The sequence below is a fragment of the Mytilus edulis genome, chromosome 4, assembly GCF_963676685.1.
Source record: "Mytilus edulis chromosome 4, xbMytEdul2.2, whole genome shotgun sequence".
NCBI classification, from domain to species: domain Eukaryota; kingdom Metazoa; phylum Mollusca; class Bivalvia; order Mytilida; family Mytilidae; genus Mytilus; species Mytilus edulis.
Window position 1 is genome coordinate 41,019,385 of NC_092347.1, and position 72,089 is coordinate 41,091,473.

General features: G+C 32.3%; 4 protein-coding genes across 5 annotated transcripts; 2 read left to right on the forward strand and 2 right to left on the reverse strand.

Moving 5' to 3' along the window:
* The first annotated feature begins 16,079 nt into the window (after positions 1–16,079).
* LOC139521873 (uncharacterized) lies at positions 16,080–23,538 on the forward strand. Of its 2 annotated transcripts, none has more exons than XM_071315546.1 (2): positions 16,080–16,395; positions 20,963–23,538. In XM_071315546.1, the coding sequence occupies exons 1-2, from the start codon at positions 16,194–16,196 to the stop codon at positions 22,096–22,098; spliced, it is 1,338 nt and encodes a 445-aa protein (XP_071171647.1). In that variant the 5' UTR covers positions 16,080–16,193; the 3' UTR covers positions 22,099–23,538. The 2 variants fall into 2 exon arrangements, with proteins under 2 accessions (XP_071171647.1, XP_071171646.1); XM_071315545.1 differs by lacking the exon at positions 16,080–16,395 and adding an exon at positions 19,522–19,727.
* A 1,209-nt stretch (positions 23,539–24,747) lies between these two features.
* LOC139521379 (uncharacterized) lies at positions 24,748–28,117 on the reverse strand. Its single transcript, XM_071314858.1, has 3 exons — positions 27,816–28,117; positions 26,184–26,446; positions 24,748–25,395 (listed from the first exon to the last, which is right to left on the reverse strand). The coding sequence occupies exons 1-3, from the start codon at positions 27,916–27,918 to the stop codon at positions 24,748–24,750; spliced, it is 1,014 nt and encodes a 337-aa protein (XP_071170959.1). The 5' UTR covers positions 27,919–28,117.
* A 2,540-nt stretch (positions 28,118–30,657) lies between these two features.
* LOC139521875 (uncharacterized) lies at positions 30,658–39,682 on the forward strand. Its single transcript, XM_071315549.1, has 2 exons — positions 30,658–30,971; positions 35,535–39,682. The coding sequence occupies exons 1-2, from the start codon at positions 30,770–30,772 to the stop codon at positions 36,668–36,670; spliced, it is 1,338 nt and encodes a 445-aa protein (XP_071171650.1). The 5' UTR covers positions 30,658–30,769; the 3' UTR covers positions 36,671–39,682.
* Positions 39,182–42,550, reverse strand: LOC139521874 (uncharacterized). The gene is made up of 3 exons (XM_071315547.1): positions 42,249–42,550; positions 40,616–40,878; positions 39,182–39,829 (listed from the first exon to the last, which is right to left on the reverse strand). Exons 1-3 carry the CDS (start codon positions 42,349–42,351, stop codon positions 39,182–39,184), a joined length of 1,014 nt encoding a protein of 337 aa, XP_071171648.1. The 5' UTR covers positions 42,352–42,550.
* Between the last annotated feature and the right edge of the window lie 29,539 nt (positions 42,551–72,089).

Here is a 72,089-nt window from a genome sequence, read left to right on the forward strand (position 1 = left end):
TTTGAACACTGGTGTTCACTGTGTCTGAACACACATGTAAATAGTTTTAACACAAACGTTAAAACTTTGAACACGTCTCTAAGCATTAACATATGACGTTAAAATATTAAACATTCGGTGTACAAATTTTGAACGCGTCCGGACGCGTCAGGCGTCAGGTATATTTACAGTGTATGTTAAGACTTTCAGAATTACACCAGGGTGTGTCTGAAAATATCAAGGATACATTAAAAGAAGAACAATTACTTCATCCTGCCACCAGTGCTCTTATGAGCTATGTCCTCGTTTTGGTATTTCTATGGAAATGATGCCCGCATAGCTTATTAATATATATGGGAAGATGTGGTATGAGTGCCAATAATACAACACACCATCCAAGTCACAATTTATAAAAGTAAACCATTACAGGTCACGGTCCGGTCTTCAACACGGAGCCTAGGCTCAAAAGTTCATTTGTTCGTTAATTGAAGAAAAATAACACAAAGGCACTTCTGAACCGTATATTGTTCCTAAAGATAACAAAAATTCGTAAATGTATGGCTATTACAAAATCAATCGTTTCTGTAGCAACATTCGCCCTATTACATTTGGGATTGGCAGTGCAGATACATCATGCATATGCATATGGGAATATGGATCACGAACATTGATCGAAACTTTGTACTCACATTTCTTTTGTGTTTCCTATGCTAAGGTAAGACTATATCTGACGAGTTTGACCGAATCATGACGGTATTTACGCTCCAGATAGCATTTGTACTCAAAAACTGTGTTTGCTTTGAACAAACTCTGTCCTGCGCCGAACTTGTTCTTATAAAAAAAGAAAGTGTCTTGTAATGCTAATACGCGTACTGAATACGCATATGATGACTAAGAGATTGATTCATGTCCCTATTTTATGAATACTTGAGCTATTGTGTGTCACTTTTAAAAGTTATATAAGGATCATGGCTGATTTTGAATTACAACATTAGAAAGTTGGCATTGCATTGTATAATTTTTCATCCTTCCCTTAAAAAATTAATGAGTTAACTTTTTTACCAGGATTATCCCACTAAAAACATTTTCATTCACCAAACTGACTTTGTTTTTCACTCATTTTTTTTTAAACCTCGCATTTGCCTCGGGTGACTTTAGTATATTGTGTGTTATAAATGCTCTGTCCAGACTTTGCAAATACACAATATGTATTTATCTATAACTAGATACTAATTTTCACCAAATACACAACCTTTAAGATGCAAAATTAAAAACACTGTTTCAGCGCTTGAATTTTGTTTTTTTCAAAGATAGAAAAAATATTGAAATAATTTGATAAACTGGTGTTTTTTACTTTAGAAAATAATTATGTAATATACTATAGTGAAACACTATACTCAATATGAAAGTTTATGGATGTGAAAAGGTCAAGGCCACTTCTTCTTTTGCAATGTCTTAAATGGAAAAAAATTAGAAGGTTCCAAATCAACGCCATTTTGTAATGGCAGCTCTTCATATAAGTAGTCAAATTTGTCGTTTTAACATCGTTTATAGCATATGCTTATGATTGAATCGTTTCTGTAGCATTCTATTGAATAAATATCAGAATATTTCTCCTATTGTCCTTGTGGTTGAAATATTGAAATTTTTAGGTCTGACCTTTGACCTCAATTTCACAAAATTGTGACCACTCTGGATTTTTACGACCCAACTTTTCTTTTTGTACACGTTTTTCTCTTTCCATCGATATGTAATTTAGGTGTGTGTTCTTTCGGACCATTAAAGTTTAAAAAAATGAACTCTGGTTGCAGTACTATAAAAGGATATAAGTGAGAAATATTGTCAAATTGGTCTAAATTCCGTACAGGGTGGTTTTTTTTTTCGTAACCATTGATTAAGGCGAAATTACTTGATTATAAATATAATTGTTTACCAAACTTTAAAAAAAAAAAAACAGGATCCAAACTTTAATACAACGCATTGCCTTTTCATTTATAATATGAAAGGAAACAACCTCAACATATTGTCCAGATGGTCTGCATTTGAAAATGCCTGTATCAAGTCGGGAATATGACAGTTCTTGTTTTTGATACGTTTTGTTATTTGATTTTGCCATGTGATTATGGACTTTCCGAATTGATTTCCCCCTAAGTTCAGTATTTTGGTGATTTTACTTTTTACTTGTTGTTTCTGTTTATAAAAACAATTGATATAATGGCGTTTAACTTACTTTATTTCAAAAACGGAGATCAGAATCTTAAAACATTTCTAAATTAGAATTTTATAGCCTTGACAAGAAAAGTCTTCGAAATATTGTGCAGATTTTTGTCATCATTTTCTGAAAAATAAGATTGACCGCTTTTTCAATAATACGGAGGGACTTGTGATAATGATACTATCGGAAGACTTGTGAGCATTGAGAAAGCAAATTCCTTGTCGAGTTTTTTTAGCTTATGTTTGATACTAGACATTATCCTGGTAGCAAAATGGTTTTTTTTTTAAAATGTTTCAGTCAGGAATATGGCAGTTGTTATCACACAGCCTGTTACTATATATCTTAGCGTTTGTTTTTGTAGCAGTTCATGCAGTGTTTCTGTAGCGTTTTGTTTCCTCTTTTAGTTGATGTGTTTTCCTCAGTTTTGGTTTGTGACCCGGATTTGTTTCAGTTTAATCAATTTATGACTATTGAACAGCGGTACACTACTGCTGCCTTTATTCATTCAAGTATTAACTATATATTAAAGATGATTTTTTTTATACGAAGTCATAACGAAGTGAGTAGTTGATGACATTACGACATTCGTTCAACTTAAATAATTGTCAGTGGACGATAGTTAGGTCTTTTTTCAAAGCAATGATTTCCACTCTCGATACTGAGCCATGTTAAGGTCTCCTGTTATAACATGACAACTGGGGTTATACATGTACAATGTATTTGGAATAACTGCAAGTTTACCACCTCAATAAAATTAAACACTTATTTCCAGGTAGATGGATAAAAAACATATCATATAAGGAGGGAGCTCAGTATCATGAAAATAACCAGAATTTGTTCTTTTCAACATGATCATTAAGAATACCAGTAATATTTATTTAACTAATTATTGATATATTTGATTTAAAACCGAAAAAAAATGACTATTCAGATTTCTTATATATTTTTTTTAAAATTATTTATAACTAAAAGGTTGAAATAATATTCTTTGTTATTAAAACTGAGAAAAATTACAAATTTACAAAATTGACAGCATGATAATTTTACACAAAAAAGCATTAAAATATGATAGAACTTTCTTATATTAAAATCTACCCATAGTTTTTTTTATGTAAATTTTATTCAGATTGATCCACTTTATCTTTATAGCATGTATGAAAACAAGTTTAATTATAGAACTGTGACTTTTTTCGCGATGATAGCCCACATATTGGTAAAAATCGATGAAAAATGGGAAAATCATCCAGATTAGGCATTTTCACAGTGCCGTAGAAAAAAAAAGAAGTGCACCACCATATGATTTTTTCTTCACCTATTATTTTTTTACAGTCTTATAAACCCAAAATTCAGGTTAAGAAAAAAAGTTTAATTCTAGAAATGTTTGGCTTCTCAGAGGTGTACATTTATCCGTAAGCTATGATACTTTTACTAGAGCAAAATTTTGAAGAAACATCTAAAAATGGCCTTGCTGTGGAATGATATCTGGAGAAGATTTTATTTCTTGTTTTTCGTCGGTTATTCCGTGTATATTTTAATTCGATTTATTAACTTTAATGAATTATAACAAATAATAATAAAATTAACTACATATTTTAGAGCAAATGAAAAGAATATAGATGAACCAAATATTCATTAACAAACATAATATATTGACTGTGAGCTAAATAAAAGTCCTCATTTACCTTTTAAGAAAATCAAGTGTTTACGTATACCAGTTATTATCTTATTAGTAATTGACGTCATTATAATATATGTTTTAGCAATAAGATTTTTGTTAAATGAATGCCCTTGATTATAACTGTGTTATACTTAACAATTAGTTAATGTATTGCTCACAGATTTACATAACATTCGACATACGCATGGTGATGTTCATTATAATGCATTTATTGACCTATTCTATACTGGAATCGGCAAGCTTGTAAAACGAATTCGTCCCTGACAATTAACTTAAGATTATAATTGTAATTTCAATCATCTTGATTCATTGGGCTAAGACAGTTGCTCATATAGACAACATGAAATTTCAACAACGTTCATATATTATTACGCCAATGGGACATTGTAATGGATAATTCCAACTATATATCTAAAACCAAGATATAATGTATAACTCAAATGATTCTTTTTGTTAATTTTCCTTTTTTAACACTCCTTTAATCAATATTGATAGAAGTGACAATTTAGGATTCGCACATGTTTTTTTATGATGCATCACCAAATACATACATATTGGACAAAACTTTCAATGAAAAAGAGGCGGAAGATCCAAATGATATTTAAAATGATAAGTCGACAATAAACTAGCAACACCATGATAAAAATAAAAATAAAACTAGAGATGAGTTACGCATGAATTATGCTCGTTACGCGCGTCTGGTGTATATTATTTTTTTTGAAATACTTAGGCTTTTCTACCTCAGAAATAGATTACTTTAGCTGTATTTGGCAAAACTTTTAGGAATTTTTGGTTCTCAATGCTCTTCAACTTCGTACTTAAGTCTTTATTAGGCCTTTTAAACATTTTTTAATTCGAGTGTCACTGATGACTCTTTTGTAGACGAAACGCGCGTCTGGCGTATATATATAAAATTTTAATCCTGGTATCTATGATGATTTTTTTCATTATCAAAAGGAAAAGAATGTAAAAATTGAATGTGAAACAAAGGTCAATAATTTGAATGCCTGATTCAATCCACAAAAACTCAATCTTGTACATGTATAGACGATTAACGACTTAAATTTTCAACCTAAACCGATGAAAAAAAATCCAATTGTACGAATTTGCTATCTATGTGTATCTATTTGTATGTTTATATCGCTTATATGACCGTCGTCAGTCTTTGGAGGTCAAATCGTTAGTTACTGAGTTAATTAGATGGCGTCTAAATTCCCTCCACTCCCATTTCGATGTAATAAAACAAAACTCAACACATAAGTAATGATAATCATATTTTGGCATAAATAAAAAAATTACAATCATACATATGTCATACATAAATTTAACGTGTTGAATTGACCAGTACACAATTCGAAATGACCAGGAAGTATTTGTATGAAAATTTACCTGAAGTGAACAGGTATTTCTATTAACCAATCAAATGCGGTTAAATTACGAACGATAAATTTTGTACAAAACAGGTAACGAGTAATGTCGAAAGGTAACGAGTAATGTCGAAAGCATCCGAGATGGATTTAAGTATTTTTAATTAATTAAAAATTTACCGATTAAAATACACACAAAACGATGACACAGATTATCTAGCCATTGGCTTTTTTGTATTAATTAAAACAAATACACATAGATAGCAAATTCGTACAATTAAATCAATTAAGATGTTATAAAACTTAATATTATTAATTCGTATATTTTAACAAATTTGATTCGATTAGGGATAGTCACATGTTAAATATTATACTAGAACACACCCGCGAAATCGCGGGCATTTAGAGCGTATTTGAAAGGATGTAAAGTGTTGTAGGAAGAATTTTATAAAAGATTTAATAACTTGAGAATTTCAGGAAAAGTATCAAAAGGGTACTTTTTAACCCTCCTCCTTTATTTCCAAAATTCACATTTTTTGTTTTCTATTAATTTCATTATGAACATACATTTAGTGTACATGTATTATGAACATTCCAGTCAGGAGCCTGTAATTCAGTGGTTCAGTGATATTTGTTTTTCGTTCATTTTTTGTACATAAATAAGGCTGTTAGTTTTCTCATTTGAATTGTTTTACATTGTCATTTCGGGGCCTTTTATATCAGACTATGCAGTATCGGCTTTTGCTTATTGTTGAAGGCCGTTAGGTGACCTTTAAATGTTAATTTCGGTGTCATTTTGGTCTCTTGTGGAGAGCTGTCTCATTGGCATTCATACCACATCTTCTTTTTTTTGTAAAACATTTAGTGACTTGAGTATTTCAGAAAAGGTACCAAAAGTCATAGGTAATTTGGGACAGGATAATTGTTTTTCTAGCCCGGCTCCTCCTTTTTCCACAAAAAAAATCCTTTTTTTTTGTTTTTTTTGTTTGTTCTATATTAATTTTAATGACACATGAATAATTTTAGCGCTTATCTGTATATTATGAACATTCATCAAAGGGGGGGGGGGGGGTCGTTGGCAGAGGATTGAGAGGCACCCCCCCCCCCCGCTTTTCTGGAAAAAAATTGGTTGCTTATTTAGGGAATCACTGAAGCATGACCGGAGCGGGCCCCTCTTATTCAGTCAACGGGCCTCTGCGTATGAAAATTTCTGGATCCGCCACTGCGTAGGGGCCCTGATCCCAATATCCCGGGCTTGAAAACATGAAATCCCGAGGTTATGAATTTATTATACAAATTAAATATCTCGACATGCCGAAATTCGAAAAAAGAAATCCCGGATCCCGAAATGGTCAATCCTGAAATTTCGATCTTAAAAACACCCGTTTCAGACCTCCCGAAAGTGTATTTTCTTTTTACAGTCAATTCTCAGTTTAATAATTGATCCACAGCGGTCATTGATATATTATTCAGACCTTCTCTATTAAATAAACCCTGTGACTGCCGTGGATAGTAAACTTGAAAATGATATCAGACAGAAAATACACTTTATTCGTAGTATATGTATTTGTTTCAAAGTAAAAAAGAAAAACGCAAACCGGAGGTCTAATCTGACTTAAATTTCGCCCAATGACGGATATAAGACAGAAAATACACTGAATTCGTAGTATTAATGTATGTTCAAAGTATACAGAAAAACGCAAACCGGAAGTCTAATCTGACTTAAAATTTCGCCCAAAGACGGAAACATATCCGGACGTCTTTTTTCTTGTATTTCACCCAAAATAACTCAATCTGAATAATCATATGAATGGATGATAAATACGATTATGCACTGTACCCATAGGACACAGAGGCATGATGATTAATTTATTGTGGAAAGAAGAGAAGCGACACCCAAAATGAGGTCTTCTCGTTTAATAGTATAGATTTTCGAAGGTAGAGAGAAAACGGCGGATAGCAAAAAGCATATTGCACAGAGCATATTGCACGGTTATTTTTAGAATATCTAAAAACCGATTTACTTTGTGACGTCATGTAATGAATTTCATGATATCGTTAAACGTTTTGAAACAAATGATATCTGTGATCGATTATTTGACGAAAAAAGTCTTCAAATACCTAAGATGTCAAACAAACAAACAAAATAATTAAATAACAACTAATATGTTGTTATTGTCAAGGAGACAATATGATGTATAAAATTCAAACAAAATCAAATGACGATTTTGATACAAATATACATAATGGTCTGAAATTAATAATATAACAAATATAGCCTTTGTATGAGGTCAATACAGGATATATCGACCCCAAAGAAGTATATCGACCTCGGACTTCGTCCTCAGTCAATATACTTCTTTCAGGTCAATATATCCTTGTATCGACCTCATACAAAGGCTATATTTGTATAATATACCACTTTTTCTTTGACATTTCTTAAATTCACAACTGCTTATGTGTGTTTTTTTTCTACCTGTTCACAAAGAAATAAATTGAATGATTATTTCATCTGCTTTAAATTAACCCTGTTCAATTGTCACATAAATCTTTGTTCCTTCACCGTATATGACTTATAACTAGCAACAAGGTGGTTGTCTTGCAAGAAGCAAGAACTGTTCATCCTTCCAGAACACCAGTGTTCAACTCCAGCTTTTTGAGGTTCGAGGTATTCGTTGATGTATGTAAACTTTAGTTGTTGTTTTCTAATTGGTTGTCTGTGTCTCTGTCCTTTTAGTGTTCTCATTTTTGTTCTTTGTCTTTTTGGTACTTTGTATATAAATAAAATGTGGTATGAGTGCTAATAATACAATTCTCCACCCAAGTCATAATCAGGATGGGAACAACCCCTCAATGTTATAACTATCCCTTTCGTGAGGGGTACATTTCAAGTGATATAAAGTATTTTTTTTTCTCGTAAAAACCACTTTTTAGTACAAAAAGGCAAATAGTTATTTTATTTGAAGAACCTTTTCTCACTGAAATATACATCTATCTCGTATTATATAGTCAACATGTGTCCAAGAATTTTTCAATATTCCTTTCCTTTAATGTAATTTCTTTATTATTAAAAAAAGTTGACCCTTCTTTTAGATTTTTTTTTAAATATGGTGAATTTTCCCCTTTTTAAGTCAAAAGCTTTTTCTTTTTAATTTCTACAACAGTAAATCATGTAACAAAAAAAACCTTGTCTGAGGGACAATTCATTATTTAATGGATTATTTATTTGGAGGGTTGTTTCTAACCTGATAATGTATTTAAAGTTCGGCCTTTAACACAGGGGTTTGAACCAGACAAAACAGCAAGCTAAAAAGGACCCCAAAATGACTATTGTAAAACGATTCAAACAGGACAACCACCTATCTAATCGTTATCTACAAACGGAGAAATACCTATGAACAATAGACTCCTGGCTCAGGGCAGGTGAATTAACACGCAGTAGGTATGGATAGTTTTGTTCCACCGGCAAACAATATTGCAGTTGAAAGCAACACTTCTCCTCCTGCGTACTTTATTCTAAATAGGAAAATCGGCATGATTTTATAGGGGAATGTAAGTCAGGAAAGCAATGTTATATTCTGGGATCGCTATTCATCTTTTTACAAAAACAAAAAAAAAAACCGCGCGGGAAATAGACCCGATTACTTTACGGATGCGGGAAGTAGAAATATTTAAAAACAATCCGTTTAGAAAAATGATATGCGGGCGAGTCCGTCGAACAAGGATCTAAATTGGTGTGGCCTTATAGTTTTGTTACAACATATAAAAAGGAGATTATATTTATATTGTATATTTTGACGTTGACAAAAAATAGAGGGAATAAAACCTGCAGATTATAAATTCCTATATAATGAAAAATGTTGGGCAATGGTTTTTTTCTTCAACTAATTTATTAATGTTGTCACATTTTTGTCATATCTTTAATTTTTCTCTCTCAAATTAATCAACTTGTTTTGTTATACTAATTCAAAATGTTAAATAGACAGAATAGTATTCCTACCATAATATTTTTTTCATTTTCCTTTTATCCATACAAAATTTTATCATTTGATATAATACGATGTCCTATCCTTAAATTAAAGTAACACATATATTTTTTTCTCAAAGCAATTTAAAACAAAGTTATGTTCAAAAGTTATGATCATAGTCCTCAATAGCATAACATATATGCCAAAATAGTCTTTTCCCTACCAGGTACGTCCTAGCTGTATGGCGGGTATATGTTATGTAGAAATTTCCACCTTAGATAAAGGCAACATATGTTCAATAGTCATAAATAGATCAAGCGGATCACAAACAAAATCGAGAGAAACACACCAGCTATTATAGGATTACAACGAAACAGCATAAAGATTTAACTGCAACAAAAAACCAAGTTCAACATACATAAACGGACAACTGTGGAGGATAACAGGGTTTTTGGCTAGTCAAACTTTCCTTATATTGCAATGTTAAAAATATCGTTAAAATAACAATATTACGTGACAGAAATACAGTTAAAATTAATGAAACAACACTAAGAACAGATAATCACATTAATAAATAATATAATAATACATTAAAATATGTCAAAAGTTAAATCCCCAAAATATTAAACTCCGAGGAAAATTCAAAACGAAAAGTCCCTAGTCAAATGACAAAATTAAAAGCTCAAACATGGATAACAACTGTCATATTTCTGACATGGAACAGGCACATGTAGAAAATGATGAATAAAACCTGGTTTTAAAGGTACATAACATCAAGTTACGTATTACTTAATGATTGAAAATAAGATAGATCATGTGATCTGTTTTCGTTTGATTGGGATCTTTAAAGTTATCTGTTTCTCATGATACTGGTCAAGTGGAAGAATGAATGTCTTGGAGGTATAGTTCTTGAACTGGTACTTTTTCATATCACGATTTAAAAAAAAATATTCTCGTGCTACTAACTTTTTTTACTGCTTTCCCTTATTCAAAGTAATTTTTAAATCTATAAAAATAAGAATATATATTTGATCTAATAGCAAATTTGTATAAATGTAGCCTTTATCAATAACTAAATCATAAAAAAGTGCCTCACTTTTTATCCAATATTTGCTGAAAAGACATGTTCTTTTCTTTTGATTTATATATTTCCCCAAAGAAGCTGCTTTTGAATATGTGTATGTGGTAATTGATTAAGTAAGTTTAAAGTTTACAAAATAGCAAATAAAATTCAGAAGAATCTTCTCTTTATTGATTAATTAATATTGTCAAAATTTATTCTGAAAAGAAGAAATTATTTTTCATATGTAAAATTTTAATATGTCTCTCTTATTAGGTTGATGAGTCACCATTATGAATTAGTCTTCTTACACAAAAAGTAAAATCACAAAAGTACTGAACTCCGAGGAAAATTCAAAACGGAAAGTCCCTAATCAAATGGTAAAATCAAAGAATAAAATACATCAAACGAATGGACAACAACTGTCATATTCCTGACGACTTGGTACAGGCATTTCAAATGTAGAAAATAGTGGATTGAACCTGGTTTTATAGTGATAAACCTCTCACTTTTATGACAGTCGCATCAAATTCCGTTATAATAGATGTAACACATTCTTAATTGATCATTTTGAGCTCACATCGGCAATGATATTTACTTTATAGTTTTACTTTTATGTTTTATGTTTTCTTGTTCAATATAAAACGATATATTAATTTTCAAATTTTGTTAAACATTTTTTTCATGAAGATCTGATGCACCATAAATGTTATTTGGTAGGACAAATGATTTGACACAGATTATCTTTCTTGTCACTGTTAAGTTGTTTTAATCCAATCATTAATTGCGTTATTCTAATATTTCGTATTGTCGTTACAGTATAATTTTTAAAAGTAGTTTTTATCAAGTCTTAACTAAATGCCAAATAACCTTAATAAACTTTCTGTGCATCTAATATGATCGAAAATTCAAATAACGTTTTGGTTTGGAAAAATCGAATTGTCTATTTTCCTTTGAATTTTGCATATCATTTCCTATCGTTATCTCCCTTTTAATTCAATGACAATACTTCTCCTGGAAAACACAGGTTGTCGTTCTTTTAGCAGAAGTTACTACGCTGTAGACAAAAAAAAACCAAAAACCCACAGAACATGATTTAATAATAAGTTAAACACAAACGTACCATAATCTATAAGGATTATTGAAATGTTAAACATATGGTTTTGTTATATGAGTTAATAACTTATGTGAAGTGCTAGCTTATGTAAAGTGTTAATTGCTTTAAACAAAAATATCATCAGTTATATATGTATTTCTCTAATTCTTACACGACGTATCCTTTTCCTCGCCCGTTGATTATATTCTTTTAATCAATGACTGTTTGATCTCAGTTCTTCATTGTTTATTTTAAAATTCGTTATGACGTCAATTTTGTTGTTGCTTTTCTCTGAATTTCATATTGCGACGTCATGAAAAAACGTGACAATGTCTGGTAAGTTATATAGTAAGAAAAGATCATTCGGAAGGAAAGATTTAATTTGTCTGCATATCGATCAAAAATCGCTAGAGAAATATTTTCCAACAACCACTACTTGTGCAATACGATATTAATCCACTATCGCCACTTAAATTTTAAATATTTAAAACGCTCTGTAAGCCTTGCGCTTTAGATTTTAAATTAACTGTCTTGACTGGAGGAATATACTAGATACACACTTGTTGCAGTGATCGAATTCATATATTCTATCTTCATCTTATCTGTGATATGTTTCTATTCAAAATTATAAAATATAAAATGTATTTAAGGTGGTACCCAACACTTTTACTAAAATTAATTTGGCTCGTTTAATTTTCATAAAATTTTGTCAAAGTATTTACTTTAACCCTTTAACAAAAATATAAAAAATTAAAATTTTTTGAACCAACCGTTTTGTCTGAAAAATTACACTGGTTATATAGCAGTTTGACAAAGACCAATTTTGATCATTGAGAAGCTTAATATTCCTTTTACAACACAACGTTATTAAAACGTTTAGCTGACTTTACAGAGTTATCTCCCTGTGGTGTTAGGTACCACCTTAAACATATTTATTTCGAATGTTTAACCATAACACTTTTTGATTGGAGTACTGTTCTTGGTAAGTTAAAAGGGCAATTTCAGTGCATTTTATCTACAAAAAAGTGACTCAAATAATTCAACAAATACAGTAATATGAATAACAGTCTATGCACAATATAATCACTATGATTACAGACGAATGCTTAACTAATGTACATAGATATAATAAGATGTGGTATGAACGCCAATGAGAATACTCTCCATCCAAGTCACAATCTGTAAAAAGTAAACTATTATAGGATAAAAAAAAAAGGAGAGGCGAAAGATACCAGAGGGACAATCAAACTCATAAATCGAAAATAACTGACTACGCAAAGTACGGCCTTCAAAACAAAGCCTTGGAACTATGTCAGAGCAAAAACCTTCTTGTAGATTCTGTTATGCTACTATAAGTACCTCTTCACCATCCTATTTGTTATTACAATTACTTTAAAAAAATAAATTCAAGTCCTTTTAGATTAAGGAAGGTATCATTCTCATGTACTGTTCTATTTCCTGGTCCATGTTTAGCTGTACATTTTGGTCCTTTTTGTATTAATCACCATTTTGACATCTGTATTAAGTTTGAAATGTCTCAAATACCTTAGCATGAACACAAGTGAAGACACACACATTGTTGAAATGAGCGTCTGTTGCATTTAACTTGGGTTCGTTTGTTTTACATAGTACCCAAAAATTGAGATGTGACTTAACACTTGCCCTTTATTAGTTATTAAATTACAAATTGAATTCAGAAGGTATAGACAAGTTATTTGTAACCCCTTTGAATCATTATTAATCCAAGAAACATGTTTGAATTTAAGATAAAGATGAATGGTGTCCAATACAGACCACAGGACAAAGATGTGAACAATTACAGTTCATAATAAAGACTATGAACAAAGCACATACGCTGAAAGAAACCCTAAAAGGTCTGGGTTCCCGTGAAATGACGAACACGAAACAATAGACAAAAAGCCGTCCGGTTTATACTTTAACAATAAACTAACAACAAGTTAGGCAGACCACAAACAACAACAACAACCACTGAATAAAAAGTCAAATTATAATCTTGTATTTCTATTTCTCTCGTGCATACACATGCGACAATACATCATGTACATTTAAAGTAAACGTCATTTCCTTGTATACTATGTAATTATCAGCAATATCATATTTTGAGCTTGTGTGATAAAAAAGCTGATAAACTTAACACCAATACTGATGATTTTTTTATTATCAAAATACACTTCTAGTCCAGTACATTCAATATTTTGTGTCTTTGAAATGTGAAATTTCAATTGCTTTATATTTAGTTAACGTGTCGTTCGTTTGATCTCAGTTCTTCATTAGTGAATTTGTTGCTTTATCTGAATTTTCTTTCGCAGCGTTATTATAATAAGGCGACAATGCATTACATAGAAAAACAATTCTTTTTGCAGTTTATTAGGAAGGAGGATTGATATGTATGCATATCGTTTGAATATCATTAGAGAACTAGATGCCACCAATAAATCATGTGCAATACGATGTTTATCCACTTTCGACAGTAGAATTTTAAGTTAGAAAATATCACTGTCGAGAAAGTGGATAAATATCGTATCGCACGCGATACAGAGGTTGAATCTATATTTATCACTCTTCCATAGCTTGTAATGACTGATATAAGCAACGTCATTTACAAATAAGAATTTAAAACATTATTTAACAAACTAGATTAAGTTTAGTTTTGGCAATATGAAAACAGTTACCACAGTTCGGGATTATAAATGAAGCGCAATGTGTCTTCCTTCGTAGCTGCCTTTTCGCACAATCAATACAAATCTTAACGTAATTTAAACTTTTATACTAAATGGTTTTTATTAACTAAACCAATCAAAAATTATACCCATTTCTCCTAACATTCATTTGCATACATTTTTATCATGAATTTACTGCGTAAGACTTCTAATTGAATTTATACTTGTCATGATTAACACGGTGGGTGCCACTCGTTTGCGTTGCTCAGTTCTCCTCTTTCGATTCTGTCACGTGTTTAATAGACCATTGGTTGTCTTTAAGTCCCTAAATTTTAGTTTTTGATTTTGTCATTTAATAAGGGGTTTCTTTTTTAGTTTTTCCTCGGAGTTCAGTATTTTACTTTTTTTCTTCTGGTGATGGACTTTGTTTATGGACCAATTGATGCCCACATCCGGATGCAGGATTTATCACCCCGTTGAAGACCCATTGATGGCTTTCGGCTGCTATCTGCTCTTTAGTCGGTTTGTTGTCTCTTTGACATATTTCCCATTTCCATTCCCAATTTTGTTACCTGTAAATCTTCCATTCGAGTTTTCCCTTTTGCTACTTTATTTAAAAAAAAAAATCCTCCTGTTAGAATTTTATGTCAAAAGAAATATTGTTTATTCCAAACGGTCACTTCTAATATTAAAAGTGCTGCATCCATTCCCAATGCGTTTTGGTGGATAAAAAGCAGAATATTGCGATTTCCAATAAATGGAAGGTGTAAAGCTGTCTCATGAATTCACAACACAATTCCAACAACATTTGAATTACTTATATGCATAAAAATAACAAGACATCGAATTGGGTTTAATTATAGGTAATAACATGAAGGTAATTTCATTTATCGCAAAATGAGATAAGAATAGGTTTTCAGTACATATATAATTTTTAGAGACAATGTTTATTTTTAAACACTGAAATACGGAATGTTGCCATTACTTAAAAATAAATTTATTTAAACGCAGTTGTATTAATTGAAACTGCATTATTAAATGAGCAGAAATTTACCTGGTTTCAATCAAACTTCGAGAGATATTTCATTTTTTGAAAATGTGTAATTTCAATAGAAGTTAGCTTCTATAATTGTAAACTAAATTACAAGTTTCTAAAGAATAATAACCAATCCAGAAAATACAACCATAGTCCTACATATAACACTGCAACATCAGGTTTTCCGATGGTTACATTTGTTTTCGCCACCTTTATTGCCAAAAGAATTTGTTTTGCCGATGCAGTTGTAAAGCCAAAAGTACAAAGTTGAACCATCGTAGGAATAAATAGTGTTTTAGATTATTTAAACATTTTATAAACAGTAAATTAACAGACAAGTAATATATCAATGTTATTTCATGTCAGAACAATGACAAAGATGACAACTGGGCTGGTGGAACTCTCGGAAACTAATTATTAATCCTTTTTTCTTTTCTTTCAAAAAGACTGTGTACAGAGAAACTTAGTAAAAACTGATAACAACGCGTTATACATTACAGTCGTCTGAAGTGTTGTTTTTTAGTTACCTGCATCAGGAACATTTATGCCGAATAATTGAAAGCCAGGAATGAACAAGTACCTAATCAGTTAATGCGCTGTATAAACAAAAAGGATATAAAATCAAAATAGCAAAAACTATCAAATATCAGCGGATTTCTGGTGAAAATGACACGAAGTCACAATAAATTATGAAACTGGATACCCGGTTATATATATTATGACGACAATTCACTCAAGAAACTTGGTATTTATATTATTGTTTTCAAAGATTGAAGCAATAATCTTTTCAAACCCCTCTTAGTAATTTTGCACTGCAAATAATACCGGAAATACAGCGTTTCCGAAATCGAAAAGCAAGCGAACGAAACTACAGATTAAATAGAAAAGCGAACGCTCTGAATATAAAAATAAAGTGACCTTGTACAAAGTCTTGATTAAATTGGTGAAGAATTTCAAATTAGAAAAAAAGCGTATTGGCTTGCACCTACGTTTTTTTCGCTAATAGGTGGCGTATTGTTCCATCAATTATACTTTCGGAACTCCTCGTGACCTATCGAAAAAGCGCCATATTGTTGTCAACGTAAACACCGCGAGTTTTAAAGATTAAAGAAGATGCCACAGTATTGTAGTGTTCCTGGATGTAGGAATTCTGGTGGTCACAAGTTTCCTGAAGAAAGAGAATTGCAACTTAGATGGAGAGTGGCTATTAAAAGAAGAGACTCTACCACAAAAGGTCTCTGGAAGCCAGGGAAACATGACGTTGTTTGTGCCGCCCATTTCAAGGAGGCTGACTACAGAGTTTCTGGACTATTAGGTTAGATAACTTTCAATGATGAATAACATTAATATTTATTAATATTTATTGGAATTTTAAAGTGTAGTGATACTTCCAAGTACAAGTCATATACCTTTCACAAGTGGATGTCAATTTTAAGCGCAGATAATGGCAAATATAATATGATTATGAATATAAATCAGTTTCCACAGTGCACTTTGGCAGCACAAATTCGTTGTTTATTTTTTAAAATATGTATCAGTTATATATTTTATCATATTTATTGTACTGAGCAACAGGTCTTTGTATTTTTTTAGCAGCTTGGGCTTGTGTGCTTGTTTGAAGAATCACTACATATATATTCATTTTTCATCATGTTTATAAACCAATTTCTACAAATGCAATATTGTGTCGAATGAGTTTTTTCATTAAACTTGTCTTTTTTGGGGGGTAAAATTACAGTATTTATTTACCTTTCTATAAATTGGGCCTTTAAGGACATAGTCACATACATTTTTACATGTACCTAGAAGGTGACAGCTTTTCGAACCTCCCAAATATAGTTTTGTCTAGCTGATTAGACATTAAATTTTGTCTACAATACATGTATCTATTTCAGATGGGTCTTCATACATTCATCCTACACTTTGCAATCAAATTTAATAACATACAAAGTATTGAATGACAATTGTGTTTCTAGCAACAAACTATTTATAGCTGCATGTGGCTTCCACTATAACCTGGATATTTTACTTTTAAAAGTTTAAAGATGTATTATATGATTATGTAAGAATGAACATTTAGATGAGATAAATGACACAATCTTGTATTTTAACTATTTGTTTAAGTTGTGCAAATATGTTTTTACCTTTGGTTACAATATCATTGATTCATATACATGTATATTATATGACATGTGTATCTGACAAGGACATCATCACATTCTTGAGTATCATTGACACATCTTACAAGAAGACACCCCATGCCATATAGTTGGTTATTAAATATCACACATGAGTAAATATGAAGCAATTCAAACAAAACTAGAGGCTCTAAAGAGCCTGTGTCGCTCACCTTGGTTTTTGTGAATATTAAACAAAGGACGTAGATGGATTCATGACAAAATTGTGTTTTGGTGATGGTGATGTGTTTGTTCATCTTACTTTACTGAACATTCTAACTGCTTACAATTATCTCTATCTATAATTAACTTGGCTTAGTAGTTTCAGAGAAGATTTTTGTAAAACCCAACAACAGGTTGTCCGATTCACCTGAAAAATTCAGGGCAGATAGATCTGGACCTGATGAACATTTACCCCATGTCAGATTTGCTCTAAATGCTTTGGTTTTTGAGTTATAAGCCAAAAACTGAATTTTACCCCTATGTTCTACTTTTAGCCATGGCGGCCATCATGGTAAGTTGACCGGGTCACGCCACACATTTTTAAAACTAAATACCCAAATGATGATTGTGGCCAAGTTTGGTTTAATTTGGCCACATATTATCAGAGGAGAAGATTTTTGTAAAAGATAACTAAGATTTACAAAAAATTGTTAAAAATTGACTATAAAAGGAAATAACTCCTAAAGGGGTCAACTGACCATTTCGGTCATGTTATCTTATTTGTAAATCTTACTTTGCTGAACATTATTGCTGTTTACAGTTTATCTCTATCTATAATAATATTCAAGATAATAACCAAAAACGGGAAAATTTCCTTAAAATTACCAATTTAGGGGCAGCAACCCAACAACAGGTTGTCCGATTCACCTGAAAAATTCAGGGCAGATAGATCTTGACCTGATGAACATTTTTACCCCATGTCAGATTTGCTCTAAATGCTTTGGTTTTTGAGTTATAAGCCAAAAACTGCATTTTACCCCTATGTTCTATTTTTAGCCGTGGCGGCCATCGTGGTTGGTTGGCGGGGTCACGCCACACAATTTCTAAACTAGATACCCAAATGATGATTGTGGTTAAGTTTGGTTTAATTTGGCCACATATTATCAGAGGAGAAGATTTTTGTAAAAGATAACTAAGATCTACAAAAAATGGTTAAAAATTGACTATAAAGGGCAATAACTCTTAAAGGGGTCATTTGACCATTTCCGTCATGTTAACTTATTTGTAAATCTTACTTTGCTGAACATTATTGCTGTTTACAGTTTATCTCTATCTATAATAATATTCAAGATAATAACCAAAAACAGCAAAATTTCCTTAAAATTACCAATTTAGGGGCAGCAACCCAACAACTGGTTGTCTGATTCATCTGAAAATTTCAGGGCAGATAGATCTTGACCTGATGAACATTTTTACCCCATGTCAGATTTGCTCTAAATGCTTTGGTTTTTGAGTTATAAGCCAAAAACTGCATTTTACCCCTATGTTCTATTTTTAGCCGTGGCGGCCATCTTGGTTGGTTGGCGGGGTCACGCCACACAATTTCTAAACTAGATACCCCAATGATGATTATGGCCAAGTTTGGTTTAATTTGGCCCAACAGTTTCAGAGGAGAAGATTTTTGTAAAAGTTAACGACGACGGACGCAGGACGACGGACGACGACAGACGACGACGGACGCCGGACGCCTAGTGATGAGAAAAGCTCACTTGGCCCTTCGGGCCAGGTGAGCTAAAAAGGGCTTATCTCAATAAATTAGTATTTACATAAAAATTAGAAGTTGTATGCTTGTCAGTGAGACAACTGTCCAGAGGTAGAGGCCTTCCAGGGGCCCTCCCCCTCCTATTCTAGCAAAAATTTCATTGATTATATAGAAATCCATTGAAGCATGACCATAGCAGCCCTCTCTTAGACAGTCAGTGGGCCTTCACTTAAGAAAAATTCTGGATCTGCAACTGCTGTCTACTAGCAAACTTCAAATGAAGTGGATGTAGGCAATTACAGTCAACTTTTGCCTTTAACAATGAGAAAAACTCATACCATATATATATAGCTGGCTATAAAAAGCCTTAAAATGGTAAATAAGAAACATTAATTTGTTTTACCTCTTAGATCTGCCTTAATGAGCAACTTGTGTTAATATGGATAACACTAACAGTATTCTGTTTTACTCTCAAACGAATTTTGAAAGAGCACATCATTATTCCTATACATCCTTTTGGTAATTTGGCATTTTTTTTCCATGGTCAATTTCTTTTCGTTCTCAGACCAGTCAAATTCATTTTATTGTATCATTACTATTGAATTTCTGTTATTTTTAAAATGCATGATATTTGTTTTGTTTGCTTTGTGTTTTTTGTTTGTTTTTACAGAAAACCTGGATGCACATTAATTTTGAAAGGGAGCATTGATCTGACCAACACACAGTCTCTAATGTCTGGAATCAGGAATTCAGTATTGTTGAAATGTATCACTTTATGGTTTTAGGTTATAAAGGCAGAATAAAAAAACAAATTCATCTCAGATTTATAATGCAACATCTGCATTTGACATGTATAAATGTATTTATATTAATAACTATATATTTACCGCATACCGGTACATTAAAAATAACCACATGAATAAATAATGAACAACTAATAAATGTTTTGTGTACAAAGGGCAATAACTCATTCATTAGACAGATGGTACAATCTAAAATAATAAGTTAAATAATTATATTGTATCAGAAAAAAATGTAGGTAGTACCCAACACTTTCACTAAGATTAATTTGGCTCGTTTCATTTTCATCAAATTTTAACACAGTATTTACTTTGACCCTTTAACAAAAATATAAAAATTTTGAACCAACCGTTTTGTCAGAAAAATTACACTGGTTATATACAGCAGTTTGACAAACACCAATTTTTATCATTGAAAAGCTTAATATTCCCTTTACAACACAACGTAATTATAACGTTAAGCTGACTTTACAGAGTTATCTCCCTGTAGTGTTAGGTACCACCTTAATATAGTGAAATCAAATTATAGTTATATTACATTTTGTTAAGTAACTTTATTGCAATCACTCATTAATATTTGAATGAAATGCTGCATCTTTGTTTACTAACTTGTCGTCAAATAAATTTTGTTGATGCAGTTTAGGTGTTCAAGCATTTGATAGTTTGATACCAGTTAAATTGAAAACTTCAAAATTGGTACTTGCTGCTACACAGCTACGCACACAACATTTAGGGATAAAAGTGAAGACTCTTGAATCAGATCAATTTGTCTGGGAGTGGGAGAGTTGACATGACTTCTTGAAATAGTTTATTTAAAAAATATCTGCCTGGCAAAAAGCTTGATTCAAACACATTATTAGTATCCAATAACAGGTTTAACTCCTGATATAAGCATGTAATATTTGCCACTAAACATAAACCATTCATTCAATTTTTAAATTTGTTATAAAAAAAAAATATGACTTGAAAATTCACAAGGACAATTAGTAATCTTTTTTTTAACCTACATGTATTTTATAGGAATACCTTGAGTTTCAAGGGCTAGGGGGAGTTGCTATATTTTGTCAAATTTCTAGAAAATGATTCAAACACATTATTACAGTACTACATGTATCACAATAACAGGTTTTTTGTTATGGCCTGTTTAATGTTTTTTCTTTCATTTTGATTGAAGTATCATAAAATGCCCTTTTTTTTTAGGGTCACGTAAGCGGCTTCTTCCAGATGCTGTCCCCTCATTGTTTTTGTTTAGGGAAAGTTCTTCACCCAGATCATCAAAATACAGTAGACGAGATGATGTGGACTTAAGCGTGGTCAATAATGTACAGTTTGAAGTTGAGGTTGATAACGAGGCTGAGGTCAAAGAAAAATTTGATGACTTAGATGGCATTGAGCCTATGCAACAGGAAATGGGAGTGCACTGTACCTTACTTGGAAGATTCAGTATTGAGAATTTAGAGAATGATCCAAAACGTGTCCAATGTTATACCTCATTCAGGGACTATGAGCATTTTATGCTGTTTTTCAATTGTTTAGGCCCAGCTGTAACTGAATTAAATTACCAATGTCTGTCTTTGACACCAAAAGATCAACTGTTTATGTGTTTAATGAAGTTACGTCAGAACAAAGAAGATTTAGAATTAAGTTTTTTATTTGAAGTGTCTGAATCAACTGTGTCAAAGATTGTCATAACTTGGATAAATTTCATGTACTTTCAATTAAAAGAGATTAACATATGGCCATCTAGAGATATTGTGACTGATTATATGCCAGATGATTTTAAGTACAAATTTGCAACTACCCGGGTGATATTAGATGCTACTGAAACCCCTATACAGAAGCCATCACATGTTGATGCACAAAGTGTGACATGGTCTAGCTACAAACATAAAAACACAATTAAAACCATGATAGGTTGCACACCAAGAGGCACAGTATCATATGTAAGTGATGCTTATGGGGGTTCAGCAAATGACCGTCAGATCATAGAAAAGTCTGAATTGCTTCAGCTGAACTTGAACTTATTTGAACAGAAAGATAGCATAATGGCAGACAGAGGAATAATGGTTCAGGATTTATTTGCAGCACAAGATGTGAAAGTGAACACTCCCACTATGCTTAAAGGAAAAAGTCAGTTGGAACCCGAGGAAGTTGTAAGGGACAGGAGAGTAGCATCCAAAAGAATTCACATAGAGCGAGTTATTGGATTAGCCAAAACATTTAAGATCTTGAAAAATGAACTGCCATCAGGCAAACTTATACTTGGGTCTAGAATTATTTTTGTGTGTTTTTCTATTGCAAATTTCAGAAAGTGTATTGTGAATGAAAATGCATAAGAATATATTTGACAAAATTACTCAAAACCAGATGGACTGTAAATGCTTGTTCATGTAAATGTTGTTTGCTTATTTATAAATTACACTTTATCAGTTTCATGTGTCCAAAGTGAGTTTTTGGCTTTTATAAATGGCAGAATTAATCCAAAATATTTAAAAGCCTTTGAAGGCAGTTACTTTTAATATCAAATTTACTGAAGCATTTTCAATCATAACATGCTTTTTGTCGAGCCTGCAACTTTTGTTGCAGAAAGCTCGACATAGGGATAGTGATCCGGCGGCGGCGGCTACGGCGGCGGCGGCGGCGGTGTTAGCTCACTTCTTAAAAGCTATATATTTTATAAGGTGGAAGACCTGGATGCTTCATATTTTGTATATAGATGCCTCATGTTACGAAGTTTCCGTCAGTCACATGTCCATTGTCCTTGACCTTATTTTCATGGTTCAGTGACCACTTGAAAAAAAAGTTCAGATTTTTTGAAATGTTAAATTCTCTCTTACTGTAAGTAATAGGATAACTATATTTAGTATGTGCGTACCTTGCAAGGTCCTCATGCCCATCAGACAGTTTTCACTTGACCTCGACCTCATTTCATGGATCAGTGAACAAGGTTAAGTTTTGGTGGTCAAGTCCATATCTCAGATACTATAAGCAATAGGTCTAGTATATTCGGTGTATGGAAGGACTGTAAGGTGTACATGTCCAACTGGCAGGTGTCATCTGACCTTGACCTCATTTTCATGGTTCAGTGGTTATAGTTAAGTTTTTGTGTTTTGGTCTGTTTTTCTCATACTTTATGCAATAGGTTTACTATAATCGTTGTATGGAATGATTGTAAGGTGTACATGTCAAGCGGGCAGATGTCATCTGACCTTGACCTCATTTTCATGGTTCAGTGGTTATAGTTAAGTTTTTGTGTTTTGGTCTGTTTTTCTCATACTTTATGCAATAGGTTTACTATATTTGTTGTATGGAATGATTGTAAGGTGTACATATCTAGCGGGCAGATGTCATCTGACCTTGACCTCATTTTCATGGTTCAGTGGTTAAGTTTTTGAGTTTTGGTCTTTTTATCTAATACTATATGTCATAGGTCAACTATATTTGGTGTATGGAAATATTTTATGATCTATATGTCAGTCGTGCAGGTTTTATTTGACCTTGACCTGGTTTTCACGGTTAATTGCTCAGTGTTAAGTTTGTTTTTTGGTCTATTTTCTTAAACTGTAAGCAATAGGTCAACTATATTTGGTGTATGGAAGCATTGTTAATTGTACATGTCTGCCTGGCATATGGTTCAACTGACCTTGACCTCATTTTCATGGTTCATGTTAAGTTTATGTGACAGTCGTAATAAAGCTTTATATTTAGGAGTATCAACATAATATCAATGATTAGTAAAGAAGGCGAGACATTTCAGTGTGTGCACTCTTGTTGAAATTTGCCAAAATAATAACATTATTTGATTGTCTTTTAAAAGTTTGAAACAATGATGTAACACATAATTTTTGGGCTACTTTTATGCCTGTTAATTATTTTAAAAAATGAGATTTATAAGTTTATTATACCTACATAAACATAATTTTTCAAACATTTATTTATTAACTTGCAAAATTTTAAAGAATAAGATTGATTTTCAAATTGATATTCTTTTCTTGCTATTAATTATGTTACTTGACAAACATTAAATTAATCATGGTTCCCAAATTTTGGCACATTCTGATTTTGCACCCATGTCATTAAATGGATCAAACATTTTATGGTATTGTCTACTATAGTAGATTTTATTCCATGTAATTTCATTTCTGAGATACATGTACATGTACAAAATTTTGAAAGAAAAAAATAACTTGTTTACCAGTATTTCAATTGCTCTGAAAGTATACTGCAATGTTTAAAATCACAAGTAGAAGGTATGGATTCATTTAAGGGGTTATGGGGCCAAAGTTAGGAATTAAGGGCCAAAAAGGGGCCAAAACAAGCATTTTTCTAGTTTCCAGACAATACCTTGTGTGTAATTGCATGGATCTCTCTGAAATTGTACCACAATGTACAATATAACAAAGGGGAGGTTGGATTAAGTTTTGGGTTAATTGCCGAAAATATGTAGGAATTAAGGGCCAAAAAGAAGCATGTTTCTAGTTTCCAAACAATCATGACAATAACTTGTGTTTAAGTGTATGGATCTCTCTGAAATATTCAATTGCACAGTATTGTGCAATAGATGTGTTAGATCTTGAACTACATTAATTTTGTGGCAAAAACCTATATTATGTCAAAAATTTGATCACAATCAAAATTCAGACGGTATCAAGCTTGAATATTGTGACCAAATTTGCCCCAACTGTTCAGGGTTCGACCACTGGGGTCGTATAAAGCTGCGCCCTGCGGAGCACCTGGTTATGTTTAAAATTGTTTATTTTAATTTAGAATGTTAAATTTATGATACATGTTTGAAAGCCATATGGCATGTATGGAATGAATAAAAATATTAATCTATTTGGAACTATCGACATTTGAAAAATTCTTAATGAATCCATTTTTTTTTATTAAATACCAAAGATGCAGCAGTTATCTAATCTAAAAGTACATGTACAATGAATGTTTTTAGAATACAAAATAACATGGGAATGTTTGAACTTTGAGAGTTATAACAAAGATGCTAAATATGGTCTGAAGTATTTCTCATAAAACATGGATAATTTTGGAACTAATGAGTTAAGGCAGAAATTTTCATCATAATCGACTACTTGCACAAACAGATCTACAAATGTATACACAATGAAATAGCAGTATTTTCTTTTTGCAATAAATAATTGACCTTGAATTAGTGCATAATAGGTGCTTATCTCCTTTAAAGCTATTTCCCCAGATTTATTTCTGTATAGGAATGGAAAACATTTTCCTGGCAATATTTTATCATTCCTTCCATTGTATGGACATTTAACTTCTATTAGAAAATCAGCATCAACAATGCCATCAGGTGAAGCCCCTAAAAATGGGAAATCTGGTCTAACAAATAGGCCTGAGGGCCTACATTTTACACCTTTTTGTGCCTCAAATTTGCAAATAGCTTTAGATTCAAATTGTTTTCCATGTAACAAACACTTTCTAACTATTTTATGGCTATTAATTAAAGTTTTGCATAGTTTGTTTTTGTTTCTTCTACAAGTCATTCTGGTAATTTCCCCAAATCTTGATGCAGTCAATCTCCATTTCCTGTGCCTGAACCACTCATTGCATTTACTTTGCTTCCTCGTACATTTCTCTATTGCCTTGCAGTCATTCTCAGTAACCTTCAACAAAATGAATTAATTTGGTTTTGTTCTTGTTCTGAACCTTTATTCAGAGTAGAAACACATAGATATCAATTGATCAAGTCTAAATTTGAGAATGAAGAGGTTACAATTGTATACCCGAGTTCTGCTATTTAATGCAATTCAATAAAAAAAAGTTTGCCAGAGAGCAAAAAAAAAAAAACCCAACAAAATAGCACATAGAATTCATAGTCTGTGAATACCAAATACAAATGTTAATTGTGTTAATTAAGACAAAAGATCTCATGAATATCAAAACAAATTGATTGAAAAACAAAGGATATGGAAAATATCAGTAAATGCACAGCCAAGCAAAGGAACAGTGCTTTTCGTTGCTGTTCTTCATCTCAAAGTGACAATAAAAAATTGTTTCTCATGATGTGATCAATAGTTATTACTATGCATGAATCCCGTGTCATGTGACTTTAATTATAAAATATGTGTGTAAAAATATATACATTTTTCTTTAAAGATCATAATACATAATACAAGGAGAAATGATATTTAATTATTCTTGAATAAATATCTTGATGGCAAGCCTAGTCTCATTGGTTGTTCATCATCATCATATATTTTTGTAATCCATTCTTAGTCTAGTAGTTTTGGGGCCATTTATAGCTTGTTGTTTGGTGTGAGCCAAGGCTCCGTGTTGGAGGCCATACATTGACCTATAATGGTTTACTTTTATTAATTGTTATTTGGATGGAGAATTGTCTCATTGGCACTCATACCACATCTTCCTACAAATGTACATCTATTAGACTCACCATAAGGGCATTATCTATCCAATACTCAGCAAATGGCCTTTCAAGATAGTCATGGTCATGAACTGCATTTTGAAGATCTGCTTTTGGATATATATAGCGTAAGGATATATCCATGGAAGATGTTGAGCAAAAATTAATTAAGGAATTTCTGACATGATCATTGTACCCCTTCAAATTCTGGAACTTTGCTGGTCGTGGATCATCCAGAATACTATCTAAATGTTTCCTTTTAGATGGAATATTTTGTGTCTTTACTGGTGATCCTGGAAAATACATTTGTTGCTTTTGAATAAAAAAAAAAGGTTCCTGTATGACATTATTTTGCAGGATATGTCGATGTATTGCAATTATACTGACGGTGTCATGTCACCTTGATCTTATAAAAATATTTTGTATCAAGTTTTTTTCCAATTTGGCGAAATGGGGCAATGCAAATTTTTCATTCTTAATCATTTTCTGCCTATAATTCAAGTATGTAATCATGTTGGTTTCAATCTACTTAGCAGTTACAGAGAAAATGTTTTTGATAGTTAACCAAACTATGACAGAGAACAACTGACACCGGCACCTATTGCCGGTTGAGCGACAAAAATTAATTGTGGACAAATGACAGCAGATAACATATACTCACTATTTGAAATAGTATTTTTAGCACTTTAATTTATCAGTTAATCTAAAATGCATGATTTGTTGGTTTAGTTGTTTGTTGTCCAGTCTGCAACTTTTGTTGCAGAAAGCTCGATATAGGGATAATGATGCGGTGGCAGTGTTAGCTAACTTCTTAAAAGCTTTATATTTTAGAAAGTGGAAGATATGATGCTTCATACTTTGTATATAGATGCCTCATGTTACGAAGTTTTCGTCAGTCACATGTTCAATGTCCTTGACCTCATTTTCATGGTTCAGTGACCACTTGAAAATAAAGTTCAGATTTTTGGTATGTTAAATTCTCTCTTATAATAGGATAACTACATTTGGTATGTGCGTAGCTTGCAAGGTCCTCATGCCCCTCAGACAGTTTTCACTTGAACTCGACCTCATTTCATGGATCAGTGAACAAGGTTAAGTTTTGGTGGTCAAGAGTCAAGTCCATATCTCAGAAACTTTAAGCAATAGGTCTAGTATATTAGGTGTATGGAAGGACTGCAAGGTGTACATGTCCAACTGGCAGATGTCATCTGACCTTGACATCATTTTCATGGTTCAGTGGTCAAATTTAAGTTTTTGAGTTTTGGTCTTTTTATCTAATACTATATGCCATAGGTCCACTATATTTGGTGTATGGAAATATTTTATGATCTATATGTCAGTCTCGCAGGTTTTATTTTTACCTTGACCTCGTTTTCCCGGTTCATTGCTCAGTGTTAAGTTTTTTTGTTTTGGTCTATTTTCCCTAAACTATAAGCAATAGGTCAACTGTATTTGTTCTATGGAAGCATTTTTAGCTGTACATGTCTGCCTGGCATGGTTCATCTGACCTTGACCTTATTTTCATGGTTCATATGTGACAGTTGTAGTAAAGCTTTCTATTTAAGAGTATCAACATAATGTCAATGATTAGTAAAGAAGGCAAGAGATTTCAGTGTGTGCACTCTGGTTCTAGAGTTTTGAACTACTTTACAATACCAATACCATTGTAGAAAGCTTTAGGTTTGTGAAAAGTCTGGAGGTTTTCTGTGCAGCACTTTTCCACCTGTACGTCTCCTGTTTGAATAAAGTGCATCAGCATCATCATGACAGCAGCAATATGTTTGCATGTACCATGTGGTCCTTTTCCTGCTAGGCATTCACAGTGAGAATTTAATGGTTCCCCAGTACATCTATCAATTTTAATTTTATAGTTGTATGTTACCTACAGGTAGAAGGAATTGTATTACTTTCACAATAGTATCAACACTTAAAAGCATGCATTCATAAAATTTAAGAAAGCCTTATATGTGTTTTTCATAAATGTTTTGTTATAAATGAGGCCACTATACATTGTATTTAAGATTTGAATTATTTCACATATTTAATGTGGAATTTTATCATTGTTGAAGGTCCTTTATAAAAGTCATAAAATTGAGAATGGAATATACATTTTTGTATATCCACTACATACATGTATGAAGTTGAACTGTGGTGGATTTAAATAATGTGTCCTACAGAAACTGTGACAACTGGTCCAATGTATGTGTGCACATAAAAATATTGAATTAAAGAACTTGCACAGAGTTACATGTAAATGACAAATGTATCGACTATATTATTTGTTTGTACGCACTAACATGTAATAGAGACTTTCAGATACTAGTATATAATTTGAAGAAACTGAAGGAATTATAAAAATAATTATAATTTATGCAGCAAATGTGTGAGGCCCTCATGATCATATGCAGTCAAATCCCCTTATTAGTAAAATAAATGATATAAAGTGTTAAATGTCTGAATTTCTAATTTAATTGAACCTTATGTCTCATTGCTGCACCAACAATTCCACTGAAGAAAGTGTATTGACCACTCTGATAGAAGCTGCAGGCTAAAATTCTATGTGATTCAAACATTTTTTTCCCTTTTTCCAACGCCTTTATATCCCCACTAGCCTGTCGATCTTCCGCCATCCGATATAGGAAGTATCCCTCTATTTGTTCTGTAGTAACTTTTGGTAGCATGATTTTATGTTCCGGCCGTAACTGTTGGAATCCTGTCAAAGGCCACTGTGGCTCTAATGGTTCTGGCAAGTTAACAGGAACACCACGGAAGTTTGCATTCCTGTCATAAGCTCTCAATTTTGGAGTAAAAATAAAATATGACACTACATTTGGAAAATTAAAATATAGTTTTCTCATGTTTAGTATCATTCATATTGGAAGAAAAACAACTAGCTTCTCTGTTACAATCAATAAGTCTCATTTCATACATATCATAAAATATAAGAATACACTTACTTTTGTTTGAACATTGACCAGAGATCAGTCATCACCATATTCATACTTATCTATTAGCCAACTGGGACAGTAAATGTGATGAAAATGAAATTGAAACAAGAGAAGAAGTCCAAGATGTTATATTGAAATCAACATACTAGCACTTCCCCTAATTGTGACAAATCAAAATTAATTCCAACAACAACAGGAAGCATGCCAACTGGAAACTGAAAATAAAATAAAAAATGAAATGAACTATAAATTGTAAAACACAGGTACTAAATCCATTGCAATAAACACGACTCATTATTATGCTTCAGACACTTTAGGTTCTCCAAACTTAACTAGACTAGAACTAATGTTACATTTGTCCTTACATATTGTGTGATAGAGGATGAAGATATATTATAGTAGATGATTAAAATACTCTCATGCCGCAGAAAAATACAAATCATATTTATGTTAACATTTTTTATCTCTTCAATTTAAATGACATTTATAAAGGTCAGGATATGAAAATGAAGCTGGTGACTGTTAATTGCTGTTACATGTAGGTACATTGTAGCTGACCACACCTCTTTCATCTTTTCAATTTATGACTTTTTATGATTTAAAAGGATATTAAAATGAAGCTTGTGACTGTTAATACATGTAGCTTTATTGTTGTTAAGCGACTGACCACATTCAATTTTATCAAGGAAAAGTCTGAGGTTTAATTTGTTTAAAGTATTTTTATTTACATTTATACTGTTGTGAAAACATGACAACACAAGAATTGTTTGTAGTGGTGATGTATCTGGTTCAGGTTTCAATCTTTGCCATTTATTTAGATTATTTAGATTACACATTATCACTGGTATCAGTATCCCTACATAAAATTGAGAATGGATACAGGGAATGTATGGTAGAGTCTGAATAATATCTATTCTGGCTAGTGAGAATTTAGTAAAATTTGGTAAATTTTATACATTATACAGTGGTCCCCAAAGGTTTCAAACAGAATAAATAACAGTATGATGGACCCCCTAAGGCCCTTTGATAGATGTCACATCAGGATCAAAAGTGACAAGATACCTACAAATTATATCCCCTTTTTAATCTTTTAAACACGGTATTTCATGATAAAACCCTACGTAAGGGCATAAAGTACAGATGAAATGCGGTAATTGTACTATTACAGTATCGTGTATGGGGTATTGAATTATTTAGATATAACAAGACTCGGGAGATATTGGCGAGCGATTCAATGTCAATGATCAGATCCTGACAGATGACCTTGGTGCTAATCCTATTTTATCCATAGCTTAAAACAGAACAAAACTGAAACAAATAACCTGTAAATCAATAAAAAGATATAAAATGGATTATCAACCTCTCAATTAAGTCTGTTTTTCTGCCGGTAGTAGTGGCACCACGACGTGTAAGCTCATTTTTTAGCTTCGGTATGGGCCACAGAACGTAAACATCCGCCATATTGGATTTTCTGTAACTGATGGTACAGTTGCGCCACCTGTCGTTAAGGTCGGCGGGTGAAAGCCTTTATTGGCTTGCACCTACGTTTTTTCGCTAATAGGTGGCGTATTGTTCCATCAGTTATACTTTCGGAACTCCTCGTGACCTATCGAAAAAGCGCCATATTGTTGTCAACGTAAACACCGCGAGTTTTAAAGATTAAAGAAGATGCCACAGTATTGTAGTGTTCCTGGATGTAGGAATTCTGGTGGTCACAAGTTTCCTGAAGAAAGAGAATTGCAACTTAGATGGAGAGTGGCTATTAAAAGAAGAGACTCTACCACAAAAGGTCTCTGGAAGCCAGGGAAACATGACGTTGTTTGTGCCGCCCATTTCAAGGAGGCTGACTACAGAGTTTCTGGACTATTAGGTTAGATAACTTTCAATGATGAATAACATTAATATTTATTAATATTTATTGGAATTTTAAAGTGTAGTGATACTTCCAAGTACAAGTCATATACCTTTCACAAGTGGATGTCAATTTTAAGCGCAGATAATGGCAAATATAATATGATTATGAATATAAATCAGTTTCCACAGTGCACTTTGGCAGCACAAATTCCTTGTTTATTTTTTAAAATATGTATCAGTTATATATTTTATCATATTTATTGTACTGAGCAACAGGTCTTTGTATTTTTTTAGCAGCTTGGGCTTGTGTGCTTGTTTGAAGAATCACTACATATATATTCATTTTTCATCATGTTTATAAACCAATTTCTACAAATGCAATATTGTGTCGAATGAGTTTTTTCATTAAACTTGTCTTTTTTTGGGGGTAAAATTACAGTATTTATTTACCTTTCTATAAATTGGGCCTTTAAGGACATAGTCACATACATTTTTACATGTACCTAGAAGGTGACAGCTTTTCAAACCTCCCAAATATAGTTTTGTCTAGCTGATTAGACATTAAATTTTGTCTACAATACATGTATCTATTTCCGATGGGTCTTCATACATTCATCCTACACTTTGCAATCAAATTTAATAACATACAAAGTATTGAATGACAATTGTGTTTCTAGCAACAAACTATTTATAGCTGCATGTGGCTTCCACTATAACCTGGATATTTTACTTTTAAAAGTTTAAAGATGTATTATATGATTATGTAAGAATGAACATTTAGATGAGATAAATGACACAATCTTGTATTTTAACTATTTGTTTAAGTTGTGCAAATATGTTTTTACCTTTGGTTACAATATCATTGATTCATATACATGTATATTATATGACATGTGTATCTGACAAGGACATCATCACATTCTTGAGTATCATTGACACATCTTACAAGAAGACACCCCATGCCATATAGTTGGTTATTAAATATCACACATGAGTAAATATGAAGCAATTCAAACAAAACTAGAGGCTCTAAAGAGCCTGTGTCGCTCACCTTGGTTTTTGTGAATATTAAACAAAGGACGTAGATGGATTCATGACAAAATTGTGTTTTGGTGATGGTGATGTGTTTGTTCATCTTACTTTACTGAACATTCTAACTGCTTACAATTATCTCTATCTATAATTAACTTGGCTTAGTAGTTTCAGAGAAGATTTTTGTAAAACCCAACAACAGGTTGTCCGATTCACCTGAAAAATTCAGGGCAGATAGATCTGGACCTGATGAACATTTACCCCATGTCAGATTTGCTCTAAATGCTTTGGTTTTTGAGTTATAAGCCAACAACTGAATTTTACCCCTATGTTCTACTTTTAGCCATGGCGGCCATCATGGTAAGTTGACCGGGTCACGCCACACATTTTTAAAACTAAATACCCAAATGATGATTGTGGCCAAGTTTGGTTTAATTTGGCCACATATTATCAGAGGAGAAGATTTTTGTAAAAGATAACTAAGATTTACAAAAAATTGTTAAAAATTGACTATAAAAAGAAATAACTCCTAAAGGGGTCAACTGACCATTTCGGTCATGTTAACTTATTTGTAAATCTTACTTTGCTGAACATTATTGCTGTTAACAGTTTATCTCTATCTATAATAATATTCAAGATAATAACCAAAAACGGGAAAATTTCCTTAAAATTACCAATTTAGGGGCAGCAACCCAACAACAGGTTGTCCGATTCACCTGAAAAATTCAGGGCAGATAGATCTTGACCTGATGAACATTTTTACCCCATGTCAGATTTGCTCTAAATGCTTTGGTTTTTGAGTTATAAGCCAAAAACTGCATTTTACCCCTATGTTCTATTTTTAGCCGTGGCGGCCATCTTGGTTGGTTGGCGGGGTCACGCCACACAATTTCTAAACTAGATACCCAATGATGATTATGGCCAAGTTTGGATTAATTTGGCCCAGCAGTTTCAGAGGAGAAGATTTTTGTAAAAGATAACTAAGATCTACAAAAAATGGTTAAAAATTGACTATAAAGGGCAATTACTCTTAAAGGGGTCATTTGACCATTTCCGTCATGTTAACTTATTTGTAAATCTTACTTTGCTGAACATTATTGCTCTTTACAGTTTATCTCTATTTATAATAATATTCAAGATAATAACCAAAAACAGCAAAATTTCCTTAAAATTACCAATTTAGGGGCAGCAACCCAACAACTGGTTGTCTGATTCATCTGAAAATTTCAGGGCAGATAGATCTTGACCTGATGAACATTTTTACCCCATGTCAGATTTGCTCTAAATGCTTTGGTTTTTGAGTTATAAGCCAAAAACTGCATTTTACCCCTATGTTCTATTTTTAGCCGTGGCGGCCATCTTGGTTGGTTGGCGGGGTCACGCCACACAATTTCTAAACTAGATACCCCAATGATGATTATGGCCAAGTTTGGTTTAATTTGGCCCAACAGTTTCAGAGGAGAAGATTTTTGTAAAAGTTAACGACGACGGACGCAGGACGACGGACGACGACAGACGACGCCGGACGCCGGACGCCTAGTGATGAGAAAAGCTCACTTGGCCCTTCGGGCCAGGTGAGCTAAAAAGGGCTTATCTCAATAAATTAGTATTTACATAAAAATTAGAAGTTGTATGCTTGTCAGTGAGACAACTGTCCAGAGGTAGAGGCCTTCCAGGGGCCCTCCCCCTCCTATTCTAGCAAAAATTTCATTGATTATATAGAAATCCATTGAAGCATGACCATAGCAGCCCTCTCTTAGACAGTCAGTGGGCCTTCACTTAAGAAAAATTCTGGATCTGCAACTGCTGTCTACTAGCAAACTTCAAATGAAGTGGATGTAGGCAATTACAGTCAACTTTTGCCTTTAACAATGAGAAAAACTCATACCATATATATAGCTGGCTATAAAAAGCCTTAAAATGGTAAATAAGAAACATTAATTTGTTTTACCTCTTAGATCTGCCTTAATGAGCAACTTGTGTTAATATGGATAACACTAACAGTATTCTGTTTTACTCTCAAACGAATTTTGAAAGAGCACATCATTATTCCTATACATCCTTTTGGTAATTTGGCATTTTTTTTCCATGGTCAATTTCTTTTCGTTCTCAGACCAGTCAAATTCATTTTATTGTATCTTTACTATTGAATTTCTGTTATTTTTAAAATGCATGATATTTGCTTTGTTTGCTTTGTGTTTTTTGTTTGTTTTTACAGAAAACCTGGATGCACATTAATTTTGAAAGGGAGCATTGATCTGACCAACACACAGTCTCTAATGTCTGGAATCAGGAATTCAGTATTGTTGAAATGTATCACTTTATGGTTTTAGGTTATAAAGGCAGAATAAAAAAACAAATTCATCTCAGATTTATAATGCAACATCTGCATTTGACATGTATAAATGTATTTATATTAATAACTATATATTTACCGCATACCGGTACATTAAAAATAACCACATGAATAAATAATGAACAACTAATAAATGTTTTGTGTACAAAGGGCAATAACTCATTCATTAGACAGATGGTACAATCTAAAATAATAAGTTAAATAATTATATTGTATCAGAAAAAAATGTAGGTAGTACCCAACACTTTCACTAAGATTAATTTGGCTCGTTTCATTTTCATCAAATTTTAACACAGTATTTACTTTGACCCTTTAACAAAAATATAAAAATTTTGAACCAACCGTTTTGTCAGAAAAATTACACTGGTTATATATAGCAGTTTGACAAACACCATTTTTTATCATTGAAAAGCTTAATATTCCCTTTACAACACAACGTAATTATAACGTTAAGCTGACTTTACAGAGTTATCTCCCTGTAGTGTTAGGTACCACCTTAATATAGTGAAATCAAATTATAGTTATATTACATTTTGTTAAGTAACTTTATTGCAATCACTCATTAATATTTGAATGAAATGCTGCATCTTTCTTTACTAACTTGTCGTCAAATAAATTTTGTTGATGCAGTTTAGGTGTTCAAGCATTTGATAGTTTGATACCAGTTAAATTGAAAACTTCAAAATTGGTACTTGCTGCTACACAGCTACGCACACAACATTTAGGGATAAAAGTGAAGACTCTTGAATCATATCAATTTGTCTGGGAGTGGGAGAGTTGACATGACTTCTTGAAATAGTTTATTTAAAAAATATCTGCCTGGCAAAAAGCTTGATCCAAACACATTATTAGTATCCAATAACAGGTTTAACTCCTGATATAAGCATGTAATATTTGCCACTAAACATAAACCATTCATTCAATTTTTAAATTTGTTATAAAAAAAAAATATGACTTGAAAATTCACAAGGACAATTAGTAATCTTTTTTTAACCTACATGTATTTTATAGGAATACCTTGAGTTTCAAGGGCTAGGGGGAGTTGCTATATTTTGTCAAATTTCTAGAAAATGATTCAAACACATTATTACAGTACTACATGTATCACAATAACAGGTTTTTTGTTATGGCCTGTTTAATGTTTTATCTTTCATTTTGATTGAAGTATCATAAAATGCCCTTTTTTTTTAGGGTCACGTAAGCGGCTTCTTCCAGATGCTGTCCCCTCATTGTTTTTGTTTAGGGAAAGTTCTTCACCCAGATCATCAAAATACAGTAGACGAGATGATGTGGACTTAAGCGTGGTCAATAATGTACAGTTTGAAGTTGCGGTTGATAACGAGGCTGAGGTCAAAGAAAAATTTGATGACTTAGATGGCATTGAGCCTATGCAACAGGAAATGGGAGTGCACTGTACCTTACTTGGAAGATTCAGTATTGAGAATTTAGAGAATGATCCAAAACGTGTCCAATGTTATACCTCATTCAGGGACTATGAGCATTTTATGCTGTTTTTCAATTGTTTAGGCCCAGCTGTAACTGAATTAAATTACCAATGTCTGTCTTTGACACCAAAAGATCAACTGTTTATGTGTTTAATGAAGTTACGTCAGAACAAAGAAGATTTAGAATTAAGTTTTTTATTTGAAGTGTCTGAATCAACTGTGTCAAAGATTGTCATAACTTGGATAAATTTCATGTACTTTCAATTAAAAGAGATTAACATATGGCCATCTAGAGATATTGTGACTGATTATATGCCAGATGATTTTAAGTACAAATTTGCAACTACCCGGGTGATATTAGATGCTACTGAAACCCCTATACAGAAGCCATCACATGTTGATGCACAAAGTGTGACATGGTCTAGCTACAAACATAAAAACACAATTAAAACCATGATAGGTTGCACACCAAGAGGCACAGTATCATATGTAAGTGATGCTTATGGGGGTTCAGCAAATGACCGTCAGATCATAGAAAAGTCTGAATTGCTTCAGCTGAACTTGAACTTATTTGAACAGAAAGATAGCATAATGGCAGACAGAGGAATAATGGTTCAGGATTTATTTGCAGCACAAGATGTGAAAGTGAACACTCCCACTATGCTTAAAGGAAAAAGTCAGTTGGAACCCGAGGAAGTTGTAAGGGACAGGAGAGTAGCATCCAAAAGAATTCACATAGAGCGAGTTATTGGATTAGCCAAAACATTTAAGATCTTGAAAAATGAACTGCCATCAGGCAAACTTATACTTGGGTCTAGAATTATTTTTGTGTGTTTTTCTATTGCAAATTTCAGAAAGTGTATTGTGAATGAAAATGCATAAGAATATATTTGACAAAATTACTCAAAACCAGATGGACTGTAAATGCTTGTTCATGTAAATGTTGTTTGCTTATTTATAAATTACACTTTATCAGTTTCATGTGTCCAAAGTGAGTTTTTGGCTTTTATAAATGGCAGAATTAATCCAAAATATTTAAAAGCCTTTGAAGGCAGTTACTTTTAATATCAAATTTACTGAAGCATTTTCAATCATAACATGCTTTTTGTCGAGCCTGCAACTTTTGTTGCAGAAAGCTCGACATAGGGATAGTGATCCGGCGGCGGCGGCAACGGCGGCGGCGGCGGTGTTAGCTCACTTCTTAAAAGCTATATATTTTAGAAGGTGGAAGACCTGGATGCTTCATATTTTGTATATAGATGCCTCATGTTACGAAGTTTCCGTCAGTCACATGTCCATTGTCCTTGACCTTATTTTCATGGTTCAGTGACCACTTGAAAAAAAAGTTCAGATTTTTTGTAATGTTAAATTCTCTCTTACTGTAAGTAATAGGATAACTATATTTAGTATGTGCGTACCTTGCAAGGTCCTCATGCCCATCAGACAGTTTTCACTTGACCTCGACCTCATTTCATGGATCAGTGAACAAGGTTAAGTTTTGGTGGTCAAGTCCATATCTCAGATACTATAAGCAATAGGTCTAGTATATTCGGTGTATGAAAGGACTGTAAGGTGTACATGTCCAACTGGCAGGTGTCATCTGACCTTGACCTCATTTTCATGGTTCAGTGGTTATAGTTAAGTTTTTGTGTTTTGGTCTGTTTTTCTCATACTTTATGCAATAGGTTTACTATAATCGTTGTATGGAATGATTGTAAGGTGTACATGTCAAGCGGGCAGATGTCATCTGACCTTGACCTCATTTTCATGGTTCAGTGGTTAAGTTTTTGAGTTTTGGTCTTTTTATCTAATACTATATGTCATAGGTCAACTATATTTGGTGTATGGAAATATTTTATGATCTATATGTCAGTCGTGCAGGTTTTATTTGACCTTGACCTGGTTTTCACGGTTAATTGCTCAGTGTTAAGTTTGTTTTTTGGTCTATTTTCTTAAACTGTAAGCAATAGGTCAACTATATTTGGTGTATGGAAGCATTGTTAATTGTACATGTCTGCCTGGCATATGGTTCAACTGACCTTGACCTCATTTTCATGGTTCATGTTAAGTTTATGTGACAGTCGTAATAAAGCTTTATATTTAGGAGTATCAACATAATATCAATGATTAGTAAAGAAGGCGAGACATTTCAGTGTGTGCACTCTTGTTGAAATTTGCCAAAATAATAACATTATTTGATTGTCTTTTAAAATTTTGAAGATAGTTTGAAACAATGATGTAACACATAATTTTTGGGCTACTTTTATGCCTGTTAATTATTTTAAAAAATGAGATTTATAAGTTTATTATACCTACATAAACATAATTTTTCAAACATTTATTTATTAACTTGCAAAATTTTAAAGAATAAGATTGATTTTCAAATTGATATTCTTTTCTTGCTATTAATTATGTTACTTGACAAACATTAAATTAATCATGGTTCCCAAATTTTGGCACATTCTGATTTTGCACCCATGTCATTAAATGGATCAAACATTTTATGGTATTGTCTACTATAGTAGATTTTATTCCATGTAATTTCATTTCTGAGATACATGTACATGTACAAAATTTTGAAAGAAAAAAATAACTTGTTTACCAGTATTTCAATTGCTCTGAAAGTATACTGCAATGTTTAAAATCACAAGTAGAAGGTATGGATTCATTTAAGGGGTTATGGGGCCAAAGTTTAGGAATTAAGGGCCAAAAAGGGGCCAAAACAAGCATTTTTCTAGTTTCCAGACAATACCTTGTGTGTAATTGCATGGATCTCTCTGAAATTGTACCACAATGTACAATATAACAAAGGGGAGGTTGGATTAAGTTTTGGGTTAATTGCCGAAAATATGTAGGAATTAAGGGCCAAAAAGAAGCATGTTTCTAGTTTCCAAACAATCATGACAATAACTTGTGTTTAAGTGTATGGATCTCTCTGAAATATTCAATTGCACAGTATTGTGCAATAGATGTGTTAGATCTTGAACTACATTAATTTTGTGGCAAAAACCTATATTATGTCAAAAATTTGATCACAATCAAAATTCAGACGGTATCAAGCTTGAATATTGTGACCAAATTTGCCCCAACTGTTCAGGGTTCGACCACTGGGGTCGTATAAAGCTGCGCCCTGCGGAGCACCTGGTTATGTTTAAAATTGTTTATTTAATTTAGAATGTTGAATTTATGATACATGTTTGAAAGCCATATGGCATGTATGGAATGAATAAAAATATTAATTTATTTGGAACTATCGACATTTGAAAAATTCTTAATGAATCCATTTTTTTTTTATTAAATACCAAAGATGCAGCAGTTATCTAATCTAAAAGTACATGTACAATGAATGTTTTTAGAATACAAAATAACATGGGAATGTTTGAACTTTGAGAGTTATAACAAAGATGCTAAATATGGTCTGAAGTATTTCTCATAAAACATGGATAATTTTGGAACTAATGAGTTAAGGCAGAAATTTTCATCATAATCGACTACTTGCACAAACAGATCTACAAAGGTATACACAATGAAATAGCAGTATTTTCTTTTTGCAATAAATAATTGACCTTGAATTAGTGCATAATAGGTGCTTATCTCCTTTAAAGCTATTTCCCCAGATTTATTTCTGTATAGGAATGGAAAACATTTTCCTGGCAATATTTTATCATTCCTTCCATTGTATGGACATTTAACTTCTATTAGAAAATCAGCATCAACAATGCCATCAGGTGAAGCCCCTAAAAATGGGAAATCTGGTCTAACAAACAGGCCTGAGGGCCTACATTTTACACCTTTTTGTGCCTCAAATTTGCAAATAGCTTTAGATTCAAATTGTTTTCCATGTAACAAACACTTTCTAACTATTTTATGGCTATTAATTAAAGTTTTGCATAGTTTGTTTTTGTTTCTTCTACAAGTCATTCTGGTAATTTCCCCAAATCTTGATGCAGTCAATCTCCATTTCCTGTGCCTGAACCACTCATTGCATTTACTTTGCTTCCTCGTACATTTCTCTATTGCCTTGCAGTCATTCTCAGTAACCTTCAACAAAATGAATTAATTTGGTTTTGTTCTTGTTCTGAACAATTATTCAGAGTAGAAACACATAGATATCAATTGATCAAGTCTAAATTTGAGAATGAAGATGTTACAATTGTATACCCGAGTTCTGCTATTTAATGCAATTCAATAAAAAAAAGTTTGCCAGAGAGCAAAAAAAAAAAACCAACAAAATAGCACATAGAATTCATAGTCTGTGAATACCAAATACAAATGTTAATTGTGTTAATTAAGACAAAAGATCTCATGAATATCAAAACAAATTGATTGAAAAACAAAGGATATGGAAAATATCAGTAAATGCACAGCCAAGCAAAGGAACAGTGCTTTTCGTTGCTGTTCTTCTTCTCAAAGTGACAATAAAAAATTGTTTCTCATGATGTGATCAATAGTTATTACTATGCATGAATCCCGTGTCATGTGACTTTAATTATAAAATATGTGTGTAAAAATATATACATTTTTCTTTAAAGATCATAATACATAATACAAGGAGAAATGATATTTAATTATTCTTGAATAAATATCTTGATGGCAAGCCTAGTCTCATTGGTTGTTCATCATCATCATATATTTTTGTAATCCATTCTTAGTCTAGTAGTTTTGGGGCCATTTATAGCTTGTTGTTTGGTGTGAGCCAAGGCTCCGTGTTGGAGGCCATACATTGACCTATAATGGTTTACTTTTATTAATTGTTATTTGGATGGAGAATTGTCTCATTGGCACTCATACCACATCTTCCTACAAATGTACATCTATTAGACTCACCATAAGGGCATTATCTATCCAATACTCAGCAAATGGCCTTTCAAGATAGTCATGGTCATGAACTGCATTTTGAAGATCTGCTTTTGGATATATATAGCGTAAGGATATATCCATGGAAGATGTTGAGCAAAAATTAATTAAGGAATTTCTGACATGATCATTGTACCCCTTCAAATTCTGGAACTTTGCTGGTCGTGGATCATCCAGAATACTATCTAAATGTTTCCTTTTAGATGGAATATTTTGTGTCTTTACTGGTGATCCTGGAAAATACATTTGTTGCTTTTGAATAAAAAAAAAAAGGTTCCTGTATGACATTATTTTGCAGGATATGTCGATGTATTGCAATTATACTGACGGTGTCATGTCACCTTGATCTTATAAAAATATTTTGTATCAAGTTTTTTTCCAATTTGGCGAAATGGGGCAATGCAAATTTTTCATTCTTAATCATTTTCTGCCTATAATTCAAGTATGTAATCATGTTGGTTTCAATCTACTTAGCAGTTACAGAGAAAATGTTTTTGATAGTTAACCAAACTATGACAGAGAACAACTGACACCGGCACCTATTGCCGGTTGAGCGACAAAAATTAATTGTGGACAAATGACAGCAGATAACATATACTCACTATTTGAAATAGTATTTTTAGCACTTTAATTTATCAGTTAATCTAAAATGCATGATTTGTTGGTTTAGTTGTTTGTTGTCCAGTCTGCAACTTTTGTTGCAGAAAGCTCGATATAGGGATAATGATGCGGTGGCAGTGTTAGCTAACTTCTTAAAAGCTTTATATTTTAGAAAGTGGAAGATATGATGCTTCATACTTTGTATATAGATGCCTCATGTTACGAAGTTTTCGTCAGTCACATGTCCAATGTCCTTGACCTCATTTTCATGGTTCAGTGACCACTTGAAAATAAAGTTCAGATTTTTGGTATGTTAAATTCTCTCTTATAATAGGATAACTACATTTGGTATGTGCGTAGCTTGCAAGGTCCTCATGCCCCTCAGACAGTTTTCACTTGAACTCGACCTCATTTCATGGATCAGTGAACAAGGTTAAGTTTTGGTGGTCAAGAGTCAAGTCCATATCTCAGAAACTTTAAGCAATAGGTCTAGTATATTAGGTGTATGGAAGGACTGCAAGGTGTACATGTCCAACTGGCAGATGTCATCTGACCTTGACTTCATTTTCATGGTTCAGTGGTCAAATTTAAGTTTTTGAGTTTTGGTCTTTTTATCTAATACTATATGCCATAGGTCCACTATATTTGGTGTATGGAAATATTTTATGATCTATATGTCAGTCTCGCAGGTTTTATTTTTACCTTGACCTCGTTTTCCCGGTTCATTGCTCAGTGTTAAGTTTTTTTGTTTTGGTCTATTTTCCCTAAACTATAAGCAATAGGTCAACTGTATTTGTTCTATGGAAGCATTTTTAGCTGTACATGTCTGCCTGGCATGGTTCATCTGACCTTGACCTTATTTTCATGGTTCATATGTGACAGTTGTAGTAAAGCTTTCTATTTAAGAGTATCAACATAATGTCAATGATTAGTAAAGAAGGCAAGATATTTCAGTGTGTGCACTCTGGTTCTAGAGTTTTGAACTACTTTACAATACCAATACCATTGTAGAAAGCTTTAGGTTTGTGAAAAGTCTGGAGGTTTTCTGTGCAGCACTTTTCCACCTGTACGTCTCCTGTTTGAATAAAGTGCATCAGCATCATCATGACAGCAGCAATATGTTTGCATGTACCATGTGGTCCTTTTCCTGCTAGGCATTCACAGTGAGAATTTAATGGTTCCCCAGTACATCTATCAATTTTAATTTTATAGTTGTATGTTACCTACAGGTAGAAGGAATTGTATTACTTTCACAATAGTATCAACACTTAAAAGCATGCATTCATAAAATTTAAGAAAGCCTTATATGTGTTTTTCATAAATGTTTTGTTATAAATGAGGCCACTATACATTGTATTTAAGATTTGAATTATTTCACATATTTAATGTGGAATTTTATCATTGTTGAAGGTCCTTTATAAAAGTCATAAAATTGAGAATGGAATATACATTTTTGTATATCCACTACATACATGTATGAAGTTGAACTGTGGTGGATTTAAATAATGTGTCCTACAGAAACTGTGACAACTGGTCCAATGTATGTGTGCACATAAAAATATTGAATTAAAGAAACTTGCACAGAGTTACATGTACATGTAAATGACAAATGTATCGACTATATTATTTGTTTGTACGCACTAACATGTAATAGAGACTTTCAGATACTAGTATATAATTTGAAGAAACTGAAGGAATTATAAAAATAATTATAATTTATGCAGCAAATGTGTGAGGCCCTCATGATCATATGCAGTCAAATCCCCCTATTAGTAAAATAAATGATATAAAGTGTTAAATGTCTGAATTTCTAATTTAATTGAACCTTATGTCTCATTGCTGCACCAACAATTCCACTTAAGAAAGTGTATTGACCACTCTGATAGAAGCTGCAGGCTAAAATTCTATGTGATTCAAACATTTTTTCCCCTTTTTCCAACGCCTTTATATCCCCACTAGCCTGTCGATCTTCCGCCATCCGATATAGGAAGTATCCCTCTATTTGTTCTGTAGTAACTTTTGGTAGCATGATTTTATGTTCCGGCCGTAACTGTTGGAATCCTGTCAAAAGCCACTGTGGCTCTAATGGTTCTGGCAAGTTAACAGGAACACCACGGAAGTTTGCATTCCTGTCATAAGCTCTCAATCTGGAGTAAAAATAAAATATGACACTACATTTGGAAAATTAAAATATAGTTTTCTCATGTTTAGTATCATTCATATTTGACACATTCCCCATTTCCATTCTCAATTTTATATTGGAAGAAAAACAACTAGCTTATCTGTTACAATCAATAAGTCTCATTTCATACATATCATAAAATATAAGAATACACTTACTTTTGTTTGAACATTGACCAGAGATCAGTCATCACCATATTCATACTTATCTATTAGCCAACTGGGACAGTAAATGTGATGAAAATGAAATTGAAACAAGAGAAGAAGTCCAAGATGTTATATTGAAATCAACATACTAGCACTTCCCCTAATTGTGACAAATCAAAATTAATTCCAACAACAACAGGAAGCATGCCAACTGGAAACTGAAAATAAAAAATGAAATGAACTATAAATTGTAAAACACAGGTACTAAATCCATTGCAATAAACACGACTCATTATAATGCTTCAGACACTTTAGGTTCTCCAAACTTAACTACATGTAGACTAGAACTAATGTTACATTTGTCCTTACATATTGTATGATAGAGGATGAAGATATATTATAGTAGATGATTAAAATACTCTCATGCCGCAGAAAAATACAAATCATATTTATGTTAACATTTTTTATCTCTTCAATTTAAATGACATTTATAAAGGTCAGGATATGAAAATGAAGCTGGTGACTGTTAATTGCTGTTACATGTAGGTACATTGTAGCTGACCACACCTCTTTCATCTTTTCAATTTATGACTTTTTATGATTTAAAAGGATATTAAAATGAAGCTTGTGACTGTTACATGTAATACATGTAGCTTTATTGTTGTTAAGCGACTGACCACATTCAATTTTATCAAGGAAAAGTCTGAGGTTTAATTTGTTTAAAGTATTTTTATTTACACATTTATACTGTTGTGAAAACATGACAACACAAGAATTGTTTGTAGTGGTGATGTATCAGGTTCAGGTTTCAATCTTTGCCATTTATTTAGATTATTTAGATTACACATTATCACTGGTATCAGTATCCCTACATAAAATTGAGAATGGATACAGGGAATGTATGGTAGAGTCTGAATAATATCTATTCTGGCTAGTGAGAATTTAGTAAAATTTGGTAAATTTTATACATTATACAGTGGTCCCCAAAGGTTTCAAACAGAATAAATAACAGTATGATGGACCCCCTAAGGCCCTTTGATAGATGTCACATCAGGATCAAAAGTGACAAGATACCTACAAATTATATCCCCTTTTTAATCTTTTAAACACGGTATTTCATGATAAAACCCTACGTAAGGGCATAAAGTACAGATGAAATGCGGTAATTGTACTATTACAGTATCGTGTATGGGGTATTGAATTATTTAGATATAACAAGACTCGGGAGATATTGGCGAGCGATTCAATGTCAATGATCAGATCCTGACAGATGACTTGGTGCTAATCCTATTTTATCCATAGCTTAAAACAGAACAAAACTGAAACAAATAACCTGTAAATCAATAAAAAGATATAAAATGGATTATCAACCTCTCAATTAAGTCTGTTTTTCTGCCGGTAGTAGTGGCACCACGACGTGTAAGCTCATTTTTTAGCTTCGGTATCGGCCACAGAACGTAAACATCCGCCATATTGGATTTTCTGTAACTGATGGTACAGTTGCGCCACCTGTCGTTAAGGTCGGCGGGTGAAAGCCAAAAGCTTCAACATTTCATGTATCTAAAAAAGACCAAACAGTTCATGCAGTTATGATATTAGTTTCCCCAAAAAAAAAATCACTATTTTTGACAGAAGATTTATAAACGAATCAATGTTAGTACCTATTTTGAGTATCTTCTTTTGACCTACAGTTTTCAGTAGGAAAAATTAACTCTCCTTAAATTTTGAGACATCTTTGCAAATAATCGTCTTTATATAAATGTGTTCGATAAGAAGGAGCAAAAGGACCATATCAATAATGAAGAAGAAAAGATGTTTTGTTGTCCATATTTTTTTCTACGAGTACCCATGAATGGCGAAAGATACTAAAGTGGAATTCCTATTCATAACCTGAAAACTGACGCCATTGCAAAAACGTAAAACGATCAACAGACAAACACAGTATACATAAAACAACATAGAAAACTAAAGTTATATGAACTTACTAAATAGTAGTCATACCAACTTGCACCAGATGCAATTTTCGATATCAAACGTATCTTCAGTGATGCTCGGGACCAAAAATTTATAAATCTAAGCATAACGAAAACATTTTAAAAAGAGCTGATAAAACCGATAAGGACCCATAGAAAATTGAAGCATGGAAAGAAATCAGACCAAACCAACATAAGATGACAAGATGACAGTTTATAGTATATTTTTAAAGGAAAAGGTCTGTACTGACTCTATTATCCCCCTCCCCAGAAAAAAAAGACGTTCTACTTAACTTTGAAAATTCAATGCATTTCAGTCAAATCTTCGGATGTTCACCTCAGCTGGTCGTTTTGCTTGGTTCCTGGTTTTTATCAGTGACCTAGATAACTAGTTTGAATTATAAAACAAGAAAACACACAAACTGATAAAAATTCAAAGTGTTTATTACTCGTTGAGTTGACTTAGTTCAATTTCTTTCTAAACAAATTCATTCATACATATAACTAAGAAAACTAGAAAGGAACCAATCACGACATGGACAGCCCATATATGGCAAATCAACAGATATATCAATGAAAAGAACATTGACTGAATAACTATTCTTTCTTATAATAAATTAATTGGAATAAGACGGAAATCAAATATTAAAAAAACCTCATATAAACCAATGTAACAAGATTATATTACACCAGAGGGCTTTTTGGTCTTATTTTCAACTACGCAAAAACCGTTCATTGACTATCCGCCTATTCAAATAAGGATAAAATTACAATTATTTTATATAAATCGAAATCAGTCCTTAAGCGTCAACTAAACGTTAACTTGACATCCAATATTTAGAGCCAATCCCATTAATAACAAGCTTAATCCTACGCTGCTCTCTTTCTGTTTCTTGTTTAATGGCCTTGTGACAAGTAAAAAAAGTATACAATTACAGGTACATAACATAAAAGAAGAAGTATGCGTTAAATATATCTTTAGTCAAAGCCGCAAGTGTTTGTTATATTACAAACGTTTTATCTAAATCTCATGAACCTAAGAACCAAGATAGTAGTATGCTCCGTTCAACACGTCTTCATTTAAACCGCAAGATGGGAGGGGAGTTCAATAAACCAAACGAAATCTATTATGTCATACTTTTTTCACCGAAAATATATTTTATATAGTGCTATTTTGAAAGATGGTATATTGTACCTAGCTTGTTTATGGTAGTATAGTTGAACTTACTTTGTTAATCGTTTAAGCAAAATTGTAGAACTTTGTAATTTATAGACAGGAAAATTATAATAAATAATACAGTTTAGAAGAAAGAATCGAGAAAAAAAAATAAGATAGATGTTGTCAAGCGCTTTCATCAAATGAAAAGTAATACTTGTATTCGTTCCCTTTTTCATGCGTTAACCAACCAGCAATCAATTAATCAATCGATAATGCATGACAAGAGGTAAAGGTTTCAGAACAAAATTCTCAATATCATACGACCTAATCTGTTTTATAGATGACGACGGATTTGTTTCATTTGTCGTCACCACAGTTCTACTCTATGTCATAGAATAAGACCTACTGAATTAAATACTTATCCTCGAGAGTGTAATTTCATCAGCATTATCCCCAGTTTTAGTTTTTGTGTCGTTATGTCTAGTTTTGTGGTTTATACTCAGTCTGCTGTTGGTTTTTTTTTTTGGTTTTCTTTTTTTGCTATGACCTCGTGTGTTTGATTTCAAATTATTTGTTTACATATCTCTTAAGTAGTTTTATAGATTTTTCTTTTAACAGTGAAAACATCATATGTTTATATAAGTTGTGCACGCTTTGTGTATATTCAAACATATGCTGCTCATGTTGAAATACGTGTATAATGTAAAATCATAAAACTACAAATTGTTTTGTCGTAAAAGTGCCACTGCTTTATTTGCTGAATAGGTTCAATTTGGGTAATCTAACGTTAGGGTTAACTTTCTCCCCCAATGATGATGTACTATTACTACATAAAGATCGGTGAAAATGTTGAAGCAGCTATGTCGTTAAACTTAAAAAAATGATACAATAAGTTGTTTATGAAATATATCTCTCCTAGTTGGAGCAATTTTTCAGACCTTGCATTTTCTGTCATATTTTACTTGATAGAGAATTGCTGCTTACAAGGAAGTAATAAAACTAAGGGATCTAGCTAGTGAAGTTTTAGTATTCCTTTTGAGAGTTCGTACTGATGACATTACAAGCTGCAAACTCCGAAACAGTGGTGACATTGATTCACTAAACTATCAACAAAGTCAACGTAGCGTACGTAGTACAGAAGACAAAACACCGTGTCCGACGGAGTTCGCACTAGCTGGAATAGGATCCCACGAAAACTGGGGTTCGTGTTGTTTATTCTTTAGTTTTCTATGTTGTGTCATGTGAACTATTGTTTTTCTGTTTGTCTTTTTCATTTTTAGCCATGGCGTTGTCAGTTTGATTTAGATTTACGAGTTTGACTGTCCCTTTGGTATCTTTCGTCCCTCTTCTATATAACTTTTACTTAAAATGGTGTAGTGTTGTTATTACACTTGTTCTGTAACTGAATGTAGATTTATTGGAAAGGGTAGGCAATTAACCTTTAAAAATGCAGGAAACTGTTTATTGCATCTTATCGTCATCAGAAGATGATAGTACCAATAATATAATTTTAACTTACAGTAAGGTAAACAAAAACAATTATATGATTAAGTCTTAAAACATGACACTTCAATTAAGGTGGTACCTAACACTACAGTGAGATAACTCTGTAAAATCAGCTGAACGTTTTAATTACATTGCGTTGTTAAGAGAATATTAAGCTTTTCAATGATAAACATTAGTGTTTGTCAAACTGCTATATAACCAGTGAAATTTTTCTGATAAAATGGTTGGTTCAAATTTGAAATTTTTATATTTTTGTCAAAGGGTCAAAGTAAATACTTTGTCAAAATTTTATGAAAATTAAACGAGCCAAATTGATTTTAGTGAAAGTGTTAGGTACCACCTTAACTGCAAGTTCAAATTTCGAAGTTCTGTGAAAAACATGACGTTGTAATCGCAAAAGAAACTTCAAATTTTTATTGGACAATTGGAAAAAAAAATTCCAAGAAGATATGATTGGTATATCTAAATAGAGGGATATGTCTTTAAAATTAGATAAGAAAGGCCAATGTTTTCACTTAATCTTTTTTACACTAGAGAAATGTTCTAAATAAAGGCAACAGTAGTATACCGCTGTTCGAAATTCATAAATCGATTGAGAAAAATAACCAAATTCGGGTCACAAACTAAAACCGAGGGAAACGCATCAAATATAAGAGGAGAACTACGACACAACAGAAACACAACATCAAAATGTAACACACACACAGAAGAAACGAACTATAATATAACAATGTCAAAAGTCTTGAAATATTTTCTAAAATTCACAGTATCATAAATTCAGATGTGTACTTTGAGGTTTTTACAACAAGTTTGTGTTTATTTGAACATGAAATTAAATTTCGATTACCCAAACATAAACATCGTCCAAAATTGCCAGTTTAACAGGTGTTGACAAAAAGGCTAAAAGGCAACAGAAGGACACACATAGCCAACAAAGAACGTTGTTTTGAAAGTAGAGCTGAATATATTACAATTTGAATATTTTTAAGTGAGAGCCGTTCTTTAATGAAAAATTATCAAAAAAAAAAAAAAAAAAAAAACATCCAAAAACAGGTCAAATATGCAAAATGCCTCGAAATAGTTTTTTTTAATGATTTGGTAAAATCTGACAAAAGAGAAAAAATTCGAATAATCATTTTGTAACTTACAACCAGCACTAGTTCATTAAGAAATCGATATTAATTAAACTGGTTTGAACTACGATTTCGACAGTTTAAGTTAAAAAATAAATAATATTATTTATTTCAATTATGTGCATAGTGAACTATTACATTTTGTCCAAATCTGTCAAAAAACAACTCTGTAAATAATCTATAGTATTAATTAGATCTCATTTTGTAATCATATGCATGGTATGCATGCAACCTAGTATGCTACCTCAGTAAAAATATGATTGCGATGTACGTAGAATGTTCAATTAACAAAAGGATTGTCATGATATAGAATTCAACAATAGAAGCAGTTACTATTAGACCGAATTCGTTGAAAAGTTTGGACTTCAAATTTTTTTTCAATAAAGTTTGCAGGTGATAAAATGATGTAATTTTTTTTATTAAGGCACAAAACAAACAAACAGACAAACAGAACAAACACGCTATAACACGTGGTATATATATTTCAATATATCTTTCGACATATCGGGTTCACAAGACTATCGAAGCATCGGAAGTCATGTCGATGGTTTATTGAATCGATTGTTATTTGATCATTGATTCTTTTAAAACTTTTGTCATATGACATAGGTTTTAACACTTACTAAATCATACTGAAGGTCTGAGACAATTCGGTGGACATAAATTTGAATGCTAATGCCACTTCAACTTTTGTGCGTTTTTTCCTAAAAGTATTGCAAGCCTACGGAAGAATCAGTCAGTTTATATGAGAAATAAGCAGTTTCGAGGTATACCATCATGAGGAACGCTGAAATCTTTTTAAAGCCCGGGATTTATCAATTCTTAGAAATGTGCTAGTAATTAAATGAAAAGAACACTTTTAAAATATGACGAAGACAGACAAAATGTATTTAGTGTTATTATCGCTGGATTTGTAGGTCTATGTTGTGTCATGTGTACTATTGTTTGCCTGTTTGTCTTTTTCATTTTTAGCCATGGCGTTGTCAGTTTATTTTCGATTTATGAGTTTGACTGTTCCCTTGTATTAAAAAAAATTAATCAACGTGTGTTGCTGGTGATCTCAGAAAACAATTGGCTAGTTAAAAGGTCATAACATTTCTCTGCACCCTGAAATGATCAAAATGTTCTAACAGGTGTTAATGAAATTGTTCTGACAAACCAAGATATATATGAATTGTTTGTAAGGACCCTTTGTAATTTTGGATATCCCGTAAAATGAAGATTTATTTATTTCTTTATATTTGGTTGAGTTCAGGGGGAAAATAGATGAAGGCAACATTAGTATATCGCTGTTCAAAACTCATAAATTCATGGACAAAAAACAAAATCAGGGTAACAAACTAAAACGGAGGGAAACGCATTAAATATAGAAGGAGAACAACGACACAACATTAAAATGTAACACACACAGAAACGGACTAAGCATTAGACAAAATCCTATGAGAATAACAAATATAACATCAAAACCAAATACATGAATTTGGGATAGATAAGTACCGTGACACGTCTGATAGTAATGTGAATTCACACTCAAAAATAAGAGAAAGCAAACAACACAACGGAAACACAACGTTAAAATGTAACACACACAGAAACGAACTAAAATATAACAATGGCCATATTTCTGACTTGGTACAGGACATTTTTAAAAGAAAAATTGGTGTATTGAACCTGGTTTTGTGGCATGCCAAACCTCCCTCTTTTATGGCCATGTGAAATATAGCATTAAAATGACAACACAACAATTCAGGACTACAATTATAAATAAATAGGAGAACATATAATAGCTTACAAAAGGCAACAAGTTTAAAATTACATTCTGTATAAATAAAGACTATATATGTTTTTTTTTCACACTTTCGAGACTATTTCCGAGTTATGATTCTCGGTTTACAAAGATATGACAGACATATGCGCGTTTCTATGATATGTAATAGTTTTCTCAAATAAGGAGTTAATTAAGTTTTTGAAATTTAATCCTTGACGTCAACCTTGCAAATGTTTAGAATAAGTTTGGACCTTTTGGATTATAGCTCTTCATCTTTTATATAAGCTTTGGATTTCAAATATTTTGGCCACGAGCATCACTGAAGAGACATGTATTGTCGAAATGCGCATCTGGTGCAAGAAAATTGGTACCGGTAATTTTATTACTACTACTTGGTCGATGCCTCTGCTGGTGGACTATTAGTCCCCGAGGGTATCACCACCCCAGTAGCCAGTACTTTGGTACTGGCATGAAAATACGGATTTTTTGTGTTATTAAAATTTACTGTTACAAAATGATAGAAATTATTATAAATTAAGGAATGTATCTCCCTCATGCAAAGCTCTGGTTCCTTTCGCGGATTTGGCTATACTTTTTGACCCTTTGGATTATAGCTCTTCATCTTTTATATAAGCTTTGGATTTCAAATATTTTGGCCACGAGCATCACTGAAGAGACATGTATTGTCGAAATGCGCATCTGGTGCAAGAAAATTGGTACCGGTAATTTTATTACTACCACTGGGTCGATGCCTCTGCTGGTGGACTATTAGTCCCCAGGGGTATCACCACCCCAGTAGCCAGTACTTCGGTACTGGCATGAAAATACGGATTTTTTGTGTTATTAAAATTTACTGTTACAAAATGATAGAAATTATCATAAATTAAGGAATGTATCTCCCTCATGCAAAACTCTGGTTTCTTTCACGGATTTGGCTATACTTTTTGGACCCTTTGGATTATAGCTCTTCATCTTTTATATAAGCCTTGGATTTCAAATATTTTGGCCACGAGCATCACTGAAGAGACATGTATTGTCGAAATGCGCATCTGGTGCAAGAAAATTGGTACCGGTAATTTTATTACAGAAATGACCACAAATAAGTACAGATTGTTTTATTCACATTTCCAGTCTTTTATTAGTAAAGACATTTTGAAATATTTAGTTTTCATGAAAATAAGTAAAAAATGCCTATGAAACGTGAAAAGGAAGAATGATTAGAAATTAGATACTAGTATTCACATACAAATACACAAAAAGAACACAACGAAATGGATATTAATCGAATTTTATATTTGAACATTGTTATTTGAAATTTCAGCTTATAAAAAATATTCTCACCGTTAGTTATTTATTTGAAAATTGTTGATTTAGACATAATTTAATGACAAAGACTAACCTGTATCCATGTATTACAGGATCCCGAGAGCCTATTGTTAATAATTTGACAGGGGAGTCCACTGAGAGAGACTGCAAAGGTTAAACATAAACTGTACCTGATAGAGCAGTTGAACTGCTTGTCAGTTGTTCATGCACAATTGACAGGTCGTAACTAAGGCCTACCTCGATTCAACCAACTCAGGTTTACTCGATTAAAAAAAAAGTTAATGTGCATGTTCCCAACCTTTCCGAATCGAAGTCAAAATTCTTCCATCGAATTGACTAGCATTGGAGGCGTGCATTAATCCGAGTCCACAAACGTAACGTCTTCAAACAACTGAAATCATTTACGACGTCGGCATTTCCCCCCAGAAAACGTAAGCGTAAACCAAAAAAATGGTCACTTAATTTATTACATTACTTTAAATATAAACGTTCATGTTACTCCTCTATTTTTTTACAACGAAGTGCAGCAAATGTACCTTCTGGAAATATAAATAAATATATGCTAAGAGCAGTGTAATGGAAATGATTAGCGACTATGTCAGGGAACTATTCAGAAAATAGCGTTAAAAAGTCATTTCGTTTTATTGTAACATGATACATAATGTAGTTGGACATTGGAAAGGTTCAGGTGTTCATTCTGGGCTATCGAATCATTCATATTTTGCAGATTTTTTTAAACCTCTTGATATGCACATTTGAAATATCAAGTTATTTTGTAATAAAGAAAAATAGCAATAACATTTTTTTTCTTGCCGATTCTACTATTTGCGAATATTATTCCTCCCAAATTATAATTCTTACACATAGCGAACTACATTCCAAACTCATTCACCATGACCGTTTTTGATTTTTGTGGGGGTAAAATTAGTATAACGTCATTGTCCGAATCCGAAAATTCTATTATACAAAAATGCGGGTTAATATGTTGAATTTGTATAAATTTTAGGTAAAAAAATCTATTTTATGCTTATTTAATGTTACAAGTTACACATATTTTGCCGTTTTCTGTAAGTTCGTTTAATACTTTATATATTGAATTTTGATAACCTAACTAATAATGTGGATTTTAAAGGCTAGCATTTATTATTTTATCATTCAAAAACCCTTGCTGTTTAAAAGATATTTTTAACAAGTTTGCAAAAACATAATTTAAAAGCGCATTTTACAGTTGCCGTCAACTTTGTACACACCGTCTTTAGGGAAGTGAAACAAATTGTTTCTACTGTGCATTTAAATTAAAAAAAAAACATAAATGATTCATAAAGGAAATTCCTGAACCTGTATGCTTGTAAAAAAAAATTGTGAGAAAAACAATATTTGTTGATTCCATTTAGAGGCATAAATAAATTCCCCTTGTCAGTCCTACTTTTGGTTGTCAAATACCAGTTATTTTGTATCACTTTTCTTTGATGCAACTACTTGACGTCATCTTGAAACTCGACTGAACCTGCACCAACCCATGATTGATGTCGCATTTAATCGGATAGGCAAATAAGGTAAAACTCGTGGGGTACGGTTGTCAGTCGAGAAAACTCAACAGAATCGACGTACAGAGTTTGACTTATCGAAGTTGGTCTTAGAGTTGGCCGCCATATTGATTGTCAAAAATCCATAAATGTTCTATAAACAGGATACATGCAACAGAATCGGAAAATTAAGAAGCACCTTCCTCAAAAACTTCATTATAATGAGATAGTTTTCATTCTTGTTCAAAATTGTCATAACGTAAATTTTTCTAAATCATTCATGAAATTTCGCAAAATTGTATTCAAATTTTAATTTTATACATTTTCGAAGATTTAATGCTTTATTTCTATTTTTTATATGTGCTTTTGAATAGAAGCAACTGTTAGGTATTTGATTTTTAATTTCAATTTGCTGACAATTCCGGTATCCATACATGCATGTGTATCGCGCATGAATAGATCACAGTAAAGGTTACGAAAGTCGTTTCGGAAACATGGTTTATTGAAGTGTAAACCTAGAGAAGAGTTCTAATTGACCAATCCAATTCAAGTTTTTATAGATATTCAAATCATATAAGAATAATTTTCAATTTAACTCAGTATTGACGTATTAGAGTAGATATATATACTCTGAATAAACTTTTTTTTTAATTTAGATGTTCAAATACAACATAATAGAAAAAAACATTTCAAAATAACATGAAAAGTTATAAAGTCATACAGACGTGCAAACGATCTTATTTGAATATTCATAACAATATTTTAACAAATTTCCTTTGAATGCTTTAAAATATCTGACGAAAATTCAAACCTAAAGTTTGTTCTGTTTTTCTTTAATTTCTTATTATTCTCTTTGTTTTTGAACTAGTATGAGATATGATGTAACCCGTAAGTAAGTAGTGAAACACGTGACGTCATTTGATGCAAAGGATTTACTTAAAACTTGAAATAGTAAAAAATCCAATGCTATTGGCTTTTAACGGATTCAAAGTATCAAAGAATAGGCTCCATAATCTTATGTCAACTTAGTGTTATTTCCGCGTGGTCATAAATAAACATATTGTTCCAATTATTCTCCAAATAATTATTTGACCTATCTATAAACATTCGTAAATAGCACTGATTATTGAAGAAACTCAGCAAGCCATTCCACGTATGGTCTTATCTTTAACTATAAAAATAAATTGTCGGCAGATAATACTAAAGACTTGATTGTACGGATTAATTACAACGTAGGGGCAGTTACCACGTGTTATTTTCTCAAAGCTGGCCAGGACTGTATATAGAAAGCAATTTGACGATGGTAGAATACAAAATCGCTTTATAACAACTTATTGACCAAATTTTACCTCCTACTACCAATTACTATTAAATTATTTACTTCCAATCTCTGTTATGTTTCTTAGATTCTATAAAAACAATGATTTCTATGCAGAGCACGTTGTGTCCCCACTTTTGGTCACCTTAACAAATCTTTCTCCTTGATAAAGGTATGTCTACCAGATGACATTACAAAACTGTAAGTCATAGTTCCTTATCTAGTTTGATTGGTAATGTAGTAAAAATAGACGCAGAAGATTCCAAGGCGACATTCAAATGGTAATGGTTCTGTTTGTTACACATGTTTCCAATATTATTAAATTAAGTGATTGAAGTTATTTATTCACAGCTACTCGGTACAAATATCAATTAAAAAGTTGGAATAGGCGTTCAAAACATTACGAAATTAAAACTGCATTTCGGGTATAAAACTATACTATCTACATAATATAAATATATAAAAATGAACGAAATTAGATAGAATAATCAAATTTAGTATGTATATGTTCAGTGAGCCGGTATTACTCATTTATCTCGCATTTTTTTACTGAAACTGGGAGAATAAAACAAAAATGTTGTGATTTTTCAGAAATGGTAGAACATGGTGACTTGAACCTGGTTTTGTAACCTCTCTTTGTATAACAGTCGTGTAAGGGACGCCATCACGAGTTGGTTGATCGTCATGAAAGTTTCACAAATGATATCGGTTCGGTTCTGTATGTCGTAACTACAAACCCCTTCCCTTTTCACGAATGTGACCTACCGATTAAGACTCTCAAATGTGTTTGTAATAACACGAGCAACTCCACGGTTGCCACATGTGTAACAGGATCTGCCTACCCTTCTGGAGCACCTGAAATCACACCCAGTGTTTGGGTTCGTTATGATTAGTCTTTAGTTTTCTACGTTGTGTCTTGTGTACTATTATGTAGATTTAGGAAGATGTGGTGTATTATGTGTCGTTTTTCTATCTATGTGTTTGACTGTCCCTCAGGTATCTTTCGCCCCTCTCGTATAGTTTGTTCATGATAAAACACGATAACTATTTAACGATATTTGTATGCCATACCAGTATCGCATATTTCTATGTTTTTATGTACAGAACGTCTATGGTAAGGTAAAATAACTTATGTCATCATATCCGTATTTGTTCAAGTTTTATTTGATTTGTTTTCACTTATTTGTTATAAGAATGGCAAATCAAAATACCGATCTTTTGACGTAATTCGTTTAATCACTCCAAATTAAATTTAAATAAGTGTTGCTTCCGGTTATATTTTAATGGTGATTTGTAATAAAAAAAAATACCAATACATAAGAATTTAAAAAGTAATCAATTTGATAAATGATAAACCAGGATTCACAAATATTAGGATACTGAAATATCCAATATGACAGTTTACAATTGATTATATTATTTGAAATGCGCCTGTGAAATTTAGTAGATAAGGGGAGAAAGGTCGTGCAGTGAATATACAAGGCAATACCAATATATCACAGAAAGAACGCTTTGATTTCTGTTTTTTATTACGATCGTTAAGATTCATTTGCATTTATATTTGTATATAGATGAATGCAGATAAAATTAACTCAACCATGTTTATCCAGTACTTACGTCTTGTATATGCAAATTAAGCCGAGCTGTTGTCATACAAACACTCAACGAAGATGCCATCGAGAACATCGTGTCGTCTGGAATAGCAAGATGAAGATCTTAATGTGTAGTTGTCAGCATATTGTCACATTGAGATTGTCATCCCAAGGACAACAATAACAATAATAACTCGGCTCGCTTCCGTGTTCTGTTTAGTACTATTATGTCAAATTCTATTCTGAACTACATTGTGTGAAATAAACAACAACGATAACATTTACAGAAATGATAAGAGAGAGGCGAAGGATACCGAAGGGACATTCGAACGCACACGTCCAAATTATACCCACGTTTTTGGTGGGGTTCGTGTAACTTAGTCTCTAATTTTCTATGTTGTCTTTTGTGTACTTTTTTACTTATTACCGTTATGAAAGTAAATCAAGTGGAGGACTTCAAACCAGAATTTATGACAAACGTGAAAAGTTCAACATTCCAATTGTCGACTACCCATTTATCAGCAGTAACATCCCCTAGGCTTAATATCACGTTTCTGTAATTCAGGTAATATGTTAATATGTTGTGTTCGTTCATGTTCACACGTTACGGACCTCAATAAGAAGTGGGAACTCTTCAGAAATAAACTGCTCCAACGCGTTTTGAGCAAGAACGGATGAAATCGTCACTGCATGCGGTGTATGTTCACCATCGCGAAATTGTTGACCGTTACGGTTGGTGTTTCAAATTAAGAGATAGATTTTCGTCGTCTTAGATGTTTAGATTCTCGTATATTCGTTTGATCTGTTTGTTAAGAGAGTATGCCCTTTTCTCCATTATAGGGAAAACGGTACTATTTATTCTGCCATAGGCGACAATGTTAACATTTGCTAAATTTACCACTTTTTAAGATAAAAACCTGGATAAAACAGTTATATGTTGTGTTAGTACTTTATTACTCTGTTTTAAAAATTAAAGCCAAATAGTATCATGACCAACTTCCAACGGAGCTTGTTTATGTTATCCATGCCCACCGTCATTTTGCACCAAATTTATGAAATTTTGCAAGTCTTTTTGAATAATTCTCTAGAAAATATTTCAATAGGTTTTAAAATTTATATTGTAAATATACACACTGCAGTTATTCATAGATAAATAAAAAATATATTGTACCCTTACATCCAATCACAGCGCTCCTAATTTGACTTCCTTCACCTGCCTTGGGTACACAAAAGGCCAACCTAATGCTGGGAAAATTAAATACTACCGTTTTCCCTTAACCTTTTTTCTCCGAGTCAATTTACGAGTTTTCAACATCAGTCACGTAATGTCGCCTTAATTCGCCGTGTAAAAAGTAAAATCACATAAAAAATTAACTCCGAGGAAAATTAATAAAGGAAAGTCTATGATGAGTTTATTTACAACCACTGGGTAGATGCAACTGCTGGTGGAGTTTTTGTTCACCGAGGGTATCACCAGCCCAGTAGTCAGCACTTCTGTGTTGGCCTGAATTATCATTGATATGGTCATGATTATAAATTAACTGTTAACAAAACTTTGAATATTTGAAATACTAAGGTTTTTCTACCTCAGGCATAGATTAAGTTAGCTGTATTTGGAAAAACATTTATGATTTTTGGTTCTCGATGCTCTTCAACGTCGTACTTTATTTGGCTTCAATATTTTTTTTATTTGAGCGTCACTGATGATTCTTCCGTAGACAAAACGTTCGTCTGGTGCAAATATAAATTTGCAATTCTGGTATCTATGATGAGGTTTCTCCCTAATCAAAAGGGAAGAAAACAAAATCTCAAACACATCAAATGAATGGATAACGACTTTCTTGATTTTGTTCAGACATTTTCTTATGTAGAAAATGCTGAATGCAGTTTACCATCCGTTTGATATGTTTGGTTTTTGATTTTACCATTTGTTTAGTGATTTTGCGTTTTGGCGTTTCCGCAGTTCGGTATTTTTGTTACTGTATTTTCTGCTTATTATAATGTTGCTTGCTCAGTCTCTACAAGTTGTATTTTTTTTTGTTAAACTTGTCAAATACATGGGATTCCGGGTTTTTTTGGCCTGGCTTCCTAAACAACAGTTGATTGTAGGCCGTTATCTTCTAAAAGTACTTATTGGTGAAATCAGTTTACACATTATCGAGTAGTAAAATTGCAGTTGCAACTCCCGTAGCGAACATTCCGCCAGACATACAAGTACATTTAAATGTGTTTATGAATGTATGGTTGTTTTTATTACGAAAAATATCATTAAAAAAAACCAATAAGGCCATTCCCGATAAATTTCACTAATAAAATCCTACATCTCAAATCACAGACAACTTAAATAATAAGGGATAAAAAAAATGTCACACGTATTTACTCAAGCTCAAAAAGACCAAATTCTTTCACAAAAAGCTGTCAGCCTAAGTACTGTTCCGAATATATTTTGCTATTGTCAACTTCTCAACCATATGTTTAATCGAAAGTTCTAAAATGGTTTACTGATAAAAGGAACGAGAACATTACATATATTGCTAGTTTAACCGTTTCACATGTTAGGTGCGTGAACAAGTACAGTGCCACGTCTTTAATTATTTGTAGTTATATGTTTTTAAGAGTAAGTTTGTGTAAATGGCAGATCAGTCTCGTTTTTATCAAACTCCGAAACAGCGGTGACGTTGCTTTGCTAAACTGTCAACGAAGCGTAGCAGAGATGACGTAACCACTGTTAATCTTTAATAATTTTATTTTTTAGGACATTGTGGTTGCTTTCTTATTAAGGTTATTCTTTCGTCCCTTTTAATAAATAAACTTGTTTTGACAAACAAAAATGATATACAAAATGCTTTAACTCAACAAACGAGTAAACTCTTTGGATTTTATGATTTGTTTATGCCAAATAATTTTTGACTGAATATACACTCCTGTTTAGATGTTTTAATGTAGGTATATATGGTGTTGGTTATCTATCGCACATATAAATTGATGATAAATATTCAATCACGGAATAGTGCAATCCCTAAGTTTTAAACACGAAACATCTCCATTAATGAATTAATGTATCCACGTCCTTACATTTGTGGGAAATTTAATCAATTAGCATATGAACGACGTAGACAGTAAAAAAAATGACAAAGCGTTAAAACATATTTCATTAATGAAAATTATGAATGGATGAATTTATTTCAATTTACAAACATCTGATTAAGTTATACGTAATGTCAATGACAAATTGATTATTTTTTTGTGTTTACTTTTTCCTATTAAAACTAACCCTGATGTTGACTAATGATGCAAAATCTTCATTACATCCCGATATAAATCTGCAGATTTATAAATATAACCACCAGGAGAGTTTCATCGTTCCGCACGCTTTCTCATTTTGATAGTTTCTATTCTTATTTCCGTCAAGTGTAATTATTCATAGTTATTACATGTGTATCCCTATTGCAAATAAAGGCTACAACTGTTTAATCAGAACGTGCCTTTTGACATCAAAAGTCAAGTTTATGTGAAAAGTAACCCACGCTGTTTGTTAATGTCTGACATGGAAGTTTTGTACATGTTACATGGAAGCTAAGACATGCATTTAATATGTAGGTACTGTGAGATGATTGATAAAACTATACTGTGTCAGAACTTTGAGGGTGCTAATTATCATTCGAACAATTTCCTACATTAAACATTAATGGAAATTTGTCTCTTGTTATACGTTAAATGGTTTCAACATGCCATTTCACGAATCATTACCTAAGATTTAACTCATTAGCATTTTTGGGCCAAATATAGTAATGGCTGAAACACAAATATATGAGTCTTCAATCTAAATTCAATCATGAAACTTGTTATTTTTGTTGAATAAACAAAAATATTTACTTTCTCCGAATTATGTTGTAAACAATGTAGCAGATTATTCGACCATCCTCAAGAACATTAAACATTAAAATTGGTCTTTTTCGTTATTTTTGTTCGTTTTATCTGGACAATCAGGTACTTGACATAACAACATATAATAAATACAGTCTTAATTAAGCATCATCAACTTATTTTGATTTTGAAAGGTAACCCAGGTGCAGAAACCAGCATTGCGATCAGTGAATGAACTAACTTCACATTACGAATTGTCTTCCTTTAAGCTGATTAAAGAATCCTTTCCCAATCCACTATAAATAAATATGTTTAAACTAATCCGTTGAAATGACAAAAAACAAAGCAAAATTATTTTTGTTTACCTGCGTATGATATTTTGTTTGGTGGCATTTTGTCCAAGTTTATGGTTGTCTTTCTGATATTGTTTACATCTCACCTCCTTTTTTTAAAATTAATTTTGTATTTACATTGTGTCATAGAACACATTTATTCGTTCAGTTTATGTTAACTTATTTTGTTGATATGTCATGTGATTGTGGTTCTCGTTTTATTTTTTTTATATAGAGTATACTGTTGGTTTTCCCGATTGAATACATTTACAGTAGTCATTTTTGTGGCACTTTATAGCTTGCTGGTCGGTGTGAGCCTATGATCCGTGTAGAATGCTGCACTTTTACATAAAATGGTTTGCGTTTACAAATTGTTACTTGGATGTCTGAGTTGTCTCATTGACACTCATATCACATCTTCTTATATCCATACATTTGGTAATTTATGGAGCATCAATTGGTTGTTTTCCATTCTGTTTGGTTTAGATATTATATTTCCATTTTGTTTCTCATTCTAGTTTAGGGATAAAATTCCGTGAAAAATAGTTAATTTAAAATAGGTGGCATAATCAGTCGTTATTTCTATATTGAAGAAAATCACAACATTTATGTTAATACATATGAAAAAAATAAGAATAATCACAAATACAGTATAAAATTTTGTCGAACATGAAGCTTAAATATGCAACAACAACATAATAAATTCTTTACCTTATAATTAAAAATAATCATTGAAAAGCCTAGTAATAATTACATTGTGTTCCTCTTAATTGTGAATTACTTTATCTTTACATACAATAATTTATAACCATACGTACATTTCTAAATGTATAGAATATATAATTTTTATTAAAATAATAACAAGCCGATTATCTTAAGGTTGCACTTTGTAAATACAGCTGTTGCTTAAAACACGCCTCTTTTGGGGAGAAATTGAATATTCATAGAAAATTAATTTTGTTTACAAACTGGTTCCCAGTTATGCTCTCTGTGTTCCATATCACAGAGACAGAACTTGGGAATGTTACCAGTAAATAATCACGTGCATATTGTTTACATTGAAATCTGTGGTAACCTTTCATTCGAGGTAGGAGTAGTTAAGAAAATTAGTGTAAGTTTAAACTCTGAGAAGTTCAGGGCATATAAATGTTGAAAATATGCCGCACAGCCCTATATTTTGACCTTTGAAAAAAATTGTGGTGCATATGAACTTTCAATTCTAGGAAAAGATTTTTGTCAAAACTTCATAGTAAAAGTGGTACAGTATTAGCCGTAAAAGGAGTTCCTATGGGAAATTGCATTGTCAATATTTACAGAAATGCAACCTTAAGTCAACAAGATAACAATATTAAAGGACACATGCATTCAATTAACATTAACTTTCCTGAAATGAAAACTATAACAGTTTAGTAAATAGTTATCAAAGATACCAGGATTATAATTTAGTACGCCAGACGTTAGTAAATGACTAGGTACAATCTAGCCTCGTCATTTGACGAAATTTAGTAAGAAATGTATGCATTTGTTTGCCACTGTCCTAGGTCCTGATGTTCAGTGGTTGTCGTTTGTTGGTGTTGTTCATAAGTGTTTTTCGATTTTCGATTATTTATTTAGATTATACCGTTGATTTTCCTGTTTGAATTGTCACTTTACACTTGTAATTTTTTGAGGCGCTTTATAGCTTGCTGTTCGGTGTGAGCCAAGGCTCCGTGTTGCAAAACGTACTTTTACATATAATGGTTTACTTTTACAAATTATGACTTGGATGGCACTCATATGTATATACCACATCTTGTTATATCTATAGATAATATAATAAAATATGTTGGAGGTATAGTGATTGTCAAATGTACAACCAATCATCGCTCCTTTTGGCTTTCAAGAATTACTCACGGTTTTACATCTTGAATAGTTATATTCTTCATGGATTTACGAGATATAAAAGCATACTGTTGCATATAATTCAACAAAATACTTCATGATGTCATTCTAAAATTGAGAATGGAAATAGGGAATGTGTCAAAGAGACAACAACCCGACCAAAAACCAGACAACAACAGAAGGTCAGCAATACTCTAAGCTGTTTAAAAAAGATGTAAAGGGCATATATCAGAATAGAACTAAATCACCATAGTTTACCTTTTTTTTCAATATAGATCTTCCAATTTATTTATGTTAATGCATTTACTGCTAATTAGGCCAAATTTGTCAAAATCGCAGTCATATATAGCCTATCTTTACGCGTTTATCGTTTTATCAACAAAAAGTACATCCTTAGACCTATGATATTTGGAATTAAACGAGAGATTAAAGATTAAATAAGGTATTGAAAATGGGTATATTTTGAAATAATTTCAAGGGGATTTGACTCTTAATCTCTAATACGCGTTCTCCCTGTTTGACCACCAGAATTTCACGTAAAAGTTACAAGATAATCGCTATTCCGAAAAAAACATGACTTCGTACTTATACATCCAGCACACCCAAGCGGATACTCCACTATAATAAGGAGTAAATGCTGTCGTGCAAAAGAATTCCAGGGATGTTTCCATCCTGTGTGGAATCACAATTGGCGATTGATTTGGTTATCTTTGCTAGCCGATAAGACTTCGGCAGCTATTTCCATATCGTGTTTATGCCAGTCTATAACAGACTACAGCAACTCGATGACAAAGACATTATCATATTAATTAGTTTGAATTTGAAACATGTTATCACAATTAATGTAGTACAAAAGAGTAGTGATAGTCTTAAAGAAAAAAAAAATCATCACTATTTACCGGATTTTTTTATCACATAAGCAACACGACGGGTGCAACATGTGGAGCAGGATCTGCTTACCCTTCCAGAGCACCTAAGATCACACCTAGTTTTTTGGTGGGGTTCGTGTTGTTTATTCTTTAATTTTCTATGTGGTGTCATGTGTGCTGTTGTTTGTTTGTCTTTTTCATTTTTAGCCATGATGTTGTCAGTTTGTTTTAGATTTACGAGTTTGACTGTCCCTTTGGTATCTTTCGTCCCTCTTTCATCACAGATAGCCTTTTACATTTGATAATTCGAGTGTCACTGTGATAAGGTGATTGTTAACAAACCACGCGTCTAACGTACACACTTTTAATGGTTGTCATGATATTATATAAATTTCTTGTTGTTTGTTTATCGTTAAGTGCCAAAATATTCCTGTTTAACAGGACGACCAAAAAAGCTAATAGACTGTGGTTCTCCTCGTCCTTCTGCACACATTTTTTTGATTTGTTGAGTCTTGTCCCATTAACACGTTTTACTATATGTGCCATGAGAAAATGCCTGTACCAAAGTCAGGAATATGTCAGTTGTTATCCATTCGTTTCATATTTATGTGCTTTTGATTACGGACTTTTTATTTTGAATTTCCCTCGGAGTTCGGTTTTTTTGTTAGTTTACTTTTTGTGGACTAAATAAAACAAAACAGAAAAGGCCAATTACACTCAAATTGTTTAGCATTGGGCGAAAGTTCGTTAAACGTCCAACGTTCTTTCTGATACAAATCAGTATCGTTACGTTATTGGTGCGAAGTGCTTATCTTTTTCTTCATAGTTCTGCTTTTCACGGAGATATTCTGGATATAGCTTCGATCTCAAATATTTCCGATATATATTGATTGATATCACTTAAATAAAGGCAACAGTAATATACCGCTGTTCAAAATTCATAAATCGATAGAGAAAAAACAAATCCGGGTTACAAACTAGAACTGAAGGAGATTCGTAGAGATTTTAACTGTTTTGAGAACGCTTTGCTCATTCTAATTTGATAAGACGAGATAGTTTACTAAACGCTTTTCCCATTCTGGTTTAATAAGCCAAAAAAACACCAAACTCTTTGTTTATTCTGGTTTAATAAGCCAAGATGATAAACATTATCTCTTTGCTTATTTTATTTTACAGCAAAATGACTCGAGTGTGTAGGTTAAGGTAATAAATTTGGATGGCTTGCTTGCTAGCAGAACCGTGAATCGTTATTATGTTAGGTATACATGTAGTACCCTCCTTTAGAAGTAGTCTAGTCATATTGACAGATAGATTAGTTATCTGTCGGACTAGTATACTTCAAAGGAGGATAGTATATCTTACCAGATATTAATTTCACGGTTCAGCTAGCAAGCAAGCAAGCAAGCCAACGAAATTACCTTTACCTAAACACTCAAGACATTTGAGTTTTATAAAACCGAGATAACCTACTTGACTCTTTGTTCGTTCTAATGTACTAAGCGAAGATAACCTTTTTAACTCTTTGTTCATTCAAATGTAATAAGCCAAGATAACCTTCTTAACTCTTTGTTCATTCGAACGTTCTCTGAACTAATAAATTTGATCTATGACACAAGCCGAAATAACCATTTCGTATACGGTGCAGGAAATGCTTACCCCTCCGGAGCACCTGATTTCTCTCCCGGTTTTTAGTGGAGTTCGTGTTGTTTCTTAATTATTATTTATAACTGTTGATGTAAATTTGTTGTGGTTTTGTGAGTCTTTGTTTACTCCTTGGTTTTGATTGTTGTTGTCTCATTGCTCATTCTAATTATGATAACCTTCTTTCTATATTCAAACCGTTTTTTTGGTACATGTATATGACTGTTTTGTACTCATCTCATTACTATATAAATATAAGAAGATGTCTTATGATGACTTATGAGACAACTCTCCATCAAGGTCTCAATTTGTAAAACGTAAACCATTATAGGTCGAAGTACGGCCTTCAATCATATATATATATGATGAAATTCAAAACAAACAAATAGTGTTATTATATAGATATTACCCACAGCTACTATTGAAAGTTGGTTACATATAATTGGATACTGACCTATTGTAATATAAATGACAACACAAGGACAACTTTTGTTTGTTATAATAAGGTTCAAGTTATAGACACTATACAAAATGAAGAGTAATCATATCTAATAGATAATAACAAACTTATCGTAATTATATACGTTGAACTCTTCTCTTTCTACGATATATTAACAAGGTGATGATAATGTTTTGTTCCTTATAAGTGTTATATTGCGAAAGATAATGGAAGAGAATAGTAAACTAGTTTATTTCTCGTAACCTTGTCTTGATTATATTTGAAGGTCGCGAAATTAAGATGACTGGCCTTTGTCAGAAAAAGGGTCATACATTCAACTAGATATCAATCATTATAATATTAAAAAAACCCACATAGTTGAGAGGGGGGATAGAGCAAATTGTTACCCCGAGAACACATTGTCAACCGCGGAGAAGTACAGGTTGACAATGCTTTTTGGAGAGGTACCAATCTGCTCTATCACCCTCTCAGCTATGTGTTATTTAACTTATTATACTAAATGTCCTATCATTTTTGTCTTTTACTGATGAATTTTATTCAAAAGAATTTTCTGTGACGTCATGTACATTACAACGCTAAGGGTATTAGAAAAATGAACAGAAGTGAAGCAAGATGCTTTATTTGTTTTATCTTGAAGTCAAATTATAAAATCAGAGCCAAAACGTAGAACTTGGTCATAACAGTCTTTAATATCTTAATCTAAATTCAATTCGTTGTCCCTTGAATCATATATTTTTAATTGGTCTGGACGAGAGAGTAACATTAAAAAAATTGGCTCCTCTTCAGCCATGGGATAGTGTAAATTATCTCCCTCGTATTAGTCAATTAAAATATGGCATTTTAACATGACGTATAATAATATTGAATAATATGTTTAAATTGGACTTAATAATATGATACAAAAAAAAAAAACAACATGACTAAGATATAATTCAAACGATCAGTTCATATTAACCATTCTTTTAATACGGCTGTTTAATATGGTTAATACGTATTTCAATACGGACCTGTTGTATCTACTTTCTGCCATACAGACTGGCTACACATATCAGCTGTATCTGCTATTTGTCATACGGACTGGCTATACAGAACAGACCTGATATATGGACTGTTTTGATTATCTTATTCTGTATTGGCCCTGTATTGATTCTCGGTGCCCCTCGGCCTTACGTCACTCCGGACCAATACAGTAAACCTTGAATCAATACATGGGCTAATATAGAGTTGGTAAATAAGTTACACTATATTATAAAACATTGCTGTTATGTTATTGAATATAAAAGTAAAACCACAAGTGCTTCTACCTATAAAACGTTGCAAGTTATTGTATGATAATGTAGTTATTTATATTTTGAATTTGCATACATATCATTATTCATCCTGCTATAATTCCACCATTATACCAATAACAGGTGGTCAGTACCTGTTACACAATCTCATTGAGAATCATGCCATATTTCCTCATCAAAATAAATTAAAAAAATGTTGCTATATTTCTATAGACATTATATATAGTCTTGTTCTCATTTCCAATCTATGCTGAGCGAACGTTATCTATGTTTTCGTGTTAAAAACACATGTAGGGTCCTCTGAGCGGTCCGCGTTTAAGATATGTTGCTTTCTGTAAACATCATCATTGTCACGGATACATTAACAGCTTACAGTTGCTCATAAAATTATTCAACGCTACATAATTCTGTTGAAAGCATTTTGATGTAAACTTGTACGTTCTACGTGTGTTGGTAAAATTTTGCATAAAAGACTCTATTTCAATTGATTGCACCCGAAAGACAATATTAAATAGCTTAAAATCCTACATAATTTTTCTTTTTTAATTACAAATGAATATCCATTTTGGATGTTGTTGAATTTGAGCTTTTTAATGCTGTTGTAGACGTTTATGATTTTGTCGTTTATTTAAATATTACCCATACTATTGCTAGTGCCTCAAAATACATACATGTAGTTGTGATAATTTAAATTATAGTAAAAATTGACTGACTTTAAGAAAAGGATGTCCTGGTATAAAATATTTTCATGTGAAACTGGCCTACCTTTTAAGTTATATCACAGTTCACTTAGTATAAGATCCTCGTTCAGCAAATTGAATTACGACTAACTAAATACGTTTCCTTTTGCAGAAATAAATAGAAATAATAAAAGAAATGAAACAAATGTTAACGAATATTTTGTATCTGTTATCCGGTATCAACTGGAAATTAGCCGTATAATAGAAAATAAAAACTTCACAAAACAATGCATAGAAAACTAAAGATTGAAAGTCGCGAACTCCCCATAAAAAAAGTAAGTAATGTGTTCAGGGAGGACAAACCAAAACTAATTTAACAGAGATAATTGAATATCTCAAAACATTCTGAAAAAGGAAGTTAGTTGATTACTATTTGTAAAAACTAACGCAGTTCTGAGATATCAGCTATTGATAACAACTAACGCACTTCTGAGATAACAGCTATTAATAACAACTAACGCAGTTCTGAGATATCAGCTATTTATAACAACTAATGCATTTCTGAGATATCAGCTATTTATAATAACTAACGCAGTTCTAAGATAACAGCTATTTAGAACAACTAACGCATTTCTGAGATATCAGCTATTTATAACAACTAACGCAGTTCTGAGATAACAACTATTTATAACAACTAACGCATTTCTGAGATATCAGCTATTAATAACAACTAACGCATTTCTGAGATATCAGCTATTTATAACAACTAACGCAGTTCTGAGATATCAGCTATTTATGACAACTAACGCAGTTCTGAGACAACAGCTATATATAACAACTTACACAGTTCTGAGATAACAGCTATGTATAATAACTAACGCACTTCTGAGATAACAGCAATCTATAACAACTAACGCTGTTGTTAGATAACAAATATTATAACAACCAACCCAGTTCCAAGATAAAAGCTAACACAGTAAAATGGTAGTAGAGTTTAAACTACTTTTATGAGTACTCGACCCTTTTAACTAATTACCTTGATCTGTGGATAAACACAATTAATACCAAAAGAAGAAAACACTTCACTCCATAACATTTAATTTAGTACGACATGAAATACAAAACAAGATAATTTATTATATTGAACAGAAACAACGAATGTTCAACGTTATTAAATGCAAGTTAAAAAAAAATCTCTTTGTTTGTGTAGAAAAAGAAAGTTGTGTATCTCTACAGTAATCCTCAGTCTACCAAGTTGCATCACTGAGTGTGTTATTGCTTCTTTTACAGAATACCTCTAAAAGAGGTCCAGATTCATATCGTTTGCTCTTCATCAGAATGTACAGAAGAGAGTAATACAACAAGTACGACAAAATATTTCCAGTTTCTATTCCGAAGGTCGATGGTTTTGTCCGAGTCTCTATCAATAAAAAAAAACTGGCCGCCATGACAAAGCGTTGTGTGCTGAAAGTGGCGTTAAATCATTAACTATTAACCGATCAATCAAAAGAGCAAGGTACCATATTCGGTCCCTTCAATTTAGCGACTTCGCCTCCACTTTCAATCCAAATGGCTGGGCGTAGTATTCAGATGGTAAAACTCATACAACAATTATGTTTTATAGCACAATTATTATGATTTATATCAATTATAATCTAGTTTCTAATTGCTTAATGTATTTGTTAGCAGACAAAACATGATGACCTCAGCAATTATTACATAATCAAAATTCTATAATTCTGATTTATCCACCCAATTTAGTAATGAAGCGGAAAATCAAATTAAATAAATCATTATCGGAATGAGAAAGATCCGGTTAACATTTAACGTGACATGATATCATATATACCTTCTGTGATGTCATGTTATTTTTGCTGTTGATGATGATAGTGCGTGTCGTGGGATGGAACAATCTGATAAAACAATGAACAAGGGGAGTTGTTAGGAATATTAGTAATTATTTTTATGAATTGTGAATTGTTAGGACAATTGAAAATAAATATGAGAGAGAGAGAGAGAGAGAGAGAGAGAGAGAGAGAGAATTGTTTTGAACAAATCAAAAATATAAAACAGAGAAATATAAAAAACAGAGATTTAAATAATTAAAGATCAAGCAGAAAATGAAATGTGAAGCAAGAGTCACACTAGATGAATTAAAAAAAAAACAACATTTGAGTAGTGATTAGGAATTTTTATTTGTACCAAAAATCTGATATGAACGTATCATTGTTTACATAACTCATCAAGCGACTCATGTCTCAATCAAAGTGCGTAAAGCAATAGTTAGTGCAGAATATATAATTCTGTTTTTCTCTCTCTCTCCTAAGTGCACTCCCTATTAACTGCTATCAGTGCGTGTACGACAGATACATGAGGATATATGTTCCCGATTGTTGTAAGTGAGCTACCATTTTGATTTTATTGGAGACAGGCTAGAATGTAAATTTGGTCCTGGCTTATTAGTTTTCACTCTTTTCGGTCCTGCCTTTTGTTCTGACTTTTTTTACATAAACTTTCTTCTTTCTTTTTTCATCTCAAAGCTCCTGTCCTGCCTTTTTATTTCAAATTCATTATAACTCTCCATCCAAGTCACAATTTAAAAAAAAAGTATTATAGTTCAAAGTACGGCCTTCAACACGGAGCCTCGGCTCACAACGAACAGCAAGCTATAAAGCCCCCCCAAAATACTAGTGTAAACTATTCAAACTACAGGAAAACCAACGGTTTAGTCTATATAAAAACCAACAAGTTAGCATGCAAGAAATTTGAAAGTTTAAACACTTAACATCGGCAAAATGTCTAGACTGGTGTAAAAAAAAGTTTCATTCATTCAACGTGAAATCATGGTTGATGCGATATTGAAAAAGCCATATGATATTCTCTAATTATATATTCCATTCATAAAAAAGTTTGAAAACAGTTGACGGCGTAACATGATATGTAGAATGTATATCTTCGGATTATAATCTCTCTATCAATTATTCCTTTAATGCGTAAAAAAAGAGGTGATTTATTAGGTGGGTTGAGCGGATAATGCTATAATCTTTTATCCTGATTTAGAGTAATTTCTCGCAATTTGATTGGCTGATCTTGTCCTAATAAATTTCAGTACAATTTTTTATTACGTCAATAGGAATTATCTCCCTTATTTATTACGTCAATTGGGATTATCTCCCTTATACCATTGACCTAATAAAAAAAAAATTAAAAATGAGTTGCTTCATAGTCCTAATATTTTAATTTTTCACAGTTTTAGATTGAATATCTAAAATATATTAGGTTGATATTGTCCTTATATTGAATTTAAATATCAAAATCAGGATAAATTCGTTACACAGTGTTCAATTGTCCTAATACGGAATTTATCGGGTCAATTAATCTTATATTCCATTCATAAAAAAGTTTGAAAACAGTTGACGGCGTAACATGATTCGTCGCGCAGTTAAAAAAAATCAGTAATAGAGATCATTTGTATTAATTTAACATCTACTTAAGGATAACAAGTGAAACAAACTAGGGAAAAAATAAGGTGACAATTTATAGTAAAGGATAAATAGGATTAAAATATTAGTTCTATGTTACACACGCTAAACAATTTCCCACGCAATTTATTAAAATGATTTTACCGTCTGCATTTTTTGTCACCGTCCAGTTGAAAACGTAGGTTTTGAGTTTCAGTAAAACACTGATACATGATATATCTACTTAAAGACCAAACAGCCAGTTCTGAGCGAAACGATCACTGAAAATATCACAATGTAGGTATGAGATACCAAAGGAACATTCAAAATTAAGAGTATTTGTTCAGTGGTTAGCATTTGTTGTTGTGGTTAGCGTTTTTGTATTCCTATTTGAATTGTTTTACACTAGTCATTATTTGACCCTTTATATCCAGCTGTTCCGTGTAAGTCAAGGCTCCGTGTTGGAGGCCGTACTTTGACCTATAATTGTTGACTTTTATTAAAACTGTTACTTGGTTTTGGGGTTGTCTCATTGGCACATAGTCTTATTTATATCATAAGTCGAAAACAAACTTAATTCTGGGGCAAAACAAAGTAAAAAACGACAAAAAGACAAACAAAAGTACACAAAACAAAACATAGAAATACGAACTCCATCAAAAACCTGGGTGATCTCGGAAACGTGAGCATATCCTGTTCTACATGTGGTTCCCATCGTGTTGCTCCTTTAAGAAA

What these genes read in the sequence shown, in the direction of transcription:
- LOC139521873 (XM_071315546.1), top strand. Translation starts at nt 16,194, where the DNA reads ATGCCACAGTATTGTAGTGTTCCTGGATGTAGGAATTCTGGTGGTCAC. An exon ending in CAGAGTTTCTGGACTATTAG is followed by an intron (nt 16,396 to 20,962) that starts GTTAGATAACTT and finishes CTTTTTTTTTAG; the next exon opens with GGTCACGTAAGCGGCTTCTT.
- LOC139521379 (XM_071314858.1), bottom strand. Translation starts at nt 27,918, where the DNA reads ATGATGATGCTGATGCACTTTATTCAAACAGGAGACGTACAGGTGGAA. An exon ending in ACCTAAAGCTTTCTACAATG is followed by an intron (nt 26,447 to 27,815) that starts GTATTGGTATTG and finishes TGTATTTTCCAG; the next exon opens with GATCACCAGTAAAGACACAA. An exon ending in GGATAGATAATGCCCTTATG is followed by an intron (nt 25,396 to 26,183) that starts GTGAGTCTAATA and finishes ATTTTGTTGAAG; the next exon opens with GTTACTGAGAATGACTGCAA.
- LOC139521875 (XM_071315549.1), top strand. Translation starts at nt 30,770, where the DNA reads ATGCCACAGTATTGTAGTGTTCCTGGATGTAGGAATTCTGGTGGTCAC. An exon ending in CAGAGTTTCTGGACTATTAG is followed by an intron (nt 30,972 to 35,534) that starts GTTAGATAACTT and finishes CTTTTTTTTTAG; the next exon opens with GGTCACGTAAGCGGCTTCTT.
- LOC139521874 (XM_071315547.1), bottom strand. Translation starts at nt 42,351, where the DNA reads ATGATGATGCTGATGCACTTTATTCAAACAGGAGACGTACAGGTGGAA. An exon ending in ACCTAAAGCTTTCTACAATG is followed by an intron (nt 40,879 to 42,248) that starts GTATTGGTATTG and finishes TGTATTTTCCAG; the next exon opens with GATCACCAGTAAAGACACAA. An exon ending in GGATAGATAATGCCCTTATG is followed by an intron (nt 39,830 to 40,615) that starts GTGAGTCTAATA and finishes ATTTTGTTGAAG; the next exon opens with GTTACTGAGAATGACTGCAA.